This window comes from Xenopus tropicalis, chromosome 1 (assembly GCF_000004195.4).
Source record: "Xenopus tropicalis strain Nigerian chromosome 1, UCB_Xtro_10.0, whole genome shotgun sequence".
Classification (NCBI taxonomy): domain Eukaryota; kingdom Metazoa; phylum Chordata; class Amphibia; order Anura; family Pipidae; genus Xenopus; species Xenopus tropicalis.
Genome location: NC_030677.2, coordinates 16,889,960 through 16,961,260, shown reverse-complemented (window position 1 = coordinate 16,961,260; position 71,301 = coordinate 16,889,960). Strand labels below are relative to the sequence as shown.

The following is a 71,301-nucleotide window of genomic DNA, read 5'->3' as shown; positions in this document are numbered from 1 at the left end:
GGCCCCTGCAGTGGACGCGGGGAGGTACATTGGGGCTGCGAGGCCCCCTTGGTTCTTCCCATAGTGCGTCAGGCTGTTTGCTTCACAGTAGCCACACGTTTTTATATTTAATAAAGAATGTTTTTTAGAAGAAGGAGTGTGACTTTTTTATAGTATTATACCAGCAGTGGAGCACTGCATGGAAATGGACTGCATCCATCTTCAGATTTTTTTCCCTGTACTTTGGGGAGACATATTGGCAGAGGTCTGAGTAGAGATACTCCCACGCACCCATCACACACAACTTTGGATATCCTTGGGTAAAAAGATTTGGCTGGGGCAGTTTGTTTGTGTGTGTGGGTGGGGGGTTATACCACTAATATAATCAGCTGAACAGAGCTTTTCCTTTAATTACTTTAAGTTAACTGCAGTTACATGTGCTATATGCAATTGCATTATTGGTTCCAGTAGAAGAACCATTGTCCCATATACAGAACAGTATCTGAGGAATACCCTAAAAAGACATTTGGCTTTGTGTACAGGGTCGGACTGGGGGGTGAAGGGCCCGCTGGGGCTGCCACCCCGGGGGCCCCACACTACCCAAGGTGCCCCTGCCGCGCCCCCTAACACCCCCCAAAAAGGGGCCCCAGTTTCTGCCCGATGTCCTCCCCAGATAATGCGTCAGGAGAGGGACACCTGCGGGCAGTGGAGTGCAGACAGGCATCGGGTCTGGGCCGCCAGGGCCTACTGGGTTTTTTCCCAGTCCGACCCTGTTTGTGTATACCACCTCGTGATCCAACCAGTCGCTCATAAGCAATATGTTGCTCACCATCCCCTTTGATGTTGCTCTCAGTGGCCATAAAGTAGGTTTTTATATGGCTTGGAGACAAGTTTTGGAAGCCCAGAGACCCAGTTTCCCCCCAAGCAGAGCCTCCTGCAGGCCGGCAGTCACATGGGGCTACCAAATAGCCAATCACAGCCCTTATTTGGCCTCCTTAATGCTTGTTTGGCTCCCCAACACATTTTACATCTGAGTGTGGCTCATGAGTACAAAAAGGTTGGGGATCCCTGTTATAGATAAACCAATTCCTCACTTTATTTGCAATTACTGACACACATTTCCATAATACCCAATCATATATCAGAAAGATATTATTTTATACATGAATATGCATCTGATTTGGAAAGTCCCTTGTCTCTCACTACCAAATATGTATAGTTTTATGGCAAGTTCAGAAACTCCCAGCATTAACCAGTTCTCAAAGCATTGCTGCAAAAATCTGCATTATTTAGATTTCAAGGCTAAAAATTCCGCTAACAGTAGTTGGACCCCTGGAAACCATACTTTTTTTTTAAAAAAATACACTTTGTAATAAATCCAACATGAATAAACATGTCTTTCTATTCGACACAACCCAATTGCAAACTGAAGATTGGGGGAGGCAATTTCCCCCAATTAAACCAGATTACCACTAGTAATATGTTTTATTCATGGCGATGTTAGTTTATGGCAAGGCATTTTTGGGGAGATTTGTATCTGGCGGAAGCAATTTTTTAACACTGGTTACAAGTCTCCCCGTGTGTCATTGCCCTAATATGTATATAGAAATGAGCACACAAAAAAAAATCTGAATCCTGCAAAAATGAGCTTTGACCAAATTCCGAACCAAATCTAGGCTTCCATTCCCCGTGCCCCAAATATTATTTCTTACACTTTTATTTTAATTTTATTGCATTCTGCATTGTTCCTGATTACAGGTATGGGATCCCTTATGCAGAAACCCGTTATCCAGAGAGTTCTGAATGGAAGGTCATCTCCCGTTGACTCCATTTTAAGCAAATAATTCCAATTTTTAAAAATGATTTCCTTTGGGTTTATTTAATGGTTAAATGATTCCCTTTTCTCTGTAATAATAAAACAGTACCTGTACTTGATCCCAACTAAGATATAATTACCCCTTATTGGGGGCAGAACAGCCCTATTGGGTTTATTTAATGGTTAAATGATTCCCTTTTCTCTGTAATAATAAACTACCTGTACTTGATCCCAACTAAGATATAATTACCCCTTATTGGGGGCAGAACAGCCCTATTGGGTTTATTTAATGGTTAAATGATTCCCTTTTCTCTGTAATAATAAAACAGTACCTGTACTTGATCCCAACTAAGATATAATTACCCCTTATTGGGGCAGAACAGTCCTATTGGGTTTATTTAATGGTTAAATGATTCCCTTTTCTCTGTAATAATAAAACAGTATCTGTACTTGATCCCAACTAAGATATAATTACCCCTTATTGGGGGCAGAACAGCCCTATTGGGTTTATTTCATGGTTAAATGATTCCCTTTTCTCTGTAATAATAAAACAGTACCTGTACTTGATCCCAACTAAGATATAATTACCCCTTATTGGGGGCAGAACAGCCCTATTGGGTTTATTTCATGGTTAAATGATTCCCTTTTCTCTGTAATAATAAAACAGTACCTGTACTTGATCCCAACTAAGATATAATTACCCCTTATTGGGGCTAAAACAAGCCTATTGGGTTTATTCAATTCTTAAATGATTTTTAACAGATTTAAGTTATGGAGATCCAAATTACAGAAAGACCCCTTATCCGGAAAACCCCAGGTCCTGGGCATTCTGGATAACAGGTCCCATACCTGTATTTGTTTTTGCCCATGAAAGGAAAGTATTCTGAGAGGTAACCAGGGAGTAATTACAGCAAATGAACCAATGGGCGAGAGAGGGTTGCCACCTTGCCTGCCCAAGGACTCTGGGCAGGGAAGCGTGGTGTGACATCACAGGGTCTGGGAGTGACATCAATGTGACATCTATAATACAACATTCGAAAATCCTGCCTGGTTTTCTAAATTTGGGAAAACCGGGCAGGTAGTTTTGACCTGAACAGCCTTACCGAAAAATGGTCTGTCCGGGTCAAAACTGGACAGGTGGCAAACCTAGGGAGAGAGTGTTATGTGAGGTAACCGGGAAGTACTTACAGCAAATGAGAGAGTAAGGGAAAATGTCCTGAGATAGATAGATAGATAGATAGATAGATAGATAGATGATAGATAGATAGATAGATAGATAGATAGATATATAGATAGATGATAGATAGATAGATAGATAGATAGATAGATAGATAGATAGATCGACAGACAGACAGACAGACAGACAGATAGATGATAGATAGATAGATAGACAGACAGACAGACAGATGATAGATAGATAGATAGATAGATGATAGATAGATAGATAGATAGATAGATAGATAGATAGATAGATAGATAGATGATAGATAGATAGATAGATAGATAGATAGACGATAGATAGATAGATAGATGATAGATAGATAGATGATAGATAGATAGATAGATAGATAGATAGATAGATAGATAGATAGATAGATGATAGATAGATAGATAGATGATAGGTGATTGATAGATAGATAGATAGATAGATAGATAGATGATAGATGATAGATAGATAGATAGATAGATAGATAGATAGATAGATAGATAGATAGATAGATGATACCATGGTGTTAGCCAGTGTAAAAAACAAAACAACAGAACGCAAATACAAGAGTATGGTAGAAATGATACCTATATTGGCTAACAATAAAAATACATTGCAAGCTTTCGGAGCTCTAAGGCCCCTTCATCAGATAGATTTTTGGATTTTGCCTGACAAAGGGGCCTTAGGGATTCGAAAGCTTGCAATGTATTTTTATTGTTAGCCAATATAGGTATCATTTCTACAATACTCTTGTATTTGTGTTCTGTTGTTTTTTTTTTTTTTAGAAAGAAAAAGCAAATCCGTCAAAAATGTGGAATAGTTTTTATTAATTAGCACTGCTGTATTTCAGAGCTATTTGGATAACTGGTTTCTGTGTAATAGATCCCATCCTTTTAATTAAAGATTTGGACTAAGGAGTACCACCTGTCTGGTTTTTAAAACCAGACATCCCAGTTTTTCAAAGATCCGTCTGGTTGAAAATGTTATCTTTAATTTAAAACAATGAGAAAACTGGATAGTTTTCCTGCCCCAGCATCATAACCCCACCCACCAACACCATGCCCACCACCCCTGATGTCACCATGCCCACCCCTGATGTCACCATGCCCACCCCTGATGTCACCATGCCCACCCCTGATGTCACCCCAGGGCCAACCGACCGAATTAGCCCAAATTAGCCCGGCATCGCCCACCCGTAGGTGGGGATATCAGGAGAATATCTGCTTGTTTGGCGACCGCACCAAGCAAGCGGATCTTAGTGTGTATGGGCAGCTTTAGGGAAAGTGTGAGGTAACTAGGAATTACTTACAGAAATGAGAAAGGAAAGTGTCCTGTCAGGTAACCAGGGAGTACCTACAGCAACTGAGAGAGTGAGGTCCCTTGAGGTGACCAAAAAGTACCTATAGTGAGAGAGTGTCATGTGAGGTAACCAGGGAGTATTTAGCCCAGTGATCCCCAACCAGTGGCTCAGGGCAACATGTTGCTCCCCAACCCCTTGGGTGTTGCTCTCAGTGCCCCCAAACCAGGGGGTTATTTTTGAATTCCTGACTTGGGGGCAAGTTTTGGTTGAATTAAAACAAGATTTCCTACCAAATAAAGCCCCTGTAAGCTGATAGGGTGCATAGAGGCCCCTAATAGCCAATCACAGACCTTATTTGGCTCCTCCATGAACTTTTATGGTGCTTGTGTTGCTCCCCAAGTCTTTTTATATTTAACTGTGGCTCATGAGTAAGAAAGGTTGGGGACCCCCTGATTTAGGGCATATGACATAAGTCATTCTCTTATATAAAGGTGTGAAACCATTGTTATTAGTTCAGAAAATGCCTCTCTACTTCGAGCTCATATCTTCAGAGAAGAACCTCAACTCAAGAGTAGGGAAAAGTAGGGAAAAGTGTCCTGTGAGGTAACCAGGAAGTTCTTACAGCAAATGAACCAATGGGAGAGAGAGGGTTGCCACCTTGCCTGCCCAAGGACTCTGGGCAGGGAAGTGTGGTGTGACATCACAGGGTCGGGGAGTGACATCAATGTGACATCTATAATACAACATTCGACAATTGGCCGATTGCCGTGTCAGTTTTCGAAAATCCTGCCCGGTTTTCTAAATTTGGGAAAACTAGGCAGGTGCGACTTGCACAATGGGTATCACAGTATTAATCAGACCTGCGGCATTCACATCCATAGTGCTCTAGCTGCTACCCTGGGTGAGGGAAGAAATGCGGCAGAGTTTTCACAAACACAACACTTAGCAAATGTTTGAGGTTTGGTGTTTAAGACATATTTATCCATTTTAAATTCTTACGTACTTTCACAAGACTTTGTGAATTAATTTACTATTAGGGGACTTTGGGATGTCGTATATAGTTTCGATCTTACAGGCCTATATAGACCTATCCCTGAGCCCAGCAAATGCCCCTAAAGTGAAAGAGCACAAAATATTGCAAATATACTTATATATAGGGTTGATGGGGTAAGTGACCTAATGCCAGTGTGCTAGGATTCTATAATGGGTTAGGGCTAACAGGGCAGCGCCAATGGATCAGGTGCCCATGCTGCCATGACAGCCAGGGTTGATGGGGTAAGTGACCTAATGCCAGTGTGCTAGGATTCTATAATGGGTTAGGGCCAACAGGGCAGTGCCAATGGATCAGGTGCCCATGCTGCCATGACAGCCAGGGTTGATGGGGTAAGTGACCTAATGCCAGTGTGCTAGGCTTCTATAATGGGTCAGGGCCAACAGGGCAGCGCCAATGGATCAGGTGCCCATGACAGCCAGGGTTGATGGGGTAACTGACCTAATGCCAGTGTGCTAGGCTTCTATAATGGGTCAGGGCCAACAGGGCAGCGCCAATGGATCAGGTGCCCATGCTGCCATGACAGCCAGCAATGAACATTCTTGTGTGCTTACCAAATTGCCGTGCTGGGGATTACGCCGCTCGGGGAAGGAACTGGCTGTTGTTCCAGCATTCCTGCTCTGGATAAACAATTAGGGGCATATTTGTATTGTTTGGGGGAACACAAATCCAGCAGAACCATCCCCAAAGAGATCAGGCTTCCCCTCTGCCTGCAACTTGTGATCCCTTTGTGGATGTGTTGCCTGAGGGGAACAGAGTCTGGGAACCTGGGAGCGAAAGCTCTCTCCCTCATTAGCATCCCAATTAACTGGGCACAATACAGCGACAGCAGCGGCAGCAGAGAGAGAGTAAAGGAACCAGAGAAAGGAGGGAGAGATAATTAAAAGGAACGGTAGGGATTATATCCTATCATGAATGTACTAATGCCAGATCAATCAGCAGCAACCTTACATCTCCTAATTAATTTAACATTAAAGCTCTCAGTGCAATACCGTTCTATAAAATACCCCAAAGTAAATAGCAAGGGAGCAGGGTGAAGCCTCTGTACAATTAGGAATGATTTTAGCCCAGCGTGTAATCGGGGGGCCCCAGTCTACCAGTGGGACCCCTAATTAACCCAACGTCATTGATATAATACAGGGGTTTTTATATAACACTGAGTGGGGGAGTCTCTTTTCTAAGGAGAACAATCGGTGCCATAACCGTAAGTGGGGGCACGCAAATCCTGTCAAAGATCTTGCACTTAGTTTTAATAGAAATCAGTGACAGGTGGATTTTGGCCTGAAATTGCCCACGTATACTGGCGGTACTGGTAAAATGGAGTTTCCATTTAAGCTAATAACATACATACTGTGGCTGCAGGAAAACACAGGCCAAGAATCAGCCCAGTGGCGTAATTAGATGTTACTGGGCCCCACTGCAAATTCAGTTTAGGGCCCCCAAACTATTACTAAACATTCTACCAAGATATATTGAAATTGCTCATTTGTTTAGGGCCCTTCTGGGCCCCCTACACTCCAGGGCCCCCTGCAACCATCCTCTGTAGTTACGCCAATGAATCAGCCCCTCCGCTGGTATCAGACTTCCTACTTTTTTCTGCACTTAGAAGCATTATGTCTGCTCAGATTCAGGCAGACACTGCGAAACACTGCAGGTCCTTCTGGGCTACTTCCCAAATAACTCCCTTTTTTGGGGGTCACCCTAGGAATTCATCGCTGTGAAACCTGTGTTTCTTCCAGATACTTGCATTACCATTTGTCTTGTGTGGCATCAAAGTCACTGTGAGTGACTGCCCAAATGAGGTTAAAACAGTGAGAATTAACAATTTGGGGGGTGTTTTCTTATGGCCCAGGAGAGTGAATGCCAGAAAGATGAACCCCAAAAGCAACATTTGCCTGTCACTCTATAGATGTATTCTGTTCTGTGTGCTGATGAGTATGTATATAGAAACCAGAGCAGGCCCAGACTGGCAACCTGTGGGTTGTGGCAAATGCCAGAGGGGCTGCTGTAAGGTGCCATAGACACTCACTATTTATTGGGCTTCTGGAGGGCTGTTTGTGCCTCTGGGTACTGTTTGTGCCTCTGGGTACTGGGAATGCCAGGGGGGCTGTAAGGTGCCATAGACAGTCACTATTTATTGGGCTTCTGGGGGGCTGTTTGTGCCTCTGGGTACTGTTTGTGCCTCTGGGTACTTGGAATGCCAGGGGGGCTGTAAGGTGCCATAGACAGTCACTATTTATTGGGCTGGGGGGGCTGTTTGTGCCTCTGGGTACTGGGAATGCCAGGGGGGCTGTAAGGTGCCATAGACAGTCACTATTTATTGGGCTTATGGGGGCTGTTTGTGCCTCTGGGTACTTGGAATGCCAGGGCCTATTTTGAGTCCCAGTCTGGCTCCCACACTACTTCCTGTCACGTGATGCCTGAGGGAGCACAGAGACCAGCACAAAATGGTGGCCCAGAGGGGCTGCTGTAAGATGCCATAGTCACTCACTATTTATTGGGCTTATGGGGGCTGTTTGTGCCTCTGTGTACTTGTAATGCCAGGGACTATTTTGTATCCCAGTCCGGCTCCCACACTACTTCCTGTCACGTGATGCCTGAGGGAGCACACGGACCAGCACAAAATGGTGGCCCAGAGGGGCTGCTGTAAGATGCCATAGACACTCACTATTTATTGGGCTGGGGGCTGTTTGGGCCTCGGTGTACTGGGAATGCCAGGGCCTATTTTGAGTCCCAGTCTGGCCTTACCCAGAGTGCTCCATTACTAACAATATGCACTCACTGCCAACACAATGAGCAAGTGCTATGAGCTTAGTGACCCTATACATGCATTTCCATACTGTAACTGTAATTTGTTCAGGCCTGAACAAATGCTGGACCGAAAAAGGGTGGCTTTATCCACCAAATTCTAAAACACCCCAAACAAGCAGAGACAGAAAACTATTTGGAATTCTGGCAATAAAGTTGAATGTGATTGCTCATGGCAAACCAGAAGGATATAGGTAGTATATAGGTATCCCCCAAGTCAGTACCTACAGCCATATACTAGCCGTATACTGCCTCACATTACTCACCAAATATATACATAGTATCATTTCATTTGTAAAAAACATGGGAGTGACTGCCCAGAATCATATGATTCCTGTAGAAGGGGAGAAATATCTATAGACTGTTTAGCACTGATCTGACTATGAGACTTTGTGTCCTTTACAGGTGATAAATCAATGATTCCTCCCCCAATATTCCTCTAATTTGCTAAACATGAGACATTGTTTTTAGGCATAAATAAAACTTTATTTTGATGATAGTGTCCCTTTAAGTCCAAATGAACAGGGTCCCTGATTGGGAGAACAATAGGTGCGAAGATTCACACCTTCATACAAAGCAGCAGAGATGCAGCACCACACCCACAAGCTTTCGCATAACACCCTGATTTATCAGACAAGAACAGCCCATAATAACATAATACAGAGAGAGTAATATGTACTTTGCTTGTGTATTGTGGAGTTAATAGTCAAATCTTTATTTTTATTTATTAATAGAGAGTACAGTGTATTTGTCTGTAGGTGCCTATAGTGTGTGTCCCTATAGAATGCAATAAGCTGTATATCCATAAATCCCTGAATATATATCTATACTGTTGCACTGTACAACAAGGGAACGAGTAGAAGAGAATGATCCTGGGTCAGTGTATTATGGTTCCTCAATGCTTGGGATTATTAGCAGAATCTCTATTTACTGACAAGCTTTTCATACAAATGAAGCTGTTTCCCAAACACGGCACAATGGGCCACTGAAGCTATTACCTGGGGCCATTGCTGGCTCTACTGGGCCACTGCTCAGCCAAACCAGACACTGAATCCACACTTTGCTTGACTCTCCAGACACTTAGGAGAAACCCTCATCTTCTGCCATTGTCAGGTAAATGTGGGACCTGCCCTACCGGCTCTTTAACCACCTGTGGCTCCCATTAGGTACAAGCTGAAGCCAATTCTCACCTGAGAAAGTGGCACAATCAGTGCAGGTACAATGCCCCCCTGCTGGGAGGCACAAATACCCTTTATTGGGATGCATTAGCTTACTGCAGGGATAACATACAATAAATAACCTGGGCCCTGGCAGAACACTGCTTACACTATTTATCCATAAACACTCACTCTGGGGCCCTGGGCTTACAAGCCAATTATATATGAAGAATGTTAGAAAGCAAACACTGCTAATGTCTAGGGGTGCTGTCATGGTTCCAGAGTTTAGGAATCCCGTACATCATACACAGTTTACCTTGATACACAGATTGCCATGCAGCTCAGATATATGTGTGGATGGAATTGTGGGCCAATCATTTTGGGCACTGAGCAATTTCAAACAATCTGGTCTCCCACTGGCCTTTCAATATGGATATTCTGGGTCAGGCCTGGACCTGGATACAAAATAGGCCCTGGCATTTCAAGTACCCAGAGGCCCAAACAGCCCCCCAGCCCAATAAATAGTGAGTGTCTGTGGCACCTTACAGCCCCCCTGGCATTCCCAGTACCCAGAGGCACAAACAGCCCCCCAGCCCAATAAATAGTGACTGTCTGTGGCACCTTACAGCCCCCCTGGCATTCCCAGTACCCAGAGGCACAAACAGCCCCCCCAGCCCAATAAATAGTGACTGTCTGTGGCACCTTACAGCCCCCCTGGCATTCCAGTACCCAGAGGCACAAACAGCCCCCCAGCCCAATAAATAGTGACTGTCTATGGCACCTTACAGCCCCCCTGGCATTCCCAGTACCCAGAGGCACAAACAGCCCCCCAGTCCAATAAATAGTGACTGTCTATGGCACCTTACAGCCCCCCTGGCATTCCAGTACCCAGAGGCCCAAACAGCCCCCCCAGCCCAATAAATAGTGACTGTCTATGGCACCTTACAGCAGCCCCTCTGGCATTTGCCAGAACCCACAGATTGCCAGTCCCGGCCTGTGCTTACTGTCGTTTGATCCAATTGTTTTGCGCAAGGGCCACTCAATCGGATCAGCCCGATAAAACCGACCTTAAGGTGGGCATATCAGGGAAAGATCCATACATTTGTCCACTTTGCCAAACAAGCAGATCCTTCCAACTATGGTTATGCTTGAGGTGACTGCTAACTTTTAGCTATTTTGAACCTCAGATCTGTTCTGTAATTTTCCCCCATTACAATAGATTAATACAGTCTAATTGTTATTCAGTTGCTATGGGTAACAGCCCTGGTGCAATTTAGCACCTATGTTAGTAAATGAGCCTCAAGGTGTCGAGTCAATGGCAAATGTGCCAAAATATTCACATTGCGTAGCTGCAGGCTCTAATTATAGGCAAGTGAATCTTCTCCCGGACTGATACACCTATGCACAATCAACCAAGAGTTGCAATACACACACTGTTATATAAATCTGCTATCTCCAAGCTGGACACATCCAATATTACCTTGTACCATGATGCAGACAGTCATACTCCGAGGCAGTTGCAGTTGGTCATCTTTTTCTGTATTTTTATTGAAATATTTCTTTTTGGCCTCTCTCTCAATACAAGCGGCATATGTATTCCTCTCTATCACTCCAGCATTCTGGCTCAGGGCAGAAGGTGAGATGCTGGGACCATTCCCACAGCAGTGGTTGCTAGGGATTGTGATGGCTGACAACTGAAAAGCAGATCCATTAGTTACATGTTAACATATTAATATTGTTATATAAAATGGGATGTCATCACATACTAAGTTATTTATGTTATGAAACGAGTGAACGTCTCACTCAGCCCCTTGGCTGGTTGCTAGGGACAGTGGACCAATAAAGATAGTTTCTAAGGATCCACAGGCACATAAACTTACCCCCCCCCCAAGGGGATTCACAGCTGTGAGTGATTTCTGGTCTAAAAACTGCACTGCTGGGCACCCCACCTGAAAGCTGTAGGCCGAGAGCCCAATACTGTACATGAATGAAACTGGCAACAAACACCTGTTGCAAAATTATTATTATTAACATTTATTTATAAAGCGCCAACATATCCCGCAGCGCTGTACAATAAGTGGGTTCCATACATTGGACATACAGAGTAACATATAAAGCAATCAATAACCGATACAGGAGGGGAAGATAGCCCTGCCCAAAAGAGCTTACAATCTACAAAATGCTTTGGAACAACATTCTCTGTATTATTTCATTTTATCACTGATGTAATTTCCCCCTTAAAAGTGAAGCAATGGAAAGGGTTAAATCAGGATGAAATCCTACTGTTGTTCCCCTCTCTCCCTGGCAGGACTGATATGTCTATGTGATTATATGGGATTTAGTGGGACATCAAAGACACAATAGACTCCTTGTCCTCTAAGCTCCTTACACAAACACTTACAAGGGGACAAGTTAAAAGGAAACGGATTTTTGTATTAATTGTGTCCCCTCTCATCTGCCAGAGCCAAAGGCTGGCCCCCCTACAGGCTGCAATCCCCCAGCTGAGAAAGGGTTAATCAGGATGTGTGATTGAATCTGCCCTTCCAAGGGTGGTTATGGGGAGATGTTCTTACTGCCTGGGGGTATCTGCCATGGATGGGAAATGTTAGTATTGGGCACCCAAGGGTCTCAGACCCCCATAGTACTGATTAAGTATTATTATCGGCCTTTGTTATACATTATACATGAGGGGCCACTTCTTTCTAATAAGATATACCATCCAGTCTGTATATATACTTAGATTGTAAGCTCTACGGGGCAGGGACCTCCTTCCTATTGTGTCTCATACCACATGGCACTTATTCCCTGTGCATATATATATATTTATTGTATTTATTTATTATATCACTTGTGCCCCCCCCCCCCCCCCCGGGTGTAATTCTGTATATTGTAAGATTGTATAGCGCTGCGTACCCTTGTGGCACTTTATAAATAAAGTTATACATACATACATATATATATGTGTGTGTGTGTATATATATACTGTATCTATATATATATATAGTGTGTGTGTGTTTCTGTAAAATAAATAAACACAATGGCTGCTAATTCACTTGGTACCCATAATACACAGAGCGCATCTGCAGATTCCTGAGCTTTCATGTGCCTGAACCACAGTGACATTTAATTGTAAGGTGCACTGGCCCTTTAACTGGGGATAATTATGGCTGAGATGAGAGAGACACATAAGATATTTGCCCCCATCCCGCTAATGGGAAGCGTTTGTGCTACACTGAGGGGCATCAGTGCAAGTGCTTCTTGGGGGTGGGGGGATAATAGTTCCAGTTCGATGACAAATGTGCCCTTTATTCCTCTCATGTGCAGCTGTGTGAGTGGCCCCACCTGAGACTGATTAACCCCCATTATTATGGTATCCGGCCCAGATGTGGGGATGGCCATTTGCCCCTCTGTCATGTTCAATGTGGGATAATGATTCCCTAATCGGATACTCACAGCTGATATATGAGCCCTGGGTCAAACTCACTTCCCCGTTAATAGGAGCTTTAATGCGCATATTATACAGACATATGTATTATCCCTGGCGCACCGCATCTATCGGCGCAGATACCGGCATACACTGTATCCATCGCTCTTCCGTCGCATCGTTTGGCTTCTTCCATAGGCATCACCCAGATACATTGTATCTATCAGCTCGGTGATATATCCATTTATATCTATACATGTCAGGAATAGACACTTAGTACCCACAATGCCTACTGATCTGTAACTCACTTTGGGTTCTGCCATTTGCGGTGCCCAATAATTGGTCAGAAATCCCAACTTGGATCCTACTTTGGGGTTTATGGGGTTTCAGTTTTTAAAAAAAAGAGATGGCACTAAAGTGATTGATACAGGGGGCAAAGGGAATCAGCACAAGAAAGGGTATTATATTATATTCATTATATTATATAATTAGCGCTGATATTGTATATTATAAGCGCTCAGGGAGCATAACATCTCTGATGGCAGCGAAGGGGGTTATTATGGGGGTCCTTGTAACAGATCCCTAAAGAGCAGGTAAAGGGGGGGCTTATATGAAGATCAGTGTATCAGATCCATAAACAATGTCAAAGGGGGGCTGGGTAGTATAGGGGTTCATGTAACAGATCCCTGAAGAACAGGCAAATGGGGGGGGGTTGAATGAAGATCAGTGTATCAGATCCATAAACAATGAATGGCAGAGGGGGGCTGGGTAGTATAGGGGTTCTTGTAACAGATCCCTGAAGAGCAGGCAAATGGGGGGGTAGTATGAGGGTTCATGTAACAGATCCCTGAAGAACAGGCAAATGGGGGGGTAGTATAGGGGTTCATGTAACAGATCCCTGAAGAACAGGCAAATGGGGGGGTAGTATAGGGGTTCATGTAACAGATCCCTGAAGAGCAGGCAAATGGGGGGGTAGTATGAGGGTTCATGTAACAGATCCCTGAAGAACAGGCAAATGGGGGGGTAGTATAGGGGTTCATGTAACAGATCCCTGAAGAACAGGCAAATGGGGGGGTAGTATAGGGGTTCATGTAACAGATCCCTGAAGAACAGGCAAATGGGGGGGTAGTATAGGGGTTCATGTAACAGATCCCTGAAGAACAGGCAAATGGGGGGGGTAGTATAGGGGTTCATGTAACAGATCCCTGAAGAGCAGGCAAATGGGGGGGTAGTATGAGGGTTCATGTAACAGATCCCTGAAGAACAGGCAAATGGGGGGGGGGTTAAATGAAGATCAGTGTATGAGATCCATAAACAATGAATGGCAGAGGGGGGCTGGGCAGTATGAGGGTTCCTGTAACAGATCCCTGATGCCAAGGGGGCTATTATAAGGGCCCATGTTTCAGATGCCCTTTGCCATAGTAGCCATTGCATTAGCCCCGCCCCTCCCCGCTGCAAGTTTACACAAGCCCGCAGAGCCATTTCCTATGTGTCCCTGTAACAAGGCAGATGTTAATGGCCCCCATTGATGGTGCCCAGGGAGTAGGTGTGAAATGTCTCAAGGCCAGACAAGCAGCGCCCCCAGCAGGGACCCCCAGTGTATGGGAGAGGCACCCTGAGCCCCTGTGCCCAGCACTGTCCCACTCCATAGAGGAGTCATTAGCATCTATTAGATCTGTTTGAAGTGATTCCCCCCATTGTGTCCCTTTCTCTGCTCAGACAATGACATCTGCTGGCTGGGGCCCCTCACTTTCATCTCCTTACAATGTGAATAAAGCAGCAAAGCTTTAATAAACCCCCCCAAACCCAGGGCCAGAAGCCCCTAATAATACCTGGGGTACATTGCTAGTAGCAGGGGCCCCTCTAACCTATCAACGAGTTCTCCACTTTTGGGAATTCAGACTATGTAGGAGTAGGAGTAGGGGGGTTACAATGGGTTTTCGTATCAATCGAGAGTTATTAAAGGGCCAGCGTCGCTGTTAACCCGAATACGATCGAGGGGGTTAAACCCCTAATCTCCCCAGACCACCCCAGCTCCTATTAATGAGTAAGTTAATGGGTCACTTTGTATCCCATTAGCTGTGTGTACTTTGCTAATGTTTTCACTTAAAAAGCTGCAGAATTTCACTGCCTGGTAACGACTTGGGAAAACTCGCACCGAGCAGCGAGGGGACAGGGGGGGGTCTCTGTGACAAGTGACACCGATCTGCAATGTTTTCTGTCCCCTCCTTCCCCTGCCTGGAACAGGGAATCCCAAGCCCCGCCCCCGGTTAACCCTTCGTTGCGCATAGCTGTGCAGTTGAACTATTACAAAAACTGGAACTTCTGATAAAATACAAATACAATAAATAATATTTCGTCGTATTCCTTTCCCAGCAAAATACCCGCCCCCTTAACATTTCATTTTACTCCCAGGATCCCTGGATATTACTGAAATCGGTGATTATTTATACATCAAATATGCCCGTTATTCCCAGACAATCTGCTGCTTTCATGGAATAATCTAGAACGTTACTCATCTACAACCCACCCACAATTCGATAAATATAACGAAAATAAAATAGTAGAATATCACAGTATGTATTTTATACCTATTCCATTATAACATATAATAGATCGTTGTAGTCTGGATCGATTACTCATTTCCACATCAGAACATGGGGCCTGATATATAGGAGAATTAAAACACCGATTCCGGGGTTATACTTTTTATTTATACAGATCTTGCTCAAATAAATCTGATACGATTTTTTTGCACCACACAAATTCTGTACCTACAAATTCCTCAAGTACATACGTATCATAAACACATTTAACGAATAAACAAATTTCCATTGGGGCAAAAATAAAACTAGTGAGCCCAGACTTGGATTGTATTTCTTTCAAACAAAACGAAAAGCAACAAATGCAACAACTTTAGAACTAATTGCGTTCGATTGCTGTAGATAGTGATTGGAACTGTTTAGATAAGTCGAATTGGGGGGGGAAATCGTTTATCAAAATGATGCTTAACAATCGCAACTTGTCATTAAAGGGATACCATTGAGTAGAAAGAGAATGGCCATTGCTTAAATACAGATCAAATGAAATGTCCTTTTGACACTTTTTATCCAATAATCCTTTTTCTTGTTGGCGGATGAAAGATTTAGGGTAAGATTAACAAGCAATTGTCTGGTGTGAAGTGGGGCCCAGTATCACTGCATAGTGTGAAGCTTTATTTAAACACACAAGGGCCACAGATTAAAAGGACCGATTAGATATATTTCCATTAATTCGGGGCATTTAGCGCCACGATGAATAGAGGGAACAATACTAATTGTAATTACATTGGCCTGAGTGTCTATTAATCTTATCTGTGGAATAATCACTGTCATTTATTTATAATCTACAACCAAATATTTTTTACAGGTGTTAAGCAATTTAATCTCTTTGTGACAAAGCCTACGAATAAAACACCGATTTTAGCCCGATATTGCAGAGGTTTTAGTTTATTTTCATGGGAAAACATGGAATGTGCAAAAAATCGGCAGAAATCGACATCTGTTTGGTATGATTAAATCAAAACAAACGCTATTAATAAAAACGATATTTTAAAAGTATTTTTTTTATAAATGAAATGTAGGATTGAAATTCGTTTTGCTTCGTTTTGGGATCCTAAGAAATTAGTAAATAATCCAAACAGTAGTTGGTATAATGTGTGGAACATACACCAGCGGGTTCGATTGAATGAAACACCTGAGTAACTTGGTATCACCATAAGTATCGAGATGTATTTAGAGAAAAGATTTCATTTATTAAGCAATAATCCGTATTTTTTGCGTGTTTTGCATCTAACATACGAAAACTAACCCCTAACCCTTCCTGCTCCCTATTGGGAACGAAGGATCCCACAATTAGCCAGCATATAGTTAGAGCGATACAGACATTAATCATTAAAATAATTACGTTTAATTGTTAGACAATTAGGAAACAAAGAGGCGAGGACATATGGCGGGGTTATTGGATTATCAGCGCAGGAATAATGATATCACTGAGCAGGTAAAAAAACACATGTAATAATTCCCCTCTGGCAAATATTAAATAATTCCCCGTTGCCAAATGACATTCTACACCAGTTACATGTGTATTTCCCATCGACACCAATTATTCTCCCAGTGACACAGGTTAAATGTGTTTAAAACTTCGTTGGTTTATTTGTTTGAAAACGAAATTATTTCGTTTATAATTCTAAATGTTGTCAGGGTTCCCTATTTATTTGCTGCCAGTGGTTGTTATTACTATGGATATTGCACTTATTGAGATCATATTGGTTATTTAGGGATAGGGGTTGCAGTGTTTTTATTTGTTATCATGTCCTGGGGTGTCTCATCTGTGGGTCCCTGAATGGGTTACAGGAAACCCCTTCCCTGGCTCTGATTGGGGGGGGGGGTAACAACCATCACTTCCTCCCCCCCCCCCAGGCAGAGCTGAGTTGTGATTGTAGAGAAGGGAGGGGGCGTGGCTCTATTTGCATACTAATGGGGGATTAGCATTTGGTAGCCCCCAGAGGCCCATATATATCCCGGCCCCCAGCTCCCAGTCAGTCATTCGCCAAGCCACAAGCAACTCACCTGCTCCTTCCAGTGAGACCTTGGACTACTCTCCTGCGCCCCCCAGCGGAAACATGTTACACAGCCCTGTCTTTCCTGCATTTGGGCACCACTTGGCAGAGCACCCCGCCATGTCCATCTCCTCGGAGCTGCCCAGGACCCCAAAAGCTTCTTTCAACATTGACTCCATTCTCTCCAGGGCTGACAGACCGGTCCCCAAAGTCTCCATGGAGATGCCCAGTTGGCAGCCCCCCTCTCCCCCATCTGTGCCCTACCGCTACTCTTATGGCATGATGCCCTACCCACCCGTGTGGCTCATCAAACCCACAGTGGGATACCCCAGCATGGCACAACAGCAGCCAATGAGGATGCCCAGGGGAGAATGCCCATGCCCGGACCCTGCCTGTAAAGAGAGAGGTGAGTGGCACCTAATTGTAACTCTATACTAGTAGGTTCCATTGTGTGGGGCACTATAATAGCCCTGTGTCTGGCTCCAGTGCTTGGGTTATACCCTAAGGGGCTCAGAGTTGTACTGCAAGCTTACTATAACAATTGTACTATATATAAATTTACATTATTAATTATTTGTATATATATATATATATATATTGGTTTATTCCTCTATAGAGAGTAAATATGTAGCAAATCAAGTATCAAATGTAGCAAATAAAGTATGTTTTTGTTACCATTGCACTGTACTTATACTGCCCCCTTGTGTCTTTCCCTAGGTTTACCCTACTCCCATTGCCCAAATGGTTCCATGAACCCTCTTTCATGGAGGACAGGGCCCTGCAAGATGAAGAGAATCCGCACAGTGTTCACCCCAGAGCAGCTGGAGAGGCTGGAGAAAGAGTTTCTCAAACAGCAATACATGGTTGGCACTGAAAGGGTGGATCTGGCATCGACACTGAACCTCACAGAGACACAGGTAAGCGCAAGTTCTTAGCTAGAGTGAAATGGTCATCAAATACACTCTACCATGGGGTAATGCCAATTGTCATTGGGTGCAGAGGGTATAGAAATAAAGCCAGGCACATATGGTTATATTTGCCCTGTAGTCCATAGGGTGTCCACTAGGGGGAGCTCAGTCCCTGTTTCCCTGTATCTCAATCTTTTATGCTCTATTCTACAGGTTAAAGTTTGGTTCCAGAACCGACGCATCAAGTGGCGGAAGCAGAGTCTGGAGCAGAAGAAAGCCAAGCTGTCCCAGTTTGGGGTGATCCCTGCAGACAGCTCAGATCACACTGATGACAGCAGGGAGACCGAGGAGGATGAGGATGATGTGGATGTTGAACTGTAGGGCCCCACTGAACATACACTAGCTGAATTCATCTTGGGTAGCTCCACAAAGAACCACCCCCCAAAAAAAGAGCACTACAGTGAAGGAGATGGTATTGGACTTCACCAAATACTTAAAGACTGAACATCCAAAATCCCTCTCTGCATCTCTGAATTTCTAATGGGCAGTAATGGTCGGCTTTACTTGCCCTTTACGCCCTCCTGCCTCCTTAATACTGAAAAACCTTACAAGGCACTGAGCCAGCACTTTGGGTGTATTGGATTATGGACTGGGGAGAAACGGATGATACTGCATGGACAATCCATAGGTGCTGTACCTGGGGTTGGTCGATGGGTGGGTAATAAGACTGGGGTGCCCCACTCCTGCCCTTGCAATCTCTGCCTCTTTAACCAAATGTTGGGTGCTGTGATCGCCCAGGTTGGAAACTTAAATGTACTTTTTGCCTTAATATTTATAGTAACTGTGTTACTTCCACAGTCCTGATGCCTTGCCCTGCGCCTCCCACTAGATACGGTGGGCTAGCCCTCACCCCTTCCTGCTGCCAGTGGGGGTGCCCAGCAACATTGGCCCCTGATGGTTGATAAGTGACTGATTTCTGTGTGTATATATATATATATGTGTCAGGGTAATGGGCCCCGGCGCCGTGTGGATGAGTCTGGCAGCGCTCAGGATAATGATTATATGACTGTACATGATTGTATTATTTATACTGCTGCACGCTGTGTGTCACTGTGACTTATTTATTGGATCTGCTTTTTATATAAAGATTTTTTTCTATTTTACATAAAATACATGTCTTGTGACTTCTTACCATTTTATGTGCCCTACTATTCACCCACAACCCACAATAACACTGTGTGCCCCACTATACGCTCACAGAATAACATTGCGTACCCTACTATACATACTGTACATACACACACTACTGCTATGCACACAAAGCCCCCATCACAACACTGTGCCCTACTATTCACCCACAGCCCCCAAAATAACATTGTGTGCCTTACTATACATACACACTACTATACAGCAACAGCCCCCATCACAACACTGTGTGTCCTACTATACACACAACCCTTCAGAATAATACAAAGGGTTTGGGTTATGTAATAAAAGACAAGTGGGGGTCATTTATCAACACTGGGCAAATTTGCCCTGGGGTAGTAACCCATGGCAACCAATCAAATTGTTGCATATATTGTTTTACCTGCAGCTGGCTGAAAAAAAGCCAATCACTGGTTGCTATGGGTTACTGCCCATGGGCCCAGTTTTGATAAATGACCCCTACTATGTTTGTCTAGGAGCGGTAACCCATAGCAACCAATCAGCAGAAAGCATTTACTGGGTACCTGTTTAAAAGCAAACATCTCATTGGTTTCCATTGGTTACTGCTCCTGGGCAAACTTACTGCCTTGTATTACATATGTGGGTTTGTGCTCTACAATGTTTAGAATAACACATTCTGCCCTATTGTATACACTCTGCGCCCAGAGTAGCACTATGCTGTGCAAATATCTTTAGGGCCAGCAGCATAATATCTCCCAGAATTCATAGTCAGCTGGTGGCCAACAAAGGGCAACCCGGGAGTCTAGTCATAAACTGCATAGGTTAAGTCACCTGGGTACAAGGAAAAAGCTACCCAGCAGTGAGGCACAATAAGAAAGCATATATGTAGTTACTCATTTTATGCTGCCTGGTTGCTAGGGTAAGTTGCGAGTAGCAACCAGAAATTTAGACCAAGACTCAATGTACTTCCTGGTTTGAAAGTATCACTGATACCAACAAACAGTTACAATGTTATTATTACACTGTGGCAGATACACATATCCTGTTCCATAGAGCTTACAGTTTATATTTGAAAACTGAACCAGATAAGATTAAAGGGGAACTCCACCCAAAAAAATATTTGTTGCATAATAAAGAGCAGCCCAATTCTAAGCAACTTTCCAATATACATTCCTCAAAGATCATGTGTAAATGTAATGGCTACTGAGAGCAGCGTCTGGCTGTCCTCTGCACTGCTGTCTCTGACTCCTGAAACAATGTTGGAGAAGCCTGGAGGAAAAGGGACTTCTGCTACACGGTTTCAAGAGTCAGAACCAGAGAAGAGAAAGAAAGAGATAGATGCTGCATTCAACGGCAGTTACATATAAACAACCTGAAATGTAATGAATGTTACTGGGCAGGGGGTTGGGGGGCGCGGTGGGGACCCCTGTGGGGGTGCGGGTGACGTGGCCAGTGAGGCACCTTTGGGGGTGTGGCAGCCCCGGTTTGAATTTGGCCGCCGGGACATCGGCTCTAGTGGGCCCAGATCCGACCCTTACCTGCGCTCCCCCTGCCCGACCGCTCTTCCCCTGATGCGTTAAATTTACGCTCTCAGGGGAGGACGTCGGGTGGAGGGCCCTGCAAGGGGGGTTAGGGGGGCGGTGCGGGCACCTGCAGGGCCCCTGGGGTGGGAGCCCCGGTGGACCCTTCACCCCCCAGTCCAACCCTGCCTGCACCCCCCAATCCGACCCTGCCTGCACCCCCCAGTCCGACCCTGCCTGCACCCCCCAGTCCGACCCTGCCTGCACCCCCCAGTCTGACCCTGCCTGCACCCCCCAGTCCGATGCTGCCTGCACCCCCAAGTCTGACCCTGGCTGCACCCCCCAGTCCGACCCTGCTTGCACCCCCCCAGTCCGACCCTGCCTGCACCCCCCCAGTCCGACCCTGCCTGCAACCCCCAGTCCGACCCTGCCTGCACCCCCCAGTCCGACCCTGCTTGCACCCCCCAGTCTGACCCTGCCTGCACCCCCCAGTCTGACCCTGCCTGCACCCCCCAGTCTGACCCTGCCTGCACCCCCCAGTCCGACCCTGCTTGCACCCCCCAGTCTGACCCTTCCTGCACCCCCCAGTCTGACCCTGCCTGCACCCCCCAATCTGACCCTGCCTGCACCCCCCAGTCCGACCCTGCTTGCACCCCCCAGTCTGACCCTTCCTGCACCCCCCAGTCTGACCCTGCCTGCACCCCCCAATCTGACCCTGCCTGCACCCCCCAGTCTGACCCTGCACCTTCATTACATTATGATGGCGACAGTTTTCGGGCTAAGTTCCCCGTTGCTCAGTTAAATGGCACCTAGGAACTGTACCCAGTCTATTCTCCTGTATGGACAAGACCCCACTTATACTTCTTTCATTTTCACCACCTTTATTTGGCCTTTCAGGTCACTCGGGTTGGAATAAGAGTAAACCTGAACTTTCCCAGTAGTGTAACAGCTTGGCCATTTCCTAGGATATTCTGTATTTCTCTCCATCAGAGGGGCCCCCAAAGTATTCAGTAATGAGGTGCAATATGGGCCAATCCCCCTGATGGTTTGGGCTGTCACTTCCCACCTCTGTCTTCGCTCTCAGGCCCCTCAGGTAGAGCTTTTGTTATGGAGAATGTTCCTCCCAGTGGGGCTGAGGCCTAATTACTAACAATGAGAGTCATTAGCAAACCAATCAGCTTCTGATTCTCAGTGTCTGGGGAGCTGGGAGTTTGTGGATTCCCTGTCTGGTTTGGATACACACGGAGGCCTCAGCGCCTGGGTTATTGCTCCTCTCAATTACAAAACAGCTTCAGAAAACCAGTGTAAACATCAAAACTCTCATCGTCATAGATGTGGGCTTCGGGCAATGCACAATGGCTGTGGCCCCAAATTTGTGAAAGAAAATATCATAGATTATTAAATGACACCTGTATGTGACCTATAGTGACACCTAGTGGTGGCGAGCAACAGAACCTGTGACCCTGTGTAACTGCCAAACAGAACCTGAGGCTGCCAGCCCACATGGGGGGGCCAAATAGCCAATCACAGCCCTTATTGGGTACCCCAGGAACATTTTTCATGCTTGTGTTGCTCCCCAACTAATTGGAATATGGCTTACGGGTAAAGAAAAGGTTGGGGATCCCCAGTGTAGAGAGAAACAATAACAATAAAACTGTAGTCTCGCAAAGCAAACTTTTTTCGGCTGCTGGGGTCAGTGACCCCCCAATTTGAAAGCTGGAAAAGGAAGTCAAATCATTCAAAAACTCTAAAAAATAAAAATTGAAGACCAGCTGAAAAGTTGCTAAGGAGCAACTGAAGGAGAACCACCTCTCTAAGCCACATACTGGCTGGTACAGCCGTATAATATACTGTTATATCAATTATATTTGCACTGACAAGTTCAAAATCCACCTAGTGGCGAGGAATGGAACTACACCCAGTTCTCTCAGCACACAAGTAGCCTATATTCTTTATTTTTCTGTATATACAGATATAAATCCTTCCTACAGACATCTGAATAGTGATTTGATACAAAGGCACGTATGTCAAACATTCAGTGGTGGTGTTAGCTCTGCCCCAACTCACCTTCCTTATCCTCCCTAATCTTCTATGCAAAGCAATAGAATACAGTTATATAACCCTTCACATAACATTACACCAATGAGGATTAATCAATGGGTATATCTTAATCAGCAACATGGCCCTAATTTGCTAAACATGGCACATTGATTTCAGCAACCTGTTTAATGAGATGAGAGTGTCTCTGTAAGGCCCATTGTAGAGTGCCACTGCTTGGCAGAACAATAGGTGACGGGATTCACACCTACTCACAATACACTATAGATATACACCCCCCACTGTACTGCCCATAACAAGGGCCCATCCTGCCGCACCCACACTACTCACTGAGTGCCCCCCCCCACTGTGCAACATGACAGGGCCGAGTATCAATAAATACCCTCTCCACCACAATAGCTGCACTGCTCTGCACAATGTCACCCCCCAAATAAACCTTCTTGATGTAAATGATAATAGCCCCTCAATATAGCACATTTCTAGGGGTCCTTATGGGAGTATGTAGGGGGCAGAGAGGTGAGACACAAATTCCCATAGCTTTAAACAGAAGGCAAAGCAGCTCTGCTCTGCACTGTGCCAATTGGCTCTGATCTGTCAGATCTGTACCCGCATGGTATGTATGTATGTATGTATGTACAGTATATCTTTATTTATAAAGCACTTTATAAATAAAGATATACTGTACATACATACATGTACATACATACATACATACACTTATATACGCAGCGCTGTACAGTAGAATACATTAATACAATAAATTAAGAGTCAAAGACACAAGAGGATGGAATCCCCTGCCCCGTAGAGCTTACAATCTAGATGGGATGGTAACTTACAGACACAAATAGGCAAATATAAATGGGTGACTCTACAATATATGGTGGCTATAAGATGAGCAATCCCTGTTAAAATGAGACCAAGTGCCTGACCACGTTTTGGGCAGCTGAACAGGCACAGGGGAACTGGAGTCTGAGAGTTGTAGTACAACAATAGCAGGAGGCGGCAAGTCAGACAACCTCAATATAAATCTGGGGGTACAACGTCATGCCTACAACTGAGCCTTCAATATGGCAACTGAGACTCATGATCTGCAGGGAGCAGTGTGACTTTATTCACTTTATATTTGGATTTAGCTGCTGCACTGTGAGCCCCACAAAGAGCAGAATTTCCCCCGCTGGCACAGCAGTCCCTAAAGCTAAATATGGCTCCTATGGGCAGAACTGTCTCTGTGTTGCACTCTGGGACAGGGCCCATGTTCATAGATTAGGGCACAGCTGAGCTTAGTCGCACATGTATCATGGCGAGTGGGGGTCAGTATGTTAAATGGCTACTATGTCAGGTGGGCCCCAAATGTTACAGCTGTGCTGGGCCAATAGCAGTGGCAATAGTAAGATTGTGATATTCTGACAGCAGAACTGAGCACTGAGATGATTACCCCTGGGAAAGAACACACACTCCACCTAATGGAGGAGACTGGGAACTGCAGGACCTGTAAGTAGCAGGTAAATGCACATGGGGGGGGCAATCTACAGCCCCCCCAGGTACACAGTATTATGTTCAACTACAGCTTCCAACAACTCATGACAAGCTTTACCCGCAGGGGGCACCAGTCTGACATTTTGCAGTGACACTTAGTGTAGGGCAGAACAAAGCTCTCTCTTGCCCTCTCTCCTGCACTCTCCCCTGCTTCTTGGTTTCTCCCCCCAGCTAGGTCCATTACACAGATACAGCCAGGCCCGGACTGGCAATCTGTGGGCTCCGGCAAATGCCAGAGGGGCTGCTGTAAGATGCCACAGATACTCACTATTTATTGGGCTTATGGGGGGCTGTTTGGGCCTCTGTGTACTTGCAATGCCAGGGACTATTTTGTATTCCAGTCTGGACCTGGATACAGTTCTGCAAAGGGTTAAACTGAGGACAAGACGCTGACACTTTGGTAAAGGGATAAACTGGGGAAGGATGGGTGACAGTTTGGTGAAGAGTTAAAAAAGGAGAGTAGGGGTGCCCACCCAGCGAAGGGTTAAACTGGAGGGGGTTGCAAATTCAATGAAGGGTTAAATGGGGAGAGTGAGGACATTCTATTAAGGGAGAAGTTGGAGGGGTGATTGTTATGAACTAAGAGTGCGGTTATGAGATATCAGGCACATTACACCACCCCGGCCATTGCCCAGTGCAGATAGCAGATTTATCCTCACGATAACTATATGGGGTTTTGACTGCCCTCTGTCCCCTCATCTTACTGCTCTTACCCCCTTCCCTGCCCCTATGTGTCCTGTTCAGACACCCCCGTGCCCCCCTGTGGGCAGTATCCCCTATACTAATGCCCCTAGCGCTGCTACAGATACAGGCACCGAGGGCTAATGGCACACCAGCTATGGGCAAACTGGGGGATATGGTCACTCTGTATCATTACATAATGGGCCCATACAGTAACTCTCGGGGGGCTTTATTCATCCTGTTGGAGCCATGCACAACAGTTCTCCCCATCTGAGGCAAATTGGAGGGGTATCACAAGGGGGTTGCCATTAAGTTGGCACAGTCTAGTGTGGGGGCTGAGAATGTCTGGTCTGACTTTAGCTCAGTGCTCTTGGGCTGCTCTCTTTCCTTTGTTACCTGTTATATAGAATGGAGGGAGAGGCTCACATTGGTAGGGATGGGGAAAAGTTCTGATCCGATACAGCAAATGCAACTAAATTAATTCTTTAGCCCTGTTACTGGATCAGGTAACAATATTTGATGTACAAGGTCCCTCACCTTCTCAGCAATTGCACTCAGGTCCAAACTCTGTCCCCACGTAACCAGGGGAATGAGAGCAGCCCAGGAGTTGTGTTATCTCTGTATTACTATGCCTTTGGGCTATCTAGACCCATTAGAATTGTGTACTGAGCAGAGTCTATAGGGCATGGATACAGTTCTCTTGGGTCTGGCCAATCCTAGATACCCTATTCTTGTATGGAAGGGAACGTTCCTGACAAAGGGCCATGCCCTGACGTTGTATTGACTCAATAAATGCAGCGGATATCCTTGTATTGCATTGGCTGTTATGTGCCAGTCAATTCATTCACTTGCCCTATCCTAGATAGCCCAAGGCTTGATTGTACAGAGGTTACACATCTCTTGGGCTCAGGCCTGAACTGGCAGTTTGCGGAGGGGCCGTTGTAAGTTGCCATACACAGTCACTATTTATTGAATATGTCAGGGCCTATTTTGACCCCAGTCCAGACCTGCCTAGGCTGCTCTCTTTCCCCTGACCGGCACTGAGTTAGGACCTTCCTATAAGCTCTTACTGGGCCTTTACATCACATTATGGTCCCACTGAGCCACATTCAATGCTGAAAAAGCTCCCTCTGGTGGCTAAAGATGTGCAAAGCCATTTATTAACCAACCTGAGTCCTGTGTGCCACTGCCACATCTGGCCGACATTTAGCCCACAGGGCTAGTCTGCAGCAATGGTGCTTGAGGGAGAACTGGAGATCAGTTGGTAAGAGGGGAAATTAAGGGAAGACAGAGGGGGCACAGAAAAGAGAAAAAAAGAAATGGTAGGGCAGAATAGCGGGGTAACTGGGAGTGAGGAGACCCTAAAGGGAAGGACTTGGGGCACAAGAGAAAACAGAAAGGGGGCTGAAAGGGTAACTTAACCTGAAAATGTCATTCTAAGCCACTTTACAATTGGTGTTAGTTACATGTCGCAGTGCCATGTGTACTGTGTAATGAAGGGATATTGGAAGGAAGGACTGAGACGGGTGATGCACTGCCAACTCTTTTATTCAGGGTGGCCATAGGGGAGACCCTGGGGCACAGATCCCTCCAGTGGTACTGATGGGCTACGGCTTCATAGGCTGCAGCACTAACGAGTAATAACAACAGTGTATATAAACACTCCTTGCATGTATTGTACTGCGCTGCTTTATATGTTGGCACTATAACAGTACATGTTAATAATAATAATAATAATAATAATAATAATGATAGAGTTGGGTGGAGTTCCCCTTTAGGATGAGAGCTAAAAGTAAATGTGAGCAAAAGGGCAAAGGAGGGAAAGGAGAAAATTAGAAAGGGGCAATGGGATAACAGGGGGGTAAAAAGGGAGACAAGGAAAGAACAGGGAAAGACAAAGAGTGAAATGGAATTACTGGGGGGGGTTATTTAAAAAATAAATAAAATAAAGGGTTAATATAAAGTGCATGACATAGGCCTCAGTGTCACCAACACCACATGCCATCGTGCTCCCTGCAATCCCTGCAGCCCCACCAATGTCAGGCACCAAACAGCAGCCCCCTGTCCCCTCACCTGGCCCATTATGCCCCCCATCACAGGCGCTCAGTATCCCAAAAGTACCCATTCTGCCCCCTGTCCCCTCACCTGGCCTTTTGTGCCCCCCATCACAGGCGCTCAGTATCCCAAAAGTACCCATTCTGCCCCCTGTGCCCTGACCTGGCCCATTGTACCCCCCATCACAGGTGCTCAGTATCCCAAAAGTACCCATTCTGCCCCTGTGCCCTCCCCTGGCCAATAGTGCCCCCCCATCACAGGCGCTCAGTATCCCAAAAGTACCCATTCTGCCCCCTGTCCCCTCACCTGGCCCATTGTGCCCCCCATCACAGGCGCTCAGTATCCCAAAAGTACCCATTCTGCCCCTGTGCCCTCCCCTGGCCCATAGTGCCCCCCATCATAGGAGCTCAGTATCCCAAAAGTACCCATTCTGCCCTTTACCCTCACCTGGCCCATTGTGCCCCCCCATCACAGGTGCTCAGTATCCCAAAAGTACCCATTCTGCCCCTGTGCCCTCCCCTGGCCCATTGTGCCCCCTCATCATAGGCGCTCAGTCTCCCAAAAGTACCCATTCTGCCCCCTGGCCCATTGTGCCTCCATCACAGGCGCTCAGTACCCCAAAAGTACCCATTCTGCCCCCTGGCCCATTGTGCCCCCATCACAGGCGCTCAGTATCCCAAAAGTACCCATTCTGCCCCCTGGCCCATTGTGTCCCCATCACAGGTGCTCAGTACCCCAAAAGTACCCATTCTGCCCCCTGGCCCATTGTGCCCCCATCACAGGCGCTCAGTCTCCCAAAAGTACCCATTGTGCCCCCTGGCCCATTGTGCCCCCATCACAGGTGCTCAGTCACCCAAAGGTACCCATTCTGCCCCCTGGCCCATTGTGCCCCCATCACAAGTGCTCAGTCTCCCAAAAGTACCCATTCTGCCCCCTGGCCCATTGTGCCCCCATCACAGGTGCTCAGTCTCCCAAAGGTACCCATTCTGCCCCCTGGCCCATTGTGCCCCCATCACAAGTGCTCAGTCTCCCAAAAGTACCCATTCTGCCCCCTGGCCCATTGTGCCCCCATCACAGGCGCTCAGTATCCCAAAAGTACCCATTCTGCCCCCTGGCCCATTGGGCCCCCATCACAGGCGCTCAGTCTCCCAAAAGTACCCATTCTGCCCCCTGGCCCATTGTGCCCCCATCACAGGTGCTCAGTCACCCAAAGGTACCCATTCTGCCCCCTGGCCCATTGTGCCCCCATCACAAGTGCTCAGTCTCCCAAAAGTACCCATTCTGCCCCCTGGCCCATTGTGCCCCCATCACAGGTGCTCAGTCTCCCAAAAGTACCCATTCTGCCCCCTGGCCCATTGTGCCCCCATCACAGGCGCTCAGTATCCCAAAAGTACCCATTCTGCCCCCTGGCCCATTGTGCCCCCATCACAAGTGCTCAGTCTCCCAAAAGTACCCATTCTGCCCCCTGGCCCATTGTGCCCCCATCACAGGTGCTCAGTCTCCCAAAAGTACCCATTCTGCCCCCTGGCCCATTGTGCCCCCATCACAGGTGCTCAGTATCCCAAAAGTACCCATTCTGCTCCCTGGCCCATTGTGCCCCCATCACAGGTGCTCAGTCTCCCAAAAGTACCCATTCTGCCCCCTGGCCCATTGTGCCCCCCATCACAGGTGCTCAGTCTCCCAAAAGTACCCATTCTGCCCCCTGGCCCATTGTGCCCCCATCACAGGTGCTCAGTCTCCCAAAAGTACCCATTCTGCCCCCTGGCCCATTGTGCCCCCCATCACAGGTGCTCAGTCTCCCAAAAGTACCCATTCTGCAGAAATCAAATTGGGTAAATAAAAATATCTTGTTTGTGCAGAACTACTGGGCACCGTCTGGCAGCGCTACATTCTACTCACTCCGGGGACCATAATATGATAAATATGTATAGCACAAGGGGCACACACCATATACACCCCCCCCCCAAATATAAATTCAGCATCACAGTGTTTATACTTGTGGCCTTGGCCCCTGCACACACAGCACCCTCTGTGGGTTTATGTGCAACACCTTTAATAGAACCCCCAATGCAGAGGCAGAACTGGGCCTCAGTCACAAGCCCATTCATTGCCTGCAAGTAGCCAACATATACTTGAGTGCAGTACAGTAAATAAAGAATATTATATTATTATTAATATTATATATATTAAAGTTATATAAATAAAGCGAGTAGAGCAGGATTGTGCAGGGGAGTCGTTATTACACACAAGCTCGTTATCTAATCAAGGCAAGGCATCTCTAGCAGTGCAGAAGTAGGGGCTGATAGTGATATTGCTACAGGTTGGGCAGGAACACAGCGATAGAGAAATATCCCACCACAAACGATAAACAGAACAGATAATTCTCTGTACCTGGAAATGACCGTTGGGGCACCCCGGGAACCTCAGCAGGGGAAGGGGCACATTGGCTATGGAGGGGCACAAGCCACTGGTATATTAAGTAACGGCAGCGCTGGCAAAGGGAAGGGGCACATTGGCTACAGAGAGGCACAAGCCACTGGTATATTAAGTAACGGCAGCGCTGGCAAAGGGAAGGGGCAGGAGCCCCAGGCCAGGGGCAAACATAAGTAGGAACCAACACATTGGCAAATATTTGATGTATTTTTACACTCATTTTTCTCCCTCATAGACCAAGCAGATGTCAAACAGCTACCATGAATATATACATATGGAGCAATGTAATGTACCAAACATGCTAAGGGGGCGCTGGCCCCCCACAAGGTCTTAAGCCTTTGGGGTACATGGGATAGCAACTGCTAGGCAATTAAGGGTTAAAAACAGCCATCAAAGAGAGAAGAGCTAAACAAGGAGGTTTTCCCACCAGTGAATCTAGCCATATGATTGGTAGATAGTTACTGTGTGCACTGGGTAAGGGGCTGGGCAGAGTTTGGCAGAAAACGCAGTCATTGGCGTCAGTAAAGGATAAGTCATATAACTTATTGTTAAGTTTGTGACCAAGGAAGGTGGAACACATGGTTCTATAGGTGGCCTTAGTGACTGGGCTAGGTAAGGTTAAGCATTATACTAGGCTGAAAACTGGTTGTTAAATGTTTGTTTATACAGTTAGTAAAAAAAGTCAAGTGGTCGGTGGCCTTTCCCCAGCAAGGGGTTAACTGGATGGATGGTTTATGTGGGTAAGTCTGGTACAGTTATCTGACCCCATGAGCCCCACATATGGTCCTTTAGAGCAGCATTTTTGATAGGAAGAGTGGGAGGAGCAGGCATAGTAGGGCAAGATGGTGGCACTATGGGTAGATAGGGTGTATAAGGCAAGATGGTGGCACTATGGGTAGATAGGGTGTATAAGGCAAGATGGTGGCACTATAGGTAGATAGTGTGCATAAGGCAAGATGGTGGCACTATGGGTAGATAGTGTGCATAAGGCAAGATGGTGGCACTATGGGTAGATAGTGTGCATAAGGCAAGATGGTGGCACTATGGGTAGATAGTGTGTATAAAGCAAGATGGTGGCACTATGGGTAGATAGGGTGTATAAAGCAAGATGGTGGCACTATGGGTAGATAGTGTGCATAAGGCAAGATGGTGGCACTATGGGTAGATAGGGTGAATAAGGCAAGATGGTGGCACTATGGGTAGATAGTGTGTATAAGGCAAGATGGTGGCACTATGGGTAGATAGTGTGTATAAGGCAAGATGGTGGCACTATGGGTAGATAGGGTGTATAAGGCAAGATGGTGGCACTATGGGTAGATAGTGTGCATAAGGCAAGATGGTGGCACTATGGGTAGGTAGGGTGTATAAGGCAAGATGGTGGCAATATGATAAAATCACTATTTTATCTTGCCTTATACACCCTACCTACCCATAGTGCCACCATCTTGCCTTATACACCCTACCTACCCATAGTGCCACCATCTTGCTGTAGGGGAAAGTGGTAACTTGGGGAGCAACATAAGCACCATAAAAGTTCATGGAGAAGCAAAATAAGGGCTGTGATTGGCTATTAGGGGCCTCTATGCACCCTATCAGCTTACAGGGGCTTTATTTGGTAGGAAATCTTGTTTTTATTCAACCAAAACTTGCCCCCAAGTCAGGAATTCAAAAATAACTCCCTGGTTTGGGGGCACTGAGAGCAACACCCAAGGGGTTGGGGAGCAACATGTTGCCCTGAGCCGCTGGTTGGGGATCACTGGGCTACATAGAGACATTAGGGCATGATGGCCACAGTAGGGCAAGATGACAGTAGGACACAATGGTGACAGTGCAACACTAAAGAGACAGTAGGAAGAGATGCTAGCAGTAGGACAAGGAATGACTGTAGGATTAGATAGGAACTGTAGGGTAAGGAGAGAATAGAAAAAGATAGTGACAGTAAGACAAGGGGGTGGCAGTGAGAAAAGATGATAACAACAGGGCAAGAAAGTGCCAGTACGGAAATATGGTGATAGATGATGCAGACAGTAGGACAGACAATATGGAAAAACATCAGTACTAGTTCAGTGTTGCTGAATCTGTGGGCCTGTAGTACATAAAGTACCCAACCAAGAGCTGAGTGGCACATACCTGGCACAATTACACTATGTGCCCAAGATTTGCCATTACTTTATTGTGCCAGGGGCTTGCAGCCTTTGTTATGTGCCTCTATCTATTGTGTTGGACTGGAGAAGCAGCCCCATTAGGGGAATGTAATGGTCATTTACCCCAGGGGCAGGCAGGAACTGCTATGGTAAAGGTTTTGGCACCACAGTTAAATCTGGGAGACCGCCGGCGACAGATCTTTCTATACACCATCATCCTTTTCTCTACAGGTGACACCTAGTGGCCGAATGCGGAATACATCAATAAAATGGATAAGCATGTATATATATATATAAACTAATGGAGCCACTGAAGGTAGAGTCATGTGTAGCAGCCCTACACCTCAGCTTTATTTCTCAGTATAACTATGCACTGATGTCAGCTGCAGACATAAGTAACCAACATGCTTCCAGATGCACAGAACTACAACTCCCAGTACAACGGGGCAGACTTTTAGGGGTCTAAGGACAAGACCACATTGCCTCGGCCACAGGCACTCATCTAAGTAGCTGGGAAGATGCAAATATACTGGACCCTAAGTGGTAGTAACACAATAATTGTGGGTACTTGTTTCCTCACATAATTCTACTGTTCCCCACCCTGTGATTGGTCAATCGCTTCCTGTGAATAGAAGATAAAGAGAAAGTGTGAGTGGATAAAAGGCACTCGGGGACAGGGCTTTGTACTCAGTGGAAGGAAGAAGCCCCTGAGCATCACTGTAAGAACTACCAGCACAGGAGAGTGAGGTGATTGGCTGCTCGCGTCACCATGCCTGGTAATGACCCATCACTTACTTGCCTTTGTTTTCCTAATGGGGGTGCAGGGGGGGATACACTGCTACACAAATGCCTTATATGCTATACATACACTGTGATACAACTGCTATTTATGTCTTAAATGTTATTCTATGACAATTTGCCATTGGCCTTTGTTAATTCTTGGAGGTTGTTGTTTTATCTTTTCTCTCCAATCAGGAATTTAATGTGTTATCTGGTTGCTAGGGTGGCACTTACCAGGCAGTGGGTTAAATAACAGTAGGAGGGCTGAATATATAGATAAGTAATAACATTACATACACCCCTTTGAGAATTAATCTGCCTTATGGTTGCTGGGGTCAGTGATCCTAGCAACCAACGAGCGGATTATTTTTTTTTTTAAGTTTCTTGCTACCCGATATCGCCCACCCGTAGGTGGGGATATCGGGTGAAGATCCGCTCGCTTGGCGACATCGCCAAGCGAGCGGATCTTATAGTGTATGGGCACCGATATTCTGCTTGTTCAAGTAATCATCCAGGCCCCTCTTATAGGCATTAACAGAATCTGTAGTTTTCAGGCTGAGAACAAGATCCCTTTTGAATAGTGGCAATTTTCCAGTCTTCCAGCACAATGCCAGACCTCAAGGAATCCTGAAAAACTAAAGGTGGTTATAGACTGGCAGCTGCTGATTTAAAGAAACAGTAACACCAAAAAATGAAAGCGTATAAAAGTAATTACAGTGTTATGCACTGTTACCCTGCACTGGTACAACTGAAACCCTACTATAGTTTATATAAACAAAGCTGCTGTGTAGCCCCGGGGCAGCCATTCAAAGGAGAAAAGGCACAGGTTACTTAGCAGATAACAGATAAAACACCATTGTATTCAACAGAGATTATCTGTTATCTGCTGTGTAACCTGTGCCTTTTCTCCTTTTTCCAGCTCGAATATTTTAATTACTTTAAAACACTTTCATTTTTTGGTGTTACTGTTCCCTTAAGTCTTTCAGACTGATTCAGTAGCTTATCTTTCCGTGTATGGGGCCAGGAGTTTGATTTTCCTGTTGGATCGGGGACTGTATTGGCCCATTGACAGGAAAAGCTGTGGGACTAAGGGCTCTGGCACACAGGGAGATTAGTCGCCCACGACAAATCTCCCTGTTCGCGGGCGACTAATCTCCCCGAGTTGCCATCAGTTGCCATCCCACCGGCGACAATGTAAGTCCTGGACCTGTTTACCTTTACATGTTCAAGTCTCTTTTGAATTCCCTACTCAGTGACCCATGTATCTTAAATTGTACTTATCATGTATCTTAATTGTCTCCATCTTGTCCTGCTGTCTTCATCTTGTCCCCCTGTCTCCATCTAGTCCTGCTGTCTCTGTCTTGTCCCCCTCTCTCCATATTACCACAGTATTGTAATGCTTTACCATCTTACCTGTCACCATGTTGCCGGTTTCATCTAGCCACAGTGTCAGCATTTTATACTACTTTTGCCACACTGTCACAGTTTAACCTTACTGGTATCATACCTTACTGTCTCCATCTTGTCCTGCTGCCTCCATTTTGTCCTGCTGCCTCCATCTTGTCCTGCTGCCTCCATCTTGCCCTACTATTTCCATCTTGTCTTGCTGTCTCCATCTTGTTCTACTGTCTCCTTCTTGTCCTGCTGTCTCCATCTTGTTCTGCTGCCTCCATCTTGTCCTGCTGCCTCCATCTTGCCCTGCTGCCTCCATCTTGTTCTGCTGCCTCCATCTTGTTCTGCTGCCTCCATCTTGCCCTGCTGTCTCCATCTTGCCCTGCTGTCTCCATCTTGCCCTGCTGTCTCCATCTTGCCCTGCTGTCTCCATCTTGCCCTGCTGTCTCCATCTTGCCCTGCTGTCTCCATCTTGCCCTGCTGTCTCCATCTTGCCCTGCTGTCTCCATCTTGCCCTGCTGTCTCCATCTTGCCCTGCTGTTCCCATCTTGTTCTGCTGCCTCTATCTTGCCCTACTGTTTCCATCTTGTCTTACTGTCTCCATCTTGCCCTGTCTCCATCTTGTCCTACTGTCTCCATCTTGCCCTGCTGTCTCCATCTTGCCCTACTGTCTCCATCTTGTCCTACTGTCTTCATCTTGTCCCCCTGTCTCCATCTTGTCCTGCTGTCTCTGTCTTGTCCCCCTCTCTCCATATTACCACAGTATTGTAATGCTTTACCATCTTACCTGTCACCATGTTGCCGGTTTCATCTAGCCACAGTGTCAGCATTTTATACTACTTTTGCCACACTGTCACAGTTTAACCTTACTGGTATCATACCTTACTGTCTCCATCTTGTCCTGCTGCCTCCATTTTGTCCTGCTGCCTCCATCTTGTCCTGCTGCCTCCATCTTGCCCTACTATTTCCATCTTGTCTTGCTGTCTCCATCTTGTTCTACTGTCTCCTTCTTGTCCTGCTGTCTCCATCTTGTTCTGCTGCCTCCATCTTGTCCTGCTGTCTCCATCTTGCCCTGCTGTCTCCATCTTGCCCTGCTGTCTCCATCTTGCCCTGCTGTCTCCATCTTGCCCTGCTGTCTCCATCTTGCCCTGCTGTCTCCATCTTGCCCTGCTGTCTCCATCTTGCCCTGCTGTCTCCATCTTGCCCTGCTGTCTCCATCTTGCCCTGCTGTCTCCATCTTGCCCTGCTGTCTCCATCTTGCCCTGCTGTCTCCATCTTGCCCTGCTGTCTCCATCTTGCCCTGCTGTCTCCATCTTGCCCTGCTGTCTCCATCTTGCCCTGCTGTCTCCATCTTGCCCTGCTGTCTCCATCTTGCCCTGCTGTTCCCATCTTGTTCTGCTGCCTCTATCTTGCCCTACTGTTTCCATCTTGTCTTACTGTCTCTATCTTGTCCCCCTGTCCCCCTGTATTGTATTTTATCCAAGATGCTTTACCATCTTGCCTGCCACAGTGTTGCCATACTTACCATGTCTGTCTTTATCTTGTCTTATTTTCTCCGGTCTCCTTCTTGCCCCAGTATTTTTGTTTTATCTTATGCTTACCATGCTTCACTCTATTTATTTTGTGCTACTGTCATCTTCTTATCCTACAGTCTCCATCTTCCCGTACTGACAGCCTTCCTTTGCTATTACCCCCATCCTCCAGCTTTCTTGCCCTGCTATCCCTGCCAATCCCCACCTACACCTGCTATTTCAACCCATGAGAAGGTGCAGGAATTCATCACTGTAATTTTATTCCCCACTAGGGAGCGCTGCTGCTATTGTGGGATTCTTCCTTATTCTGTGCCTTGTGGGTTCGGGTTCTAGCACGGCAGAATTAGATGAACGCTCTGACACATGTGGTAAGTCCAGTTACTTTTGGGGTTGTGATTGCTCCCCCTATCTGTACTGCCAGTTAAAGCAGAATACTCATTGGTTGCTATGAGCAATTGGACAAAGACAGTAGCTCATAGGGCGGTTTAATCCACAGTTTAATTTGTTTAAAATAACAAACTCCATGGAATTCCCCTCCTTTCCATTTCTGTCTACAAAAACGTCACTCCACATTGGGGGGCAGCTCTGTTTGTTCTTCCTGCTCCTGGGTTGCTCTCCTTCCATGACAAGTCAGGAACCACCCCAGGGTAAGTGAATCTAATCTGCCCCCCCCCCCCAGTACCCAAGCAGAGAGCTCTAATTCTCCGTCCTTCCTGCTCCTGGGCTGTTCTCTTTCCCATGGTCAGGCAGGAACTTTCCCCAGGGTAAGTGAATCCTATGTGTACTTACCTAGGTGCAGAGCTCTGATCCTCTGTTCTTCCAGTTCCGGGGAGCACTTGGTGGGTGCTGGGCAGTTACATTACAGATAAGAGAGAGCTGGGCCCAGTTGCACTTGGGCTTAAGGTCAATTAAATCTGCTCAGAGGGAGGAGGGGAGGGGATAAGATGAATCAGTATGAAAGAGTATGGGGCCCAGTATTTGAAGCCCAGACATTTAGGCTACTGGTACACAAGGAGACTAGTCGCCCGCGCTACTTACTGCAGGTTACTAACCTTGAAATGCTTTCCCACCAGCAATAATGTAAATCACCAGGGGGAAAACACATGGCACTTCGTTTTTTCCAAAGACCCCCCTCTTGAGTAAACTTCGGAAAAATTAAGCACCACATATGTTTTCCCACCGGAGATTTATATTATTGCTGTGGGAAAGCTTTTCAAGATTTACCCCCCAAGATTTACCACAGGCGACTTATCTCCTTGTCTGCCATCAACCTTATAGAATAACGGTGTGTTTGCATTTCAGGGGCCATTTTGTTTTCAGTGCAACAAGATTTCACGGCCCGAGCTGCGGCCCCACCCAGATCCATCAATGATAACTATCCCTGCAGGGCGGCACGCCTCGGGAAACTGTACAATGTCAGACTTATCGCGTTCAGTCCCAATGGGAGACTGTATGCTGTCCGGGGCAGACAACTCTACGTGGGCAGAATGAGGTCTTGTGCAAACCAGGACTGGTTTAGAGCTTCCACCCGCATTGGGAAATGTGGCTGGAACAGATTCAAATTTATATTCTTCCACCCCAATGGGCTCCTCTATGCAGTTACCTACAGTGGGGAGCTATATAGGGGCCCACCGCCAACCAATCAGTGTCAGAGCTGGAGAAGAAGGGCTACCAAAATTGGAAGGTGCGGCTGGAACTATTTCGATGCTCTCTTTTTCGACCCAAGAGGCATTCTCTATGGGGTTACCAATGACGACCGTCTTGTCAAGAGGTATCCGCCAACAGGCATAAATGACAGATGGCTTTCCTCCAGTACCACAATTGGCAGGGGCGGCTGGCGCGTCCTCACCCACTTCATTGCCTTTAGCCCAGACGGAAATCTGTGGGCTGTCAATAAGGCAAATGGGTTTATTTACAGAGGGAGGGCCCCACAGAACCCATGTAATAGTTATCTGAGTAATGCCAAACGGGTGGGCAGTGGCTATAATAGGTATAGATTAATGGCCTTCACCAGAGGGTCCATTGTGCAGAAAATCCTCAGTTTCCAGTTCTTCCCAGAATCGGGACAGATAGTGGCGCAGAGCACGGAACTGCTAAAGAAAGAAATCTATGACAACCGGGAGGGCAGCGACCAGCTAAACCGCACATTCACGTGAGTATCGGGGCAGATCTTCAACGCCCTTTCATGCTTTCATAATAACAAATATGACCTGGAGGTCCCATTAGCCCCTGGTTTTGTGCCTATATATTACAATTAGCCTATTTTTCCCATTGTGTATGAGATATCGACTGCGCTTCCTCAGCCTAACATGATTTCCTGTTGCTAACAAGCCAACCATGCTGTGTCCGTAAACTATAATAAGCCAATTAGAGTGGGGAATATCAGTCAGTGACTCACAGCATGAGTGTACTGCTTAGAAAGAGGAGGCAATGTAAAAACGCCTGCTTTCTGTCTGTTAGACTGGATCAAACCATGGAAGAGAAGAGCGCGTTTAGGCACAGCACTGAATCAGAATATGGGGGAGACGCAACGTTGACAGATGGAATCCCGCAAGTCGCCTCAGAAGGGGAGAAGATATCCATCGATAGAAGCACCCACCATCAATGGAACTTCACTGACACCAATGAGAGACAGGTAAGAGGTTACTAGTGACACCTATGAATGTGATTGGCTGACAGACTGATTGATAATTCCTGTTTTCCCAGATCACATTCTCCCTGCGCAAAAGCTTCCCGATAAAAGCCGGAAAAGGATTACACGTTATCGCCTCTGTTCAAAAAGCCACTGTGGAAGTTCCGTACCGCGCAGAAGTCATCACTGAGTGCGGCTCCAATGCCACCATAGAGGGAACCTGGCAAGGCGTTACCTATTATAATCTGATGGTGGATCAGGAGGAGTTCGACTGAGGATCCCACGGGTCATTTCCTGTGTCCTGGGGTATTAGGGGCAAACGTGGGAATCCCACAGGGGGCGTAACCTTGGGTCACATGTTGTTGGTGGGATAAAGGGTCGGTCCAGTACAAGCTGAGCAGCCATACACACTGGGGGGGGGGGGGCAGTAATATCTGAGCCAATGAGTATCAGTAATATCTGAGCCAATGAGTATCAGCAGACAGTGCTTACGCTATTCATGCTAAGGCAAAATACACAGAAATAAATGCTTTGTTTTTCTGCAGCTTCTCTTGCTATTCAGTCATTTGTGCCATAATCAAACCTATTACAGTCTATCTCCTGGGCTGGGTGCCTGCCCGCTACTTTAGCCTGAAACACCATGCACCCAGAGCACCCAGGGCCCAGGAGAGGCGCTCTGAATCATGTCAGGGCCACAGTCAACTGGGGGTTTAGCAGCAGCAATATAAATGAATTTGCAGAGATAAAATAGTTTGGGCCTTTGTATAAACTGGGTTGTCCTTTGTGTACATGCTCTATGATGTTTAATACTACAAATGGGAATTTAGTAATTTCACGGCAGGTCATTACTTGCCAGGAGCGCCCTTCCTGTGGATCTCCCTGCCCCTGTGAGCTGCCATTAGTGTTCTAGTCCCGCCCACTTTATGAGTGACAGACGACTATTCCCCCCCCCCTATAAGCTGCCATAGTTGTTGGTTTAACTGTAAGACAGAGAGGACTGATAACAGCTAGAAACCACTAGTTTATTCAGCAAATGCAATTATTATTATTATTATTATTATATCAGCCTAATTCTGTCGCTGCAGGTAGGAAACAAAAAAATAAATTACTTCTCCTCTTATAAATATATAGAAAATAACAATATCTATCCTGTGAGCAGGCTGGGTGCAAGGCACTGGGGGTACAGAGAGACAGTATACGCAGAGCTGTACTGGGGGTACAGAGAGAGACAGTATACACAGAGCTGTACTGGGGGTACAGAGAGACAGTATACGCAGAGCTGTACTGGGGGTACAGAGAGAGACAGTATACACAGAGCTGTACTGGGGGTACAGAGAGACAGTATACGCAGAGCTGTACTGGGGGTACAGAGAGAGACAGTATACACAGAGCTGTACTGGGGGTACAGAGAGACAGTATACACAGAGCTGTACTGGGGGTACAGAGAGAGACAGTATACACAGAGCTGTACTGGGGGTACAGAGAGACAGTATACACAGAGCTGTACTGGGGGTACAGAGAGAGACAGTATACACAGAGCTGTACTGGGGGTACAGAGAGACAGTATACACAGAGCTGTACTGGGGGTACAGAGAGAGACAGTATACACAGAGCTGTACTGGGGGTACAGAGAGACAGTATACACAGAGCTGTACTGGGGGTACAGAGAGACAGTATACACAGAGCTGTACTGGGGGTACAGAGAGACAGTATACACAGAGCTGTACTGGGGGTACAGAGAGAGACAGTATACACAGAGCTGTACTGGGGGTACAGAGAGACAGTATACACAGAGCTGTACTGGGGGTACAGAGAGAGACAGTATACACAGAGCTGTACTGGGGGTACAGAGAGACAGTATACACAGAGCTGTACTGGGGGTACAGAGAGACAGTATACACAGAGCTGTACTGGGGGTACAGAGAGACAGTATACACAGAGCTGTACTGGGGGTACAGAGAGAGACAGTATACACAGAGCTGTACTGGGGGTACAGAGAGACAGTATACACAGAGCTGTACTGGGGGTACAGAGAGAGACAGTATACACAGAGCTGTACTGGGGGTACAGAGAGAGACAGTATACACAGAGCTGTACTGGGGGTACAGAGAGACAGTATACGCAGAGCTGTACTGGGGGTACAGAGAGAGACAGTATACGCAGAGCTGTACTGGGGGTACAGAGAGACAGTATACGCAGAGCTGCACTGGGGGTACAGAGAGACAGTATACGCAGAGCTGTACTGGGGGTACAGAGAGAGACAGTATACGCAGAGCTGTACTGGGGGTACAGAGAGAGACAGTATACACAGAGCTGCACTGGGGGTACAGAGAGACAGTATACACAGAGCTGTACTGGGGGTACAGAGAGACAGTATACACAGAGCTGCACTGGGGGTACAGAGAGAGACAGTATACACAGAGCTGCACTGGGGGTACAGAGAGAGACAGTATACACAGAGCTGCACTGGGGGTACAGAGAGAGACAGTATACACAGAGCTGCACTGGGGGTACAGAGAGACAGTATACACAGAGCTGCACTGGGGGTACAGAGAGGCAGTATACACAGAGCTGTACTGGGGGTACAGAGAGACAGTATACACAGAGCTGTACTGGGGGTACAGAGAGACAGTATACACAGAGCTGTACTGGGGGTACAGAGAGAGACAGTATACACAGAGCTGTACTGGGGGTACAGAGAGACAGTATACACAGAGCTGTACTGGGGGTACAGAGAGAGACAGTATACACAGAGCTGTACTGGGGGTACAGAGAGACAGTATACACAGAGCTGTACTGGGGGTACAGAGAGACAGTATACACAGAGCTGTACTGGGGGTACAGAGAGACAGTATACGCAGAGCTGTACTGGGGGTACAGAGAGAGACAGTATACGCAGAGCTGTACTGGGGGTACAGAGAGACAGTATACACAGAGCTGTACTGGGGGTACAGAGAGACAGTATACACAGAGCTGTACTGGGGGTACAGAGAGACAGTATACACAGAGCTGTACTGGGGGTACAGAGAGAGACAGTATACACAGAGCTGTACTGGGGGTACAGAGAGACAGTATACACAGAGCTGTACTGGGGGTACAGAGAGAGACAGTATACACAGAGCTGTACTGGGGGTACAGAGAGACAGTATACACAGAGCTGTACTGGGGGTACAGAGAGACAGTATACACAGAGCTGTACTGGGGGTACAGAGAGACAGTATACACAGAGCTGTACTGGGGGTACAGAGAGAGACAGTATACGCAGAGCTGTACTGGGGGTACAGAGAGAGACAGTATACACAGAGCTGTACTGGGGGTACAGAGAGAGACAGTATACACAGAGCTGCACTGGGGGTACAGAGAGAGACAGTATACACAGAGCTGCACTGGGGGTACAGAGAGAGACAGTATACACAGAGCTGTACTGGGGTACAGAGAGACAGTATACACAGAGCTGTACTGGGGGTACAGAGAGAGACAGTATACACAGAGCTGCACTGGGGGTACAGAGAGGCAGTATACACAGAGCTGTACTGGGGGTACAGAGAGAGACAGTATACACAGAGCTGCACTGGGGGTACAGAGAGAGACAGTATACACAGAGCTGCACTGGGGGTACAGAGAGGCAGTACACACAGAGCTGCACTAGGGGTACAGAGAGACAGTATACACAGAGCTGCACTGGGGGTACAGAGAGAGACAGTATACACAGAGCTGTACTGGGGGTACAGAGAGGCAGTATACACAGAGCTGTACTGGGGGTACAGAGAGACAGTATACACAGAGCTGTACTGGGGGTACAGAGAGACAGTATACGCAGAGCTGTACTGGGGGTACAGAGAGACAGTATACGCAGAGCTGTACTGGGGGTACAGAGAGAAAGTATACGCAGAGCTGTACTGGGGTACAGAGAGACAGTATACGCAGAGCTGTACTGGGGGTACAGAGAGAGACAGTATACGCAGAGCTGTACTGGGGGTACAGAGAGAGACAGTATACGCAGAGCTGTACTGGGGGTACAGAGAGAGACAGTATACGCAGAGCTGTACTGGGGGTACAGAGAGAGACAGTATACGCAGAGCTGTACTGGGGGTACAGAGAGAGACAGTATACGCAGAGCTGTACTGGGGGTACAGAGAGAGACAGTATACACAGAGCTGTACTGGGGGTACAGAGAGAGACAGTATACACAGAGCTGTACTGGGGGTACAGAGAGAGACAGTATACGCAGAGCTGTACTGGGGGTACAGAGAGACAGTATACACAGAGCTGTACTGGGGGTACAGAGAGAGACAGTATACACAGAGCTGCACTGGGGGTACAGAGAGAGACAGTATACACAGAGCTGCACTGGGGGTACAGAGAGAGACAGTATACACAGAGCTGTACTGGGGGTACAGAGAGAGACAGTATACACAGAGCTGTACTGGGGGTACAGAGAGAGACAGTATACACAGAGCTGTACTGGGGGTACAGAGAGAGACAGTATACGCAGAGCTGTACTGGGGGTACAGAGAGACAGTATACACAGAGCTGTACTGGGGGTACAGAGAGAGACAGTATACACAGAGCTGTACTGGGGGTACAGAGAGACAGTATACACAGAGCTTTACTGGGGGTACAGAGAGACAGTATACACAGAGCTGTACTGGGGGTACAGAGAGACAGTATACACAGAGCTGTACTGGGGGTACAGAGAGACAGTATACACAGAGCTGTACTGGGGGTACAGAGAGACAGTATACACAGAGCTGTACTGGGGGTACAGAGAGACAGTATACACAGAGCTGTACTGGGGGTACAGAGAGACAGTATACGCAGAGCTGTACTGGGGGTACAGAGAGACAGTATACGCAGAGCTGTACTGGGGGTACAGAGAGAGACAGTATACGCAGAGCTGTACTGGGGGTACAGAGAGAGACAGTATACACAGAGCTGTACTGGGGGTACAGAGAGAGACAGTATACGCAGAGCTGTACTGGGGGTACAGAGAGAGACAGTATACGCAGAGCTGTACTGGGGGTACAGAGAGAGACAGTATACGCAGAGCTGTACTGGGGGTACAGAGAGAGACAGTATACGCAGAGCTGTACTGGGGGTACAGAGAGAGACAGTATACGCAGAGCTGTACTGGGGGTACAGAGAGAGACAGTATACGCAGAGCTGTACTGGGGGTACAGAGAGAGACAGTATACACAGAGCTGTACTGGGGGTACAGAGAGACAGTATACGCAGAGCTGTACTGGGGTACAGAGAGAGACAGTATACACAGAGCTGCACTGGGGGTACAGAGAGAGACAGTATACACAGAGCTGCACTGGGGGTACAGAGAGAGACAGTATACACAGAGCTGTACTGGGGGTACAGAGAGAGACAGTATACACAGAGCTGTACTGGGGGTACAGAGAGAGACAGTATACACAGAGCTGTACTGGGGGTACAGAGAGAGACAGTATACGCAGAGCTGTACTGGGGGTACAGAGAGACAGTATACACAGAGCTGTACTGGGGGTACAGAGAGAGACAGTATACACAGAGCTGTACTGGGGGTACAGAGAGACAGTATACACAGAGCTTTACTGGGGGTACAGAGAGACAGTATACACAGAGCTGTACTGGGGGTACAGAGAGACAGTATACACAGAGCTGTACTGGGGGTACAGAGAGACAGTATACACAGAGCTGTACTGGGGGTACAGAGAGACAGTATACACAGAGCTGTACTGGGGGTACAGAGAGACAGTATACACAGAGCTGTACTGGGGGTACAGAGAGACAGTATACGCAGAGCTGTACTGGGGGTACAGAGAGACAGTATACGCAGAGCTGTACTGGGGGTACAGAGAGAGACAGTATACGCAGAGCTGTACTGGGGGTACAGAGAGAGACAGTATACACAGAGCTGTACTGGGGGTACAGAGAGAGACAGTATACGCAGAGCTGTACTGGGGGTACAGAGAGAGACAGTATACGCAGAGCTGTACTGGGGGTACAGAGAGAGACAGTATACGCAGAGCTGTACTGGGGGTACAGAGAGAGACAGTATACGCAGAGCTGTACTGGGGGTACAGAGAGAGACAGTATACGCAGAGCTGTACTGGGGGTACAGAGAGAGACAGTATACGCAGAGCTGTACTGGGGGTACAGAGAGAGACAGTATACACAGAGCTGTACTGGGGGTACAGAGAGACAGTATACGCAGAGCTGTACTGGGGGTACAGAGAGAGACAGTATACGCAGAGCTGTACTGAGGGTACAGAGAGAGACAGTATACGCAGAGCTGTACTGGGGGTACAGAGAGAGACAGTATACGCAGAGCTGTACTGGGGGTACAGAGAGAGACACTAGCATACCTCCCAACATTTTAAAATGATAAAGAGGGACAAAAAGATCTTGCGCGCACAGCGCACCAAACACTTTGTGTGGCCACGCCCACTTATTTGCCACACCCACAAAATACCACTCCCCATTTTACAAAAACACCCTTTTTCAATGGTTTGCATGGCAGTGTCAGACGCACTAGGTTTCAAGACTAACACAGTGGCTCCCACATATAATGACAAGCCCTAAGCATTCCGTGGCAGCCACATTGAGAGGCCTCTAGCATTTCATAACTCAGTGCAGCAATAACATTTCGGCTATACTTTATATTAGTTCTGTGTAACTTGCACCTCCTGCTGTAGCTAAACTGCAAATACCAACATCAACAGATACTGAGAGTTGTAGTTCAGCATCAGACTCTGCAGCTTTTATATGAAGGAAGGCTGAGCTTGGCCTAAATGCTATAAATAAACTGGGTAGAGACATAAGAGAAATGAGAGGGAAACTGACAGAGAGAGACCGGCAGTCAGAGAGAAAGAAATTGGAAGCAGCATCAGTGAAACTTTCTAATGAATAACATGCACCTTGGCTGTAGGGGAGAGGCAGCCGGGGAGGGGCAATACCTCCAGCCGGGGCAATAACTCCAGCAGGCGCAATACCTCCAGCCGGGGCAGTTTAGTATCGCTGCATTCTTTCTCTTTACCCGGAGCAGTTGTGGGGGGGGGGGGGAACTGAAGGCGTCACTGCAAATTGCGGGACATTCAAACAGCAAGTGGGACAGCAATACACTTGGGGGGTCACTAGTAAAAGGCAAAATGGCTTCCCACTCAGTGGGATGAGAGAGCAGTCAGTGCAGCAGCCTGAGGGCATTCCATGTGCCCCTGACTATTTACAGGCCCTGGGAGCCTTACCTTGTACCTGGGCAAACACAGCTGCAGAGTGAAGGCACTAAGAGAGTCAACGAGCAGTTACCACAAGTTGGCAAAGCCCCACCCTCCCTGAAACACCGCCCCACCCTCCCATAGGCACCGCCCATCCCATAGGCACCGCCCCACCCTCCCTGAAACACCGCCCCCCCCCTCCCTGAGGCACCGCCCCCCCTCCCTGAGGCACCGCCCCCCCTCCCTGAGGCACCGCCCCCCCCCTCCCTGAGGCACCGCCCCCTACTCACCAGGAAGTGCAGCAAGGAAATCACCTGTGTCTCATTCAGTCCGGAACCTGAAGCTCCCACCGCAGATATGTTCCCCCTCTGCCGCCTGCTTGCCTGCCGTGCCCAGGTACTGAGTGCCCACTCACACATACAGCCCAGGTACTGAGTGCCCACTCACACACACAGCCCAGGTACTGAGTGCCCACTCACACACACACAGCCCAGGTACTGAGTGCCCACTCACACACACACAGCCCAGGTACTGAGTGCCCACTCACACACACACAGCCCAGGTACTGAGTGCCCACTCACACAGCCTAGGTACTGAGTGCCCACTCACACATACAGCCCAGGGACTGAGTGCCCACTCACACACACAGCCCAGGTACTGAGTGCCCACTCACACACACAGCCCAGGTACTGAGTGCCCACTCACACACATACAGCCCAGGTACTGAGTGCCCACTCACACACACACAGCCCAGGTACTGAGTGCCCACTCACACACAGCCCAGGTACTGAGTGCCCACTCACACACACCACAGCCCAGGTACTGAGTGCCCACTCACACATACAGCCCAGGTACTGAGTGCCCACTCACACATACACACACACACAGCCCAGGTACTGAGTGCCCACTCACACACATACAGCCCAGGTACTGAGTGCCCACTCACACACAGCCCAGGTACTGAGTGCCCACTCACACACACACACAGCCCAGGTACTGAGTGCCCACTCACACAGCCCAGGTACTGAGTGCCCACTCACAGAGCCCAGGTACTGAGTGCCCACTCTCACACACACAGCCCAGGTACTGAGTGCCCACTCACACATACAGCCCAGGTACTGAGTGCCCACTCACACATACACACACACACAGCCCAGGTACTGAGTGCCCACTCACACACATACAGCCCAGGTACTGAGTGCCCACTCACACACAGCCCAGGTAATGAGTGCCCACTCACACACACACACAGCCCAGGTACTGAGTGCCCACTCACACAGCCCAGGTACTGAGTGCCCACTCACAGAGCCCAGGTACTGAGTGCCCACTCTCACACACACAGCCCAGGTACTGAGTGCCCACTCACACAGCCTAGGTACTGAGTGCCCACTCACACATACAGCCCAGGTACTGAGTGCCCACTCACACACAGCCCAGGTACTGAGTGCCCACTCACACACACAGCCCAGGTACTGAGTGCCCACTCACACACATACAGCCCAGGTACTGAGTGCCAACTCACACACACACAGCCCAGGTACTGAGTGCCCACTCACACACACAGCCCAGGTACTGAGTGCCCACTCACACACATACAGCCCAGGTACTGAGTGCCAACTCACACACACACAGCCCAGGTACTGAGTGCCCACTCACACACAGCCCAGGTACTGAGTGCCCACTCACACACAGCCCAGGTACTGAGTGCCCACTCACACATACAGCCCAGGTACTGAGTGCCCACTCACACATACACACACAGCCCAGGTACTGAGTGCCCACTCACACACATACAGCCCAGGTACTGAGTGCCCACTCACACACAGCCCAGGTAATGAGTGACCACTCACACATACAGCCCAGGTACTGAGTGCCCACTCACACATACACACACAGCCCAGGTACTGAGTGCCCACTCACACACATACAGCCCAGGTACTGAGTGCCCACTCACACATACAGCCCAGGTACTGAGTGCCCACTCACACACATACAGCCCAGGTACTGAGTGCCCACTCACACACATACAGCCCAGGTACTGAGTGCCCACTCACACACATACAGCCCAGGTACTGAGTGCCCACTCACACATACAGCCCAGGTACTGAGTGCACACATACACACACAGCCCAGGTACTGAGTGCCCACTCACACACATACAGCCTAGGTACTGTGTGCCCACTCACACACATACAGCCCAGGTACTGAGTGCCCACTCACACACATACAGCCTAGGTACTGAGTGCCCACTCACACACATACAGCCTAGGTACTGAGTGCCCACTCACACACACACAGCCCAGGTACTGAGTGCCCACTCACACACATACGGCCCAGGTACTGAGTGCCCACTCACACACATACAGCCCAGGTACTGAGTGCCCACTCACATACAGCCCAGGTACTGAGTGCCCACTCACACACATACAGCCCAGGTACTGAGTGCCCACTCACACACATACAGCCTAGGTACTGAGTGCCCACTCACACACACACAGCCTAGGTACTGAGTGCCCACTCACACACACACAGCCCAGGTACTGAGTGCCCACTCACACACATACAGCCCAGGTACTGAGTGCCCACTCACACACATACAGCCCAGGTACTGAGTGCCCACTCACACATACACACACACAGCCCAGGTACTGAGTGCCCACTCACACACATACAGCCCAGGTACTGAGTGCCTACTCACACACAGCCCAGGTACTTAGTGCCCACACACATACAGCCCAGGTACTGAGTGCCCACTCACACATACACACACACAGCCCAGGTACTGAGTGCCCACTCACACACATACAGCCTAGGTACTGAGTGCCCACTCACACACATACAGCCTAGGTACTGAGTGCCCACTCACATACAGCCCAGGTACTGAGTGCCAACTCACACATACAGCCCAGGTACTGAGTGCCCACTCAAACAGCCCAGGTACTGAGTGCCCACTCACACATACATACAGCTCAGTTACTGAGTGCCCACTCACACATACACACATACAGCCCAGGTACTGAGTGCCCACTCACACATACACACATACAGCCCAGGTACTGAGTGCCCACTCACACACATACAGCCCAGGTACTGAGTGCCCACTCACACACATACAGCCCAGGTACTGAGTGCCCACTCACACATACACACACACAGCCCAGGTACTGAGTGCCCACTCACACACATACAGCCCAGGTACTGAGTGCCTACTCACACACAGCCCAGGTACTTAGTGCCCACTCACACACATACAGCCCAGGTACTGAGTGCCCACTCACACATACACACACACAGCCCAGGTACTGAGTGCCCACTCACACACATACAGCCTAGGTACTGAGTGCCCACTCACACACATACAGCCTAGGTACTGAGTGCCCACTCACATACAGCCCAGGTACTGAGTGCCAACTCACACATACAGCCCAGGTACTGAGTGCCCACTCAAACAGCCCAGGTACTGAGTGCCCACTCACACATACATACAGCTCAGTTACTGAGTGCCCACTCACACATACACACATACAGCCCAGGTACTGAGTGCCCACTCACACATACACACATACAGCCCAGGTACTGAGTGCCCACTCACACATACAGCCCAGGTACTGAGTGCCCACTCACACATACAGCCCAGGTACTGAGTGCCCACTCACACATACATACAGCCCAGGTACTGAGTGCCCACTCACACATACAGCCCAGGTACTGAGTGCCCACTCACACATACACAGCCCAGGTACTGAGTGCCAACTCACACATACACAGCCCAGGTACTGAGTGCCCACTCACACATACATACAGCCCAGGTACTGAGTGCCCACTCACACATACATACAGCCCAGGTACTGAGTGCCCACTCACACACATACAGCCCAGGTACTGAGTGCCCACTCACACAGAAACACACACAACCTGCCCACTCAGAACTCTGTGCTTAAGTTCTGTACATGTTTAACTGCACCTTCTCACAGTCTCTCCTGTTACAGAGGGGATCAGAAGGCACAGAGAGAGAAACAGTACAAGCTGCCATGGTGGGGATTTGTATATTGATTTTTGCTTTTTTACTACAGGTCCCTTCCCACCTGGTTCGCTATCTTTCCGACTCTCAGCCTCCCTTCTGCATCCAACGCCTGGACCACCTGGTGCTGACTGTGCGCAGCCTGGACAGAACCATCAACTTCTACACTAAGGTGCTGGGCATGGAAGCCACAACCTTTAAGGTGCTGATCCCATTACCCAAACTTCCCAGTGGGAGAAGAGAGGTCTCTGTTGTACTTATACCCAGGTGGAGGCCGTGGGAAAGCTCTCTGAGAGTCAGGGCCTTTGGGGGTTTATGGGAAATGTAGTGCAATAAGAGATGGAGGGCCACAGGTTGGATATGTGCTAATTCAATACGTTTTATTATTTCAGGGAGGCAGGAAGGCTCTGAGCTTTGGGATGCAAAAGATTAATCTGCATGAGGCTGGGAAAGAATTTGAACCGAAAGCGTCTGTCCCCTCCCCGGGATCAGCTGACCTGTGTCTCATCACCGAGACGCCACTCAGCACTGTGGTGCAACACCTAAAGGTAAGGCCTTATTTCTACCCCTCCCTGCAACAACCCCCCTGACCATCACCTCCAGGTATAACCCTGTAACAGTCAGCTCCGGGTATAACCCCCTGTAACAGTCAGCTCCGGGTATAACCCCCCTAACAGTCCGCTATGGGTATAACCCCCTCTAACAGCCAGCTCTGGGTATAACCCCCCCTAACAGTCTGCTATGGGTATAACCCCCTCTAACAGTCAGCTCTGGGTATAACCCCCTCTAACAGCCAGCTCCAGGTATAACCCCCCTCTAACAGTTAGCTCCGGGTATAACCCCCTCTAACAGTTAGCTCTGGGTATAACCCCCTCTAACAGTTAGCTCCGGGTATAACCCCCTCTAACAGTCAGCTCCGGGTATAACCCCCTCTAACAGTCAGCTCCGTGTATAACCCCCTCTAACAGTCAGCTCCGGGTATAACCCCCTCTAACAGTTAGCTACGGGTATAACCCCCTCTAACAGTCAGCTCCGGGTATAACCCCCTCTAACAGTCAGCTCCGGGTATAACCCCCTCTAACAGTTAGCTACGGGTATAACCCCCTCTAACAGTCAGCTCCGGGTATAACCCCCTCTAACAGTCAGCTCCGGGTATAACCCCCTCTAACAGTCAGCTCCGGGTATAACCCCCTCTAACAGTCAGCTCCGGGTATAACCCCCTCTAACAGTCAGCTCCGGGTATAACCCCCTCTAACAGTCAGCTCCGGGTATAACCCCTCTAACAGTCAGCTCCGGGTATAACCCCCTCTAACAGTCAGCTCCGGGTATAACCCCCTCTAACAGTCAGCTCCGGGTATAACCCCCTCTAACAGTCAGCTCCGGGTATAACCCCTCTAACAGTCAGCTCCGGGTATAACCCCCTCTAACAGTCAGCTCCGGGTATAACCCCCTCTAACAGTCAGCTCCGGGTATAACCCCCTCTAACAGTCAGCTCCGGGTATAACCCCCTCTAACAGTCAGCTCCGGGTATAACCCTCTAAAAATAATATTCAGTACGGGGCCAGGGAAGTATAATAATTAGCTATTAGGAGGGAAAGGGAGATTCTGGCTTCTCCTTACACAGAGTAATAAGTAATAAAATGTATTGAATGTTTCAGGCCTGCGGTGTGCCTGTAGAAGAAGGGCCGGTGAGTCGGACAGGCGCTGTTGGAGAAATCATATCGGTTTATATGCGGGACCCTGACCAGAATCTGATAGAGGTGTCAAACTATGAGTCGGATATTAAGAAGAAATAATCAGGGGGCCGTCCCTGAGATATACAGTATATTGGGGAGCTTTTTCAGTATCTTATCATAGGGCCAAGGGGCATAACCATTTGCCTGCAGGGGGAGATGGATGTGGATCTGCTTATTTTAGGGCTTGGAGAGAATAGAGATTCGAGGGTAAGAGATGTATAAAATCATATGTATAAAACACTATAGGAGGCGTCACATGAGTGCTTCTCCGCAGGCTGGCAATACGCCTCGTGTGGCCTTACCCTTAGGGTCTGGTAATGAGGCCAGTTATGCCTTGGGGAATACCAGACTGCTGAGTGTTATACACATAATATAAAGAGAAGTCAGCAAAATAATCATAGATCTGTTTTCTCTTTGCTGGGCTCACTAATTATCATTTGTACCTGGGACAAAAATAAATAAATAAATAAAAATTAAGACCAGCTGCAACTTTGCTTCTTTCCATTTGCATGATACTGATAGGAGGAGAGCGTCCCCTTTAGTGGGCAGCACTAGAGCTGTATGCACTTATTGCTTCCACGTAACACATGAAGTGCAAATATTTGTGCCTGTTTCCAATAAAATAGTATTTTGCAGTCTGTTTCTGTAGTCTCTCTGTGACTGTGTAGGGGCAGATTACAGTATGCTGGGCTGGTGTGCTGGTACCCGGGCTACAGTATTACGTAGGAAACGATCTGCTCCTTTCTCTCATCCTGCTCTTGTTCCAGCGAGGGGATGAGCTTATACCAGTTGTGTAGTTTGGCATTTACCAGGAACAAGTCTTCCTTCTAGTAACCTCAATTCCAGGAGCCAGTACATTTCTCTGGGACTGCCTGGCACACTACAAGGCATGGGTATAGTGCACATTACATACAGCTGCTGCTTTATGGGTAATGAGAGACAGGGATATATGCTGCACATATTCTAACCAACATAAGAGGCACAGTGTTTTATTTATTTATAAATCCAGACTTTCAGAATATGTTAGGCAATAATACAAGCTGACACATTCAAAAAAGACAAAAAAAATCCCCCCCCCAAAAAATATATATCGATTGCCTCTCTTTAAAGGGGACATGTGGCCTCTCATAAAATGAATTGTACTTAGCCCTCTCCTGCACATATTTTGTTGCCTATATTTTTAAATGCAATTCTAGCAACCAATGGGTTAATTCCATATGCAGGACTCTTGTCCAAATAGAAACCTTCCTGCATAGAGTGTGCCTGGGCAATGCCCTGTGGTCTATATGGCCATGTACTCGATAAGCCCCCCGCTACATTGTACTGAATCAAAGTCATAGCAACCCCCCTAACATTACAAACCATACTGATCGGAGACCTCCTTTATCCTGTAAACACAGCTTTAAAGCCTGATAAAAATAAGGATTTCCCCTTGGGATTCAAGAGAAAGTTGTGCTTTGTTCCCAGACAGGGGAGTGTACAAGGTGGAGACAGTAAACGCAATAAATGAATTTATATTTAAATGTTCGGCTAAAAGGCCATATCTACCCTTTGTACCAGGTCATTTATAAAATACAAATGCTGCAGAGATCTATTTAAATAAGATTTGCCCTTGTTTCGGGATTCAGGAGTTTGTATAGAAGCTCCAATCATGTTCTTTAGCTGCCAGGGAATTCTGAAGGTTTTAGTTCCAAGCCAGCTTGAGTACTACAGGATGGACCCCCCCCCCCAGGAAGTCAATAGTGCAAGAGACACTGCTACCCCCAGGCTGTAACATGTAAGATCACATGGACCCTGCGCTGGATATAATGTGCATTTCTGAGGAAGACAAAGGGAGCATCACAAAGCAGCAGTACAAGAAGAAAGTATCCGCCGGCTGAGAGAGGGCTACTGGCTCTAAACTTCTCCCTTGCCAGATGGGCTGCAGTAATATGGCTGTGATCCTGCTGCTAGGGGGTCACTACCAGTAGGTCCAAGGGGGCTGCTTGAGTTCAAACGTTGGAATGCTGCTGATGTTCACTGGGATGGAGATGATGGCCCAGGGAAGCCCGTGCTGCTCCAGGGAACGCTGGATCATGTACCTGCACAAAAGAGAAAAAAGGTTAAGTAATAGCAATGCCCACACGTGGGTAAATCAGCCAACTAAAGAAAATAAAGCCCCCTACGCCCATATACAGTCATATGGAAATGTTTGGGAACCCCTCTTAATTCTTTGGAGTTTTATCATTGACTGAGCTTTCAAAGTAGCAACTTCCTTTTAAAGGAACAGTAACACCAAAAAATGAAAGTGTATAAAAATAATTAATATATTATGTACTATTGCCCTGCACTGGTAAAAGTTGTGTGTTTGCTTCATAAACACTACTACAGTTTATATAAATACTCTGCTGTGTAGCCATGGGGGCAGCCATTTAAATTGAAAAAAGGAGAAAAGGCACAGGTTACTAAGCAGATAACAGATAAGTAGCAGATTCCCATTGTATTCTACACAGTTTATCTGTTATCTTCTTATGTAACCTGTGCCTTTTCTCCTTTTTTCAATTTAAATGGCTGCCCCCATGGCTACTCAACAGCTATTTCTATTAACTACAGTAGTCTTTCTGAAGCAAACACACAACTTTTACCAGTGCAGGGCAACAGTACATTATATTTTAATTATTTTAAAACATTTTTATTTTTTAGTGTTACTGTTCCTTTAATATAACACATGCATTATGGGAACAGTAGTATTTCAGCAGTGACATCAAGTTTATTAGTTTAACAGAAAATACACAATATGCATCATAACAAAATTAGGTGTGTAAATGTGGGCCCCCCAACAGAGATATGACATCAATACTTAGTTGTGCCCCCTTTGCAAATGTAACAGCCTCTAGACGCCTCCTTTAGCCTTTGATGAGTGTCTGGATGGCAGTATTTTTGACCATTCCTCCATACAAAATCTCTCCAGTTCAGTTACAGCTGATGGCTGCCGAGCAGGGACAGCCTGCTTCCAATCATCCCATAGATTTTCCATGATATTCAAGTCGGGGGACTGTGACGGCCATTCTAGAATATTGTACTGCTACCTCTGTATAAATGCCTTTGTAGATTTCCAACTGTGTTTAGGGTCATTGTCTTGTTGGAATATCCAACCCCTGCGGAACTTCAACTTTGTGACTGATGCTTGAACATTATCCTGAAGAATTTGATGATATTGGGTTGAATTTATCCAACACCGACTTTAACAAGGGCCCCAGTCCCTGAACTAGCCGCACAGCCCCACAGCATGATGGAACCTCCACCAAACCTTCCTCCATGCAAAGTGCTTTTTGTTATGACCAAATAAATCAATTTTTGTCTCAGCAGCCCAAACCACTTTGTTCCCAAATGACTGTGACTTAAATGAGCTTTTGCATACAGCAAGTGACTCTGTTTGTGGCGTGAGTGCAGAAAGGGCTTCTTTCCCATCACCCTGCCATACAGATGTTCTTTGTGCAAATTGCGCCGAATTGTACAAATGATATACTGATACACCATCTGCAGCAAGATGCAGGTCTTTGGAGGTGATCTTTGGCTTGTCTGGAACCATTCTCACAATCCTCCGCATATGCCGCTCCTGTATTTTTCTTGGCCTGCCAGACCTGGGTTTTACAGCAACTGTGCCTGTGGTCTTCCATTTTCCAATTACATTCCTTACAGTTGAAACTTACTGTTTAAACCTCTGTGCTAGCTTTTTGTAGCCTTCCTCTTAACCACGATACTGAACATTCTTTTTTTTCAGATCTTTTGACACATGCATTCAAATTACAAGACTACCCACAGTTTTGCACAGCCAGTTTTTCACATTTGATTTTAATTTCATACAACTAAATACTGCTTCACTAAAATGTTTTGTTCAGAAAATAGCCCAGTACTCAGATGTTCCTGGGAAATGAAAGATATACCACTGTTTTTTGTTGAAAGTGGAGTAAATTATTATGCAGGCTGAGAGGGGTTCCCAAAATTTTTCATATGACTCTATATAGATATTTAAACTCTGAAATAATGAAATGCAGCAATAAGTAAATGGGAAACTCTTCTCTGTGACCCCCCTTAAGCCTGGGACATACAAGTAACACCTGCCTGATGTAACCTGATTCACTGATCTCCAGCTTGTGAGTGCAGCATTTGGGGGGCTTGTGGAGTGTTGGGAAGAGTCCCCTGCTGGGACGTCACTACTGTAGGTGTGGCTCAGGCCACTATAATATTTGTGTTCCAATTATAATCTTGGCCCCCCGTGCCCTTGTGATTTTGGTATGCAGTATATTATTAGATGACTGTATTCCCTATGTACCTACCCATCTCTGCCAAGCAGGAACAGGGCTGGGATATCTACTGTTCTGCCGCTGTTGTCGTTGATCATGTCGACATAGCGGCTGTCGTTGTCTGAGGCATTATCTGCAATAATCACAGCCAGGCCCCCATGCTCCTGAATGACCCGTGTCTTGGACAAGAAGGAGCACCCCCTGTTGGACAAGAAAGAATGTAACATATTCCTTGACAGTAAGTCATCCTCACACATATTATATACAAATATCCTTGTGTTGCTGTAATGTAGAGGGGATTTGGTACACACAGCACAATGCATTAGTCCATCTGGGATAAAACCTTGGCTTCATTATCACTGCCCCTGGGTAAGTGTATCAAGTCACCCCCAGTAATTATCCTGGTGCAGAGCTCTGATTCTCTGTACTTGTAACTGGGCTGTTCTCCTATCCAAGGTCAGACTCAGAACTCCCAATGTGAAACAGAATGCAGTCCTCCTCCCAAGTACTGTCCCAGTGATCAAATAATATGACCAATACCAGCCTTACTACCTAACAACTGGTGCATGCATAAGCCCCATGGCAGATCCCATCAGTTGTGGCCATGTTGCAGAATGGGCAGTTTCCTGTGGCAGAAACATGATATCTCTGTCTGGGTTATAGGTCCCTCTCACTGGCGCTCCGTGTAATATTTATAAGGAAGTCTTATTCTGAGAGCAGATAAAGCATCTATAAACTTCTAACTGGTCACATAATGGCCTGAGAAGCCAGGCACAGCTCCTGTTCAGTTTGGGAATCATGCAGGGTAAATAGTAAGAGGTAACATGAATAGAGGAGAAAAAACAACGGTAAATGTTAAGCCTCACCCTCTCTCCACCAGTGCAATCTCCCCCTGGATGAAAGCCCCATTATTCAGCTCTCCACAGGCCTCAAGTGGGTCAGCAGGAACCAGGTGGATCTGGTCATATCTCTGGTTCTGCTCCGAAGGGGAAAAAAAACACAAACATATATATTATGTCAATACTGATTCACAGACAGAGCAGCATAACAGCCGAAGCTGAATAAGATTTAAGCATTTAGTAAGTCCCTAGGGCACACTGGCATTTCTCTGTGCAGCCTGATTGGCACCACCATAGGCAGTGTGATGCACATATATCATTATGGGATGTGCATGCAAAAGCATCATCTACATTCCCGCCAGTTGGCAAGCAGTGACTGTGTCTGGGATCCCGGGTAGGGAGAAATGAGTACTTACAAAGATACCCCCGAAATCCTTGGCTGGCGTGGCTGTGAAGATGTACTGGATGTCCCCTGGGCTCAGCACTTGAAAGTGCAAATACTGTCTATATCGCAGACCTGCACAACACAGGGTAATAATGATATGTTAGAACTGCTATTACATGAATGAGGGCAGTGCCAACAGATGGGCGATGGAAAACAAGACAGGTACAGGCTGGCAGCCTATAAGGCTTAGTCCGATCTAAAGAGCCAAGAGGGAATGGCTTATAGGCATAACAAGTCCTAGTGATGTGGATATAAGTTGGTTTAGCTGCCCAAATGCTTACCCTTCATTAGCCTCTACCCTCACCCATGGGTGCCCCAGCTGCCCCTGGGCACACCTACCAACCAGTGCCCCGTATGCCGTTTATACTTACCCCTGACAGGCAAGGAAGGGCACAACAGCAGCACCAATGTAAGGAACAGCTGGCAGCCCCTGCACACACCACCTTGCATGTCTGCCAATGCAGCGCTCCGCCCTCCCCCTCATCCTATTGGTACAGATCAGCGGCTCTCATTGGCTCCCCGTTTCATCACCAACCAATTACCAAATTCCGTCTAATACACAGGAATCCAATAACAAGCGTGTGTGTCCGTCTTCAGCACCAAGCTTGCAACATGGGGAAGCACCTTCCCCCCCACGGCAGTGAATGGTATAGCCCTCACACAGTCTTTGGAACGTGGGGGACGTTCCACTGGGGAAAGCCCGGGGGACGTCACAGTGCCTTATTACTTTCCTTATGCAATAAATGCTCCAGCACTTAACCTAAACTTCCCCCCACGGCAATGAATGGTATAGCCCTCACACAGTCTTTAGAACGTAGGGGACGTTCCACTGGGAAAAGCCCGGGGGACTTCACATTGCCTTATGACTTTCCTTACGCAATAAATGTTCCAGCACTTGAGTTAAGCTGCCCATCTGCACATTATTTCATAAATAAAAATCACAGTAGTTACTTCCCATCCAAGCCAGCGACATTCCACTACTCCTCCGGCTACATTGCCCATGTTACAGGGTAGGGCAGATAGTAGCAGGCAGACAAAAGTAAATATTATAATACTTTAATACCGATCAATGACAGCACACTTGCGCGCTGAGGGATTGGGTGTACCAAGATGGCGTAGCGGAATTAGCCCGCTTGTTTGGGTGTACCAACATGACTGAGAGTAAAACATTGCTTGTCAGGTATTTCTGAGCCCAGTGCGACTATCCAGCCTCTCTGCGCCTGAGCATGAACGCATTACATGGCCACAACCATAACTACGTTGGGCGAACAGGGTAGAATCCAACTTAGCAACCGGTGAAATCATGCCCTAGCCGGGCGAGCCGCGTCGTCAAGGCGACAGCTTCTAAACACGCCCCTTATCGCCCAGCCCCTCGGCCGTTGGTAGTTGGCTGCCGAAGGTTCCGGAAGGCCTTCCCGGTGCATTGTGGGAACTGCAGCACCCGGCTTCTGTGAATCTATACCCGGCGCCGCTCAGCAAGATGATGGTGAGTGTGCAATCCGCTTCCATCCTCCGCCATCCGGCCCGGGGCTCTAACGCACCCTGCGGCCCTTGTGTCTCCGAGGGGTTCTGCGTCTCTACCGCAATCATGTGCCGCTGTTTCACACAAAGCCGCAGCGCCTGTCTCTTGGCCTCATTAGCCGCTCCTCTCAGGGCCATTACAGGCTGCCCCGACCCTTCATTTAGCCTGTAGGGCCCTGGGCAAGTGGGCAGTGCTTACTATACCCTGTAGTGCCCCTTAGGCAGCCCCCCCCCCGGCACAGGCAGCCCCCCAGTCACCCCTTAGGCAGCCCCCAGTCACCCCTTAGGCAGCCCCCCAGTCACCCCTTAGGCAGCCCCACCCTGGCACAGGCAGCCCCCCAGTCACCCCTTAGGCAGCCCCCAGTCACCCCTTAGGCAGCCCCCAGTCACCCCTTAGGCAGCCCCACCCTGGCACAGGCAGCCCCCCAGTCACCCCTTAGGCAGCCCCCAGTCACCCCTTAGGCAGCCCCCAGTCACCCCTTAGGCAGCCCCACCCTGGCACAGGCAGCCCCCCAGTCACCCCTTAGGCCAGTGTTTTTCAACCTTTTTTGGGCAAAGGCACACTTGTTTCATGAAAAAAATCACAAGGCACACCACCATTAGAAAATGTTAAAAAATTTAACTCTGTGCCCAGCAGCAGTGCCCCCCTAGTACATTGGTGCCCAGCAGCAGTGCCCCCTAGTACATTGGTGCCCAGCAGCAGTGCCCCCCTAGTACATTGGTGCCAAGAGCAGTGCCCCCCTAGTACATTGGTGCCCAGCAGCAGTGCCCCCCTAGTACATTGGTGCCAAGAGCAGTGCCCCCCTAGTACATTGGTGCCCAGCAGCAGTGCCCCCCTAGTACATTGGTGCCAAGAGCAGTGCCCCCTAGTACATTGGTGCCAAGAGCAGTGCCCCCTAGTACATTGGTGCCCAGCAGCAGTGCCCCCCTAGTACATTGGTGCCCAGCAGCAGTGCCCCCCTAGTACATTGGTGCCAAGAGCAGTGCCCCCCTAGTACATTGGTGCCCAGCAGCAGTGCCCCCTAGTACATTGGTGCCCAGCAGCAGTGCCCCCCTAGTACATTGGTGCCCAGCAGCAGTGCCCCCCTAGTACATTGGTGCCCAGCAGCAGTGCCCCCCTAGTACATTGGTGCCCTGCCTACGGCACTCCAGGCAACATCTCGCGGCACACTAGTGTGCCGCGGAACAGTGGTTGAAAAACGCTGCCTTAGGCAGCCCCACCCTGGCACAGGCAGCCCCCCAGTCACCCCTTAGGCAGCCCCCCAGTCACCCCTTAGGCAGCCCCCCAGTCACCCCTTAGGCAGCCCCCCAGTCACCCCTTAGGCAACCCCCCAGTCACCCCTTAGGCAGCCCCACCCTGGCACAGGCAGCCCCCCAGTCACCCCTTAGGCAGCCCCCCCGCCACAGGCAGCCCCCCAGTCACCCCTTAGGCAGCCCCCCCGGCACAGGCAGCCCCCCAGTCACCCCTTAGGCAGCCCCCCAGTCACCCCTTAGGCAGCCCCCCAGTCACCCCTTAGGCAGCCCCCCCAGTCACCCCTTAGGCAGTCCCACCCTGGCACCCCTTAGGCAGTCCCACCCTGGCACAGGCAGCCCCCCAGTCCCCCCTTAGGCAGCCCCACCCTGGCACAGGCAGCCCCCCAGTCCCACCCTGGCACAGGCAGCCCCCCAGTCCCACCCTGGCACAGGCAGCCCCCCAGTCCCACCCTGGCACAGGCAGCCCCCCAGTCCCACCCTGGCACAGGCAGCCCCCCAGTCACCACTAAAGATTATTAGACTATAAGCAGTGCCAATAGCCCCATGGTACACTGCAGCCTGTCAGACACAGGGCACAGAGTGCCAGTCACCTAGAGCCGGTCAGACCGTGGGCACTGCCATTGCTACTGTGCATTGAAAACACTTCTATGTGTTGTTCATCCCTTGGGCAGTGCCAGTGTCTCAGTGATCCCTGTCAGACCTTGGCCAGTACTGGGGACCAGTATAGGTTGGCAGATCCTGGACATTAGCAGTGCCCCAGTACATCCCGGGTGCTACAGTACCACTGGGCGGCCCATAGCTGGTACCAGAGTCTGTTTTTCCTGCTGGGATTTTCAAGACCAACTCTTGATCTCTGGGAACCTTAACGTAACTTTCTCTTGTGAGGGGAAAGGCACATTTGTCAGGCAGGTTGCAGTTGGTCATAATCACTTGCCCATTGGGGAGACATCCCTGTCCCCATGAGCCATGAAGGCTGTTAGGGAAACCTCTGTGGGGCAGTTTAGAATGGGTTTCAGGAGGGAACCAGATCCGGCCCGGGGAGGGGGCCAAATCCGGCCCGGGGAGGGGGCCAGATCCGGCCCGGGGAGGGGGCCAGATCCGGCCCGGGGAGGGGGCCAGATCCGGCCCGGGGAGGGGGCCAGATCCGGCCCGGGGAGGGGGCCAGATCCGGCCCGGGGAGGGGGCCAGATCCGGCCCGGGGAGGGGGCCAGATCCGGCCCGGGGAGGGGGCCAGATCCGGCCCGGGGAGGGGGCCAGATCCGGCCCGGGGAGGGGGCCAGATCCAGCCAGGGGAGGGCCCAAATCCAGCCAGGGGAGGGCACCAGATCCAGCCCGGGGACGGCACCGGTGCCACCCAGCTGTGCCACTCTCTGCTAGTGGTTTGGATTTCCCAAGGCCGCTGTTAGCATAGGGACCCCGCACCCTCCTGTCAGTCACTGAATGGGTGCTCAGGGTGGGACTCACCCTACTGATGTTCTCTCTTGCAGCCCACACCCGTTATCCTGCTCAAAGAGGGCACAGACACCTCCCAGGGGGTGCCGCAGCTGGTGAGCAACATCAATGCCTGCCAGGTGATTGCCGAGGCGGTGCGCACCACCCTGGGGCCCCGGGGGATGGATAAACTCATCGTTGATGACAGAGGTAAGGGGAGTATTAGGGAGTCGGGGGGGGGGGGTTCCCCAGGAGCCACGTTTCTGCCCTGGGCACTATATGGTAACTCACCTTGTGTATTAGGTACCGTACATGCGTGCCACCCTTCTGATTGGCCAGCGTGCAGATCCCTGTGCCATTGCTATACACCTACCTGCCATACATGCACTTTATTCTGGGGGCAGTTAGTGTGCGAGCCCTGCCTTAGAGGAATAGGGCCATCTATTGGCCATAGGGAATATCTGCATCGAAAGCCATAGGGAAATGATTGGTCTGACAAGCCTTTATCTGTCAGGGGTGCTGGGAGTTACTCAGGCTGCTGGGAGCTATTCAGGGTGCTGTAAGTGGGTGTTTAGTAATTCCCTTTATTTATTTATTTTTTCTTCAGGCAAAGCCACAATTTCAAACGATGGTGCCACAATCCTGAAGCTCCTTGATGTGGTTCATCCGGCAGCAAAGACGCTTGTGGACATTGCCAAGTCACAGGATGCAGAGGTGAATGTGCTAAACACTCAGGGCCCAGAATCTTTATTGTCAGGGTAATGTAGCAAATGGGTAGGTGGGATAGTGCGGCGGGGGGGGGGAGCCTTCCTATCAGTACAGGGATAGTGCGGCAAGTGAGAGAGCCTTCCTATCAGTACAGGGATAGTGCGGCAAGTGAGGGAACCTTCCTATCAGTACAGGGATAGTGCGGCAAGTGAGAGAGCCTTCCTATCAGTACAGGGATAGTGCGGCAAGTGAGGGAACCTTCCTATCAGTACAGGGATAGTGCGGCAAGTGAGGGAGCCTTCCTATCAGTACAGGGATAGTGCGGCAAGTGAGGGAGCCTTCCTATCAGTACAGGGATAGTGCGGCAAGTGAGGGAACCTTCCTATCAGTACAGGGATAGTGCGGCAAGTGAGGGAGCCTTCCTATCAGTAGAGGGATAGTGCGGCAAGTGAGGGAGCCTTCCTATCAGTACAGGGATAGTGCGGCAAGTGAGGGAACCTTCCTATCAGTACAGGGATAGTGCGGCAAGTGAGGGAGCCTTCCTATCAGTACAGGGATAGTGCGGCAAGTGAGGGAACCTTCCTATCAGTACAGGGATAGTGCGGCAAGTGAGGGAGCCTTCCTATCAGTACAGGGATAGTGCGGCAAGTGAGGGAACCTTCCTATCAGTACAGGGATAGTGCGGCAAGTGAGGGAACCTTCCTATCAGTACAGGGATAGTGCGGCAAGTGAGGGAGCCTTCCTATCAGTACAGGGATAGTGCGGCAAGTGAGGGAACCTTCCTATCAGTACAGGGATAGTGCGGCAAGTGAGGGAACCTTCCTATCAGTACAGGGATAGTGCGGCAAGTGAGAGAGCCTTCCTATCAGTACAGGGATAGTGCGGCAAGTGAGAGAGCCTTCCTATCAGTACAGGGATAGTGCGGCAAGTGAGGGAACCTTCCTATCAGCACAGGGATAGTGCGGCAAGTGAGGGAGCCTTCCTATCAGTACAGGGATAGTGCGGCAAGTGAGGGAGCCTTCCTATCAGTACAGGGATAGTGCGGCAAGTGAGGGAGCCTTCCTATCAGTACAGGGATAGTGCGGCAAGTGAGGGAACCTTCCTATCAGTACAGGGATAGTGCGGCAAGTGAGGGAGCCTTCCTATCAGTACAGGGATAGTGCGGCAAGTGAGGGAGCCTTCCTATCAGTACAGGGATAGTGCGGCAAGTGAGGGAACCTTCCTATCAGTACAGGGATAGTGCGGCAAGTGAGGGAACCTTCCTATCAGTACAGGGATAGTGCGGCAAGTGAGGGAACCTTCCTATCAGTACAGGGATAGTGCGGCAAGTGAGGGAACCTTCCTATCAGTACAGGGATAGTGCGGCAAGTGAGAGAGCCTTCCTATCAGTACAGGGATAGTGCGGCAAGTGAGGGAACCTTCCTATCAGTACAGGGATAGTGCGGCAAGTGAGGGAGCCTTCCTATCAGTAGAGGGATAGTGCGGCAAGTGAGGGAGCCTTCCTATCAGTACAGGGATAGTGCGGCAAGTGAGGGAACCTTCCTATCAGTACAGGGATAGTGCGGCAAGTGAGGGAACCTTCCTATCAGTACAGGGATAGTGCGGCAAGTGAGGGAACCTTCCTATCAGTACAGGGATAGTGCGGCAAGTGAGAGAGCCTTCCTATCAGTACAGGGATAGTGCGGCAAGTGAGGGAACCTTCCTATCAGTACAGGGATAGTGCGGCAAGTGAGGGAGCCTTCCTATCAGTAGAGGGATAGTGCGGCAAGTGAGGGAGCCTTCCTATCAGTACAGGGATAGTGCGGCAAGTGAGGGAACCTTCCTATCAGTACAGGGATAGTGCGGCAAGTGAGGGAACCTTCCTATCAGTACAGGGATAGTGCGGCAAGTGAGGGAGCCTTCCTATCAGTACAGGGATAGTGCGGCAAGTAGGCAGGTGTGGGTGGCGGAACCTTGTTTTCAATACAGGGACAGTGCTGCAAATGAGCCCGTGTGGGACCTGCTTTCATTACAGGGATAGTGCTCTGGTTTTGGTGTGGTACTGGGGTACAGGGATAGTGCTCTGGTTTTGGTGCGGTACTGGGGTACAGGGATAGTGCTCTGGTTTTGGTGCGGTACTGGGGTACAGGGATAGTGCTCTGGTTTTGGTGCGGTACTGGGGTACAGGGATAGTGCTCTGGTTTTGGTGCGGTACTGGGGTACAGGGATAGTGCTCTGGTTTTGGTGCGGTACTGGGGTACAGGGATAGTGCTCTGGTTTTGGTGCGGTACTGAGGTACAGGGATAGTGCTCTGGTTTTGGTGCGGTACTGGGGTACAGGGATAGTGCTCTGGTTTTGGTGCGGTACTGGGGTACAGGGATAGTGCTCTTGTTTTGGTGCGGTACTGGGGTACAGGGATAGTGCTCTGGTTTTGGTGCGGTACTGGGGTACAGGGATAGTGCAGCAAATGTTCCGGCAGGGAGAGCTCTGGATTCCTGCTGTTACCGAGCCTGTTCATGACTGTATTTTGCTGAGCTACGGTTGTGCCATTGCGCTGCTGATTCTGCAGAGGAACAGCCTGTATATAACTACATATTGTTTCAGGTTGGCGATGGCACCACCTCTGTTACCCTGCTGGCCGCTGAGTTTATGAAACAGGTGAAGCCCTATGTGGAGGAGGGACTCCACCCTCAGATCATCATCCGCGCTTACCGCACCGCCACACAGCTTGTGAGTATCCAATGGTATTTCTCTAGGGATTAGTGTTTTGTGCGCCAGTCGGTGGCACCTACCAGTGAGAATTAAATAGTATTTGTAAGTTATATAACTTATTTGTAAGTTATATAACTTAGTTATAAATCGGTGATTTTACTATGTCTTTTGGGCCTTATTTGAAGTCAGATGTTGTGTTTCTTTTTTTTTTTTACTCTAACCCAACAAGTGCAAATAGACCTTATTGGCCATCATATTTATAGTATTTATTCCCTTTGCCATGTGGGTCACTGCTTGGAATAATTAATCGTGTTTTCTCTTGCCTCCAGGCTGTCGGTAAGATAAGGGAAATTGCAGTCACTGTGAAGAAAGAAGATAAAGAGTAAGTATATGATATAGTTCCCACTAGACTATGCTCTTTATCAGAGTTCTGTACCTGGGAAGGTGCTGGGGGAGGTTGGATTCACTTACCCAGGGTGGGTTCTTGCCTTGTCATGGGATGGGGCTGGAAGTTCTAAGACTGATCATTTACTGATAACTGTCTCTACTTGTGTTTTTTCAGAGGCAATTCTCAGTATTGTCTATGGCAGGGGATTTTCTGGTGTTTAGTAGCAATGAAAAAGTAGCTGCTACTAGTAGCACCCTTAGAATCAGAGCTCTGTGTCTGTGTAAGCACTGGGCATGGTTAGAGTCACTTACCCAGGGGGTGGTTACTTTGTGACCATGGGAAAGAGAGCAACCTAGAAACAGGTACAGCACACCAGCTCTATATCAGGTTGTTCAGAATTGGATACTCCCTAGTTACTCTTTCCTCTAGGGATAGATGTGTAATTATTGGGGTATTTTGTTCTCATTGCTATTAGCAGACATGAAATTTTCACATCTGTTTCCTTTATCTAGAGAACAGCGCCTCCTGCTGGAAAAGTGTGCAGCAACTGCCCTCAGCTCCAAGCTCATTGCCCTGCAGAAAGATTTCTTTGCTAAAATGGTAGTGGATGCTGTCTCCTTATTGGATGACCTGCTGCAGCTGAAAATGATCGGGATCAAGAAGGTCCAGGGTGGAGCATTGGAGGTGAGTGATGTTACTGAGCAGGAATTACATTGGAACGCTGCAAATTTGTCATCTGCTTTCTGGGTTCTGCCATAGTCACCCCAGTATTGTAGTACAGCCTCGCTCAAAATTGGACTGGGTTGGCGTGACTGAGTTATAGTGTGAGGAGAACTCTGGCACATATAGGTGGGAACTGTCTGCCATATTCCTTTTCCATTATGTAAGCTCTTTTGGGCAGGGCCCTCTTCACCTCCTGTATCGGTTACTGATTGCTTTATATGTTACTCTGTATGTCCAATGTATGTAACCCACTTATTGTACAGCGCTGCGGGATATGTTGGCGCTTTATAAATAAATGTTAATAATAATTATGAAGCATGCTGGTCTCTTCTATTCACTTCAGTGGTCTCAGTGGCTTTCCTTTCTCCCTGCAGGATTCTCACCTTGTGGCGGGAGTCGCCTTCAAGAAAACCTTCTCCTACGCAGGCTTTGAAATGCAGCCCAAGAAATACGAGTCCCCAAAGATCTCTCTTCTGAACGTCGAGCTGGAATTAAAGGCAGAGAAGGATAACGCTGAGGTCCGGGTCAGCAACATAGAGGTAATAATGCCACAGCGGCCATTTCTCCCACTGCCAAACATGGTTTTCTTGGTGACAGTGCAGTTACGGGACAACGGATACTACTTGCCCTTCTACTGCACAACCTCCCAGTAATTTTGGATAGGGGTCAGGCCTTAGAGGGAGCATTTCTATGTTGTGTAACACATCTCTTCCAATACATTCTGCCCCTTTTGGTGCTATTAAAGGTGACAGGTAGGGTGAAGTTTCATTTGGAGCTGGGTTCTAAAGATCTGTAAGGGTCAACATCAATTTCCCTGGATAGGGATACATAGAGTAAATATCTTTAGGTTTTCTTTTTAAGAGTGACTTTGGCTCAGCCCCGACCCCACTCCAGACTTTTTGCTGGCTTTCTCCTCAGGGTTCTACCCCCAATTCTCCATAGGCCTCTTCCATATATTGTTTCATTGCCTCTAGTTTGAAGACAGGAAGCAGGTGGTGGTTAGGTACCTGGCTATTTCCTAAGAACTTCCATCCATTAGCCACAGCAATTTTGGACTTCTTTCTCTGACCTGGAGTAGGTTTTCCCTCCTCTCCAGCCCTCCATTGGTTCCACTTTTCCCTGGCTCCTACTAGGCTTTTTTTCCCTTCCACCCAGTGTATTTCCCCACCTGGCATTACGTGTTCCTAGCACCAGTCCCTTCCAAAATCACTTGTCTGGTACGTTTTCCATCTGTCACCTCCATCAGGCTCATTCTCCATCTCACAGATGAGAGAAGCTCTTTCTTACTCTGACAGTGCTGCCTGTGTTTACCAGCAACTGAAAGCCTTGGGGAGGTCCAAGATCTACATATGGACAGTGTATATGTGAAGAGACTGATCTTCATGTCTATTTTGTGCCATTTGGTGCTGTATTTCTCGGTTAATAGTCTGTGTTCTTTGTGTGCCCTGTGTAGGATTACCAGGCAATTGTAGATGCAGAGTGGAACATTCTCTATGATAAACTGGAGAAGATTTACAAGTCCGGAGCCAAAGTCGTTCTCTCCAAACTGCCCATCGGGGATGTTGCCACCCAGTATTTTGCCGACAGAGACCTGTTCTGTGCAGGGAGAGTCCCAGAGGAGGACCTCAAGAGGACGATGATGGTAAGGTTTATGTGCAGCGCTCCCCTGTGTAACGTTAATGTTCTCTCATCTACAGAGCTTGGTTACAGCTTGTCTCTTATACTTTTAGTTAAACCACTGCCTGGTTGCAAAGGTTGCTTACCCCTGTAATGCCAATGTTATACCTAAACCAAACATTATATCCTACTCAACACAACCCAGTCATGCTGTGTGTTAGTAGTCTGTTACAACCAATAAGAGCAGGGGATTCTGTCAGCGATGCACAGCCTCAGTGTATTGGGCTAAAAAAAAGGTTGTGGGATATATATATATATATATATAATGTGTGTTTCTTATTATTTTCAGGCCTGCGGAGGCTCCATACAGACCAGTGTCAATGCCTTGACCGACGATGTGCTGGGTCATTGTGCTTTGTTTGAGGAGGCGCAGGTTGGAGGGGAGAGGTAAGGCTTTATTATGCCAGTGTGAAAAATGGAACCTTCATGCCCCTATGCCCTATGGGCAGCATGTAAATAGAATGCATTAACCAAATTCACATGTGACCATTCTTGTTGCAGGAAGGCATTTACATAGGGCCTTTATATGTGAATTCCATTGGGTTCCTGATTGGTTTGGCTGGATTGTACAGGAAAATACAAATGTCTGGTTTTGCTCCCTGCAGGTACAACTTTTTTACTGGCTGCCCAAAGGCCAAGACTTGCACGATCATTCTGCGCGGCGGAGCTGAACAGTTCATGGAGGAGACAGAACGATCACTGCATGATGCCATTATGATTGTACGGAGAGCGATTAAGGTAGGACTCTGCTCCTTAGGAAGCCAATCACAACAGAACCATTGGTTGCCGTGGGTTACTAGACCTAATTTTATCACGTGCAGTGCCAGAACTCACTATTTTCATGTGCTCTGGAGCCTCCAACTGACGCCTCTATTTGTTTGTAGAATGATTCAGTTGTTGCTGGTGGAGGAGCCATTGAGATGGAGCTTTCCAAGTACCTGCGGGATTACTCCAGGACTATCCCCGGCAAACAGCAGCTTCTGATTGGATCCTATGCCAAGGCCTTAGAAATAATCCCTCGCCAGCTGTGTGACAATGCCGGCTTCGATGCCACCAACATCCTGAACAAGCTGAGAGCAAAGCATGCCCAGGTAAGCCTAAGGGACTGCAGTCACGGAAATATTGTATTAAAAAATCATATTAATAGTGTTTCCTGGGACTCTTAAATCTTACTATTTGATCTTTGTCACCTTATACCTGTTTACTTGAAATTCACTGGGTCGTGGAACTGAACAAGGGAGATATAAAAAATATGTAAAATATACAGTAGAGGGTACACAAAAGATACTCCCTTTATAACTCAGTCCCCTCAGTGACTGCTAATATCCTTATCATTTACAGTAGGGGGTACATTATCCCTTATAATACATGAGTGATACTCAGAGTTCCCTGTATAACTCAGCCTGCAGCCTTGTGCCTTTATATGGGCACAGAACCCCTCAGTGACTGCTAATATCCTTATAATGTACAGTAGGGGGTACATTATCCCTTAGAATACATGAGTGATACTCAGAGTTCCCTGTATAACTCAGCCTGCAGCCTTGTGCCTTTATATGGTCACAGAACCCCTCAGTGACTGCTAATATCCTTATCATTTACAGTAGGGGGTACATTATCCCATGCCTATTAGAAGGAAGCCTTCGTTAGCCGGGGTTGGGTTGTGCAGACAGATAACTATTACTTTAGGCGATGCTGTTTGGAATTGTGCTTAATGCTGGGGATATTTTCAGGGAGGAATGTGGTACGGTGTCGATGTTAACAATGAAGACATAGCGGATAACTTTGACGCGTGTGTGTGGGAGCCGGCCATTGTGAGAATCAATGCACTGACCGCTGCTTCTGAAGCTGCCTGTCTCGTCCTGTCTGTGGACGAGACCATCAAGAACCCACGATCCTCAATGGATGGCGCTCCAGCTGGGCGCGGCCGGGGGAGACCACATCACCACTGAAACCCCTAGGTCACTGCGCCACTGGGTTGGAAATGGGGCAGGAACATCCCAGTTTCACTGAAGTACAGAGAATGATGAACTGTTGTGCAGCTCGTGACTCCCGACCGACTGCAGGAGGGAACATGAACCTGGAAGGTGTTGGAAGCGAGTGGCGGCCATTGCTCTGGGGCTGCGGTACAGTTTGGCACTTATTGTCCCATATGGTGTGACTTAAAGACGGTTGTTCCATGAGTTGTGTGTAACCCTGTTCCAGCGGTGTAGGAGGAACGAGCCTGTAGCATTATGGTTCCCACCGCTCTGTACTGCTCTCTTCACCCTCCTGTTTTGTTACTGTATTTATTTCTATTCAGCAGAAGCTACAAAGCCATTAAATGCACTTCCTTCTAATAAAAGTCCCCTGTTTTGCCTTATATTCTGCATATTCTCACCCCTAAGGGCGGCTGAAGGCCGAAGCCTTTTCACTTTATTCGCTGCCATCACTAAATACTTTGCTAGGGTTGCGCCGAAGCAGGATTCTGCCCAATACCCCAACCCCTATGTAATAAAAGCTGCTAAGTTTGCTCAGGGGCAGTAACCCATAGCAACCTCTAAGATTTTTGTTTTTAAACGGGACCAGTAAATTCCTCCTGGTCCCCCAAACTTAACCCCATTGCGCCGAAACCCTTGTTGCCATGTGACTTTAAACAGACATTATGGACACAGACACAGCAGTGTTTCAGATCCACGTTGAAGGGTCAGTGTGCACCTGAAATGTTGTTTGTGCCAATATTGCGACGGAAGGCAAGGTTTTATTTAAATAATAATTTTTTGGGGCAGTTTGCCTTTAATTTGGATATGCAAAATTAGAATTTAGATTTATTGTAAGCACCATAGTCCCTTCTCAGAACCTGGTCCCCTTTGTGCAGCAGTGCTCCTGCTGGGCTCCATCAAAACCCTCACAGCCATGTTCTCTCTATTATGCACCAATGGAATTGCTGTGTTTTTCAGCTTCTTTAAAGATTAGCCAAAAGGTGAGTGTATTGTGATTATTGGCCAATCAAAGAACAACGAAGTCAGGCCTCATTGGCTCACAAGATGGCTGCTCTTCCTGATGCACCCCCATGTAAGGTGTGTGTTGTGCAGATTCCACATGGGCGGATTTTCTACCTACTTCACGAGAAGGTACATTTTCAGGCCCTTCTACCTCTAGAGAGGTCACTCAGCTAATTGTAGCTAAGATATAACAATTTGTGGAAGAGCTGCTCTCTTATTGGCTAAGAACACCAAGGTGCAGCATGTGACACCAGCTGAATGGTACAAGATGCCATGAAAGGTGCCAATAAGTTCTGTCATCTTACCTCTAACCCCCAGAAGTTATGGAATAGTCCTCATCCCAGTTATATTTCTTCCCTGAAAATAATCCAGCTTTCCCAAAGGGGCAGCAGTCTATGTTGCATTGGCAGAGGGAGGGATGTTTCCCTCCGATTCCAATAAGGATTTACCAGGAGTGATGAGGCCTAATGTGTATCTAAAACTGAACCAAGTAAGTACAGGTATTGGACCCCTTATCCGGAAACCCATTATCCAGAAAGTTCTGAATTAAGCCCGTCTCCCATAGGCTCCATTTTAATTAAATAATTCACATTTTTAAAAATGATTCCCTTTTCTCTGTAATAATAAAACAGTACCTGTACTTGATCCCAACTAAGATATAATTACCCCTTATTGGGGGCAGAACAGCCCTATTGGGTTTATTTAATGGTTAAATGATTCCCTTTTCTCTGTAATAATAAAACAGTACCTGTACTTGATCCCAACTAAGATATAATTACCCCTTATTGGGGGCAGAACAGCCCTATTGGGTTTATTTAATGGTTAAATGATTCCCTTTTCTCTGTAATAATAAAACAGTACCTGTACTTGATCCCAACTAAGATATAATTACCCCTTATTGGGGGCAGAACAGCCCTATTGGGTTTATTTAATGGTTAAATGATTCCCTTTTCTCTGTAATAATAAAACAGTACCTGTACTTGATCCCAACTAAGATATAATTACCCCTTATTGGGGGCAGAACAGCCCTATTGGGTTTATTTCATGGTTAAATGATTCCCTTTTCTCTGTAATAATAAAACAGTACCTGTACTTGATCCCAACTAAGATATAATTACCCCTTATTGGGGGCAGAACAGCCCTATTGGGTTTATTTAATGGTTAAATGATTCCCTTTTCTCTGTAATAATAAAACAGTACCTGTACTTGATCCCAACT

At 47.9% G+C, this 71,301-nt stretch overlaps 5 protein-coding genes across 5 annotated transcripts; 4 read left to right on the top strand and 1 right to left on the bottom strand.

Moving 5' to 3' along the window:
* Positions 1–17,396: 17,396 nt before the first annotated feature.
* not (notochord homeobox) lies at positions 17,397–19,420 on the top strand. The gene is given in 3 exon segments (NM_001171198.1): positions 17,397–17,748; positions 18,060–18,259; positions 18,464–19,420. Coding segments are annotated over 3 exon segments (711 nt in total). The 5' UTR covers positions 17,397–17,405; the 3' UTR covers positions 18,632–19,420.
* Positions 19,421–32,515: 13,095 nt separating this feature from the next.
* Positions 32,516–38,606, top strand: LOC100490886. The gene is made up of 5 exons (XM_031895286.1): positions 32,516–32,620; positions 35,821–35,916; positions 36,851–37,700; positions 38,009–38,183; positions 38,255–38,606. Exons 1-5 carry the CDS (start codon positions 32,614–32,616, stop codon positions 38,453–38,455), a joined length of 1,329 nt encoding a protein of 442 aa, XP_031751146.1. The 5' UTR covers positions 32,516–32,613; the 3' UTR covers positions 38,456–38,606.
* Positions 38,607–45,732: 7,126 nt separating this feature from the next.
* glod5 (glyoxalase domain containing 5) lies at positions 45,733–51,773 on the top strand. Its single transcript, NM_001045618.1, has 4 exons — positions 45,733–45,778; positions 49,456–49,605; positions 49,796–49,951; positions 51,062–51,773. The coding sequence occupies exons 1-4, from the start codon at positions 45,740–45,742 to the stop codon at positions 51,197–51,199; spliced, it is 483 nt and encodes a 160-aa protein (NP_001039083.1). The 5' UTR covers positions 45,733–45,739; the 3' UTR covers positions 51,200–51,773.
* Positions 51,774–52,100: 327 nt separating this feature from the next.
* pradc1 (protease-associated domain containing 1) lies at positions 52,101–57,412 on the bottom strand. Its single transcript, XM_002936272.5, has 5 exons — positions 57,081–57,412; positions 56,681–56,781; positions 56,292–56,401; positions 55,459–55,626; positions 52,101–53,220 (listed from the first exon to the last, which is right to left on the bottom strand). The coding sequence occupies exons 1-5, from the start codon at positions 57,157–57,159 to the stop codon at positions 53,100–53,102; spliced, it is 579 nt and encodes a 192-aa protein (XP_002936318.1). The 5' UTR covers positions 57,160–57,412; the 3' UTR covers positions 52,101–53,099.
* A 739-nt stretch (positions 57,413–58,151) lies between these two features.
* cct7 (chaperonin containing TCP1 subunit 7) lies at positions 58,152–69,438 on the top strand. The gene is made up of 12 exons (NM_001037270.1): positions 58,152–58,195; positions 60,972–61,125; positions 61,523–61,629; positions 64,207–64,332; positions 64,644–64,696; positions 65,215–65,386; positions 65,800–65,964; positions 66,879–67,067; positions 67,392–67,489; positions 67,708–67,840; positions 67,987–68,193; positions 68,833–69,438. Exons 1-12 carry the CDS (start codon positions 58,190–58,192, stop codon positions 69,049–69,051), a joined length of 1,629 nt encoding a protein of 542 aa, NP_001032347.1. The 5' UTR covers positions 58,152–58,189; the 3' UTR covers positions 69,052–69,438.
* The last annotated feature ends 1,863 nt before the right edge of the window (positions 69,439–71,301 follow it).

What these genes read in the sequence shown, in the direction of transcription:
- LOC100490886 (XM_031895286.1), top strand. An exon ending in CAGCTAAACCGCACATTCAC is followed by an intron (nt 37,701 to 38,008) that starts GTGAGTATCGGG and finishes TCTGTCTGTTAG; the next exon opens with ACTGGATCAAACCATGGAAG. An exon ending in CTGACACCAATGAGAGACAG is followed by an intron (nt 38,184 to 38,254) that starts GTAAGAGGTTAC and finishes CTGTTTTCCCAG; the next exon opens with ATCACATTCTCCCTGCGCAA.
- glod5 (NM_001045618.1), top strand. Translation starts at nt 45,740, where the DNA reads ATGTTCCCCCTCTGCCGCCTGCTTGCCTGCCGTGCCCAG. An exon ending in TGCTTGCCTGCCGTGCCCAG is followed by an intron (nt 45,779 to 49,455) that starts GTACTGAGTGCC and finishes TTTTTACTACAG; the next exon opens with GTCCCTTCCCACCTGGTTCG. An exon ending in TGGAAGCCACAACCTTTAAG is followed by an intron (nt 49,606 to 49,795) that starts GTGCTGATCCCA and finishes TTATTATTTCAG; the next exon opens with GGAGGCAGGAAGGCTCTGAG.
- pradc1 (XM_002936272.5), bottom strand. Translation starts at nt 57,159, where the DNA reads ATGCAAGGTGGTGTGTGCAGGGGCTGCCAGCTGTTCCTTACATTGGTG. An exon ending in CCCTTCCTTGCCTGTCAGGG is followed by an intron (nt 56,782 to 57,080) that starts GTAAGTATAAAC and finishes TGTGTTGTGCAG; the next exon opens with GTCTGCGATATAGACAGTAT. An exon ending in AGGATTTCGGGGGTATCTTT is followed by an intron (nt 56,402 to 56,680) that starts GTAAGTACTCAT and finishes CCTTCGGAGCAG; the next exon opens with AACCAGAGATATGACCAGAT.
- cct7 (NM_001037270.1), top strand. An exon ending in TCCGGGTCAGCAACATAGAG is followed by an intron (nt 65,965 to 66,878) that starts GTAATAATGCCA and finishes TGCCCTGTGTAG; the next exon opens with GATTACCAGGCAATTGTAGA. An exon ending in TTGTACGGAGAGCGATTAAG is followed by an intron (nt 67,841 to 67,986) that starts GTAGGACTCTGC and finishes ATTTGTTTGTAG; the next exon opens with AATGATTCAGTTGTTGCTGG.